General features: G+C 36.6%; 5 protein-coding genes across 8 annotated transcripts; 2 read left to right on the top strand and 3 right to left on the bottom strand.

Annotated features, from left to right (window-relative positions):
- Positions 1-5,911: 5,911 nt before the first annotated feature.
- Positions 5,912-16,881, bottom strand: chst3a (carbohydrate (chondroitin 6) sulfotransferase 3a). 2 transcript variants are annotated; one of them, XM_073873333.1, is made up of 3 exons: positions 15,733-16,881; positions 10,513-10,684; positions 5,912-8,504 (listed from the first exon to the last, which is right to left on the bottom strand). In XM_073873333.1, exons 2-3 carry the CDS (start codon positions 10,590-10,592, stop codon positions 7,334-7,336), a joined length of 1,251 nt encoding a protein of 416 aa, XP_073729434.1. In that variant the 5' UTR covers positions 10,593-10,684; positions 15,733-16,881; the 3' UTR covers positions 5,912-7,333. The 2 variants fall into 2 exon arrangements, with proteins under 2 accessions (XP_073729434.1, XP_055026800.1); XM_055170825.2 differs by lacking the exon at positions 15,733-16,881 and adding an exon at positions 14,763-15,477.
- On the top strand, positions 8,151-35,973 carry cdhr1a (cadherin-related family member 1a). Of its 3 annotated transcripts, none has more exons than XM_055170822.2 (17): positions 8,151-8,281; positions 21,674-21,769; positions 22,063-22,208; positions 22,283-22,333; positions 22,408-22,497; positions 22,617-22,703; positions 24,553-24,672; positions 24,929-25,072; positions 25,282-25,360; positions 26,673-26,773; positions 26,993-27,196; positions 27,677-27,829; positions 28,849-29,013; positions 29,563-29,630; positions 32,488-32,716; positions 32,806-33,060; positions 34,714-35,973. In XM_055170822.2, the coding sequence occupies exons 2-17, from the start codon at positions 21,733-21,735 to the stop codon at positions 35,230-35,232; spliced, it is 2,448 nt and encodes an 815-aa protein (XP_055026797.2). In that variant the 5' UTR covers positions 8,151-8,281; positions 21,674-21,732; the 3' UTR covers positions 35,233-35,973. The 3 variants fall into 3 exon arrangements, with proteins under 3 accessions (XP_055026797.2, XP_055026799.2, XP_055026796.2); XM_055170824.2 differs by lacking the exons at positions 8,151-8,281; positions 34,714-35,973 and adding exons at positions 20,251-21,288; positions 34,016-34,349; XM_055170821.2 differs by lacking the exon at positions 8,151-8,281 and adding an exon at positions 20,254-21,288.
- Positions 35,974-40,255: 4,282 nt separating this feature from the next.
- Positions 40,256-44,986, bottom strand: lrit2 (leucine-rich repeat, immunoglobulin-like and transmembrane domains 2). The gene is made up of 3 exons (XM_055170875.2): positions 44,835-44,986; positions 43,409-44,184; positions 40,256-41,704 (listed from the first exon to the last, which is right to left on the bottom strand). Exons 1-3 carry the CDS (start codon positions 44,939-44,941, stop codon positions 40,902-40,904), a joined length of 1,686 nt encoding a protein of 561 aa, XP_055026850.2. The 5' UTR covers positions 44,942-44,986; the 3' UTR covers positions 40,256-40,901.
- A 906-nt stretch (positions 44,987-45,892) lies between these two features.
- Positions 45,893-49,716, bottom strand: lrit1a (leucine-rich repeat, immunoglobulin-like and transmembrane domains 1a). The gene is made up of 4 exons (XM_073873332.1): positions 49,434-49,716; positions 48,595-49,052; positions 47,676-47,981; positions 45,893-47,480 (listed from the first exon to the last, which is right to left on the bottom strand). The coding sequence occupies exons 1-4, from the start codon at positions 49,559-49,561 to the stop codon at positions 46,444-46,446; spliced, it is 1,929 nt and encodes a 642-aa protein (XP_073729433.1). The 5' UTR covers positions 49,562-49,716; the 3' UTR covers positions 45,893-46,443.
- Positions 49,717-52,174: 2,458 nt separating this feature from the next.
- rgra (retinal G protein coupled receptor a) lies at positions 52,175-58,445 on the top strand. Its single transcript, XM_055171172.2, has 7 exons — positions 52,175-52,522; positions 52,921-53,077; positions 53,541-53,662; positions 53,925-54,078; positions 54,302-54,419; positions 55,514-55,627; positions 57,185-58,445. Exons 1-7 carry the CDS (start codon positions 52,444-52,446, stop codon positions 57,326-57,328), a joined length of 888 nt encoding a protein of 295 aa, XP_055027147.1. The 5' UTR covers positions 52,175-52,443; the 3' UTR covers positions 57,329-58,445.
- The last annotated feature ends 2,503 nt before the right edge of the window (positions 58,446-60,948 follow it).

The following is a 60,948-nucleotide window of genomic DNA, read 5'->3' as shown; positions in this document are numbered from 1 at the left end:
TATTGTCGCAAACAGAGAGCAGCAGTGCTAAATGGAAACATATCTCAGGAAGCCTTATGTTGTAATATAATGATTGGGGTTTGGTGGGGTTAGTTTTTAAAACCATTTCCTGTGATAACATGTCCCACAACCATCACAAACCTCTGTTCTGTTCTGTGTCTCTCTCTCTCTCTCTCTCTCTCTCTCTCTCTCTCTCCCCTTACTACAGAAAAAAACAAAAGACGAGACATGATGAAATTAGAACGTTGACGTTATACCCATAAGAGCTGTCTAGCAGGAGTCTAGCTGGTTTCGTTGACTATAATTTGACTGTTTTTGTAATGTTTTTCAATGCAAACACTGTGTGAACCATAAAGGTCCTACTGTACTATTTGGCAAAAGGTCACTGAGTTCCCTGGACAAACATCTCAGCTAGCATTTACTAGGTTTCCATTGCTATGATAGTCTGGACATTTTTTAAGTATGATGTTTCCAGTCGGTTTAAGCTAGATGTGTATTTTTATAATAAAATGTCAGATAAGATTGTGAGGTTTAGAGAAAAAAACTAAACAGTGTTTCACAGCCTTCGCATTACTCATATTTAAAGAATGTCTATGTAGATTCCATACTGATGTCATAGATGACTTATATTTCTGGTGTTTATATAACAGTTGGGTGGTTTCCCGGACAGGGTTTAGAATAATCCAGGACTAGGCTTTAGATATATAGACCTTTTGCGTGTTTGCAAACAGAGATAACGTTTTTTGTGGCGGAGCCCAACTGGTGGCAGAAAGTGAATGCTTCTCAAGAGCTGTGTGAAGTGTTTTAGCATTAAATTGTGATTTTTAAGGATCCGGTGTTCTGTAGAAGTCTGTTTCCCCTATATTTCTCTTAAAGGGATAGTTCGGCCAAAAACGATACCAAACCCATGATTCACTCACCCCCAAGCTGTCCGAGTTGCATATGTCCATCGTTTTTCAGACAAACACATTTTCGGATATTTTAGAAAATATTTTAGATCTTTCGTTTGATTAAATGTAATGTTACGGGGCCCAGCAACAGTCCACGACCCTCAAGTCCAAAAAAAGTGCGTCCATCCCTCACAAACCAAATCCAAACAGCTCCAGGATGACAAACAAAGGTCCCCTGTGGGCAATCCGCGCGGTGCCGTTGTAGAAATATCCACATTCAAAATTGCATTAACGCAATTAGCCACCCTCCGGTAGCGCCGCCATCCTAGACTCAGGAGAGAGTATTAGCGTAGTGTACGCACTTTTCTTAGTGACGTATGACAAATTTGGAGGGCGGGGGCACAGAGCAGCAGCAGAGAAACTCTGTACGCTGCGTAAGCTCTCATCCTGAATGCGCATCACTCTAAGATGGCGGCGCTACCGGAAGGTAGTTTATAACGTTAATAACATTTTAAATATGGATATTTCTACAACAACACTGCACGGATTACCCACAGAAGACCTTTGTTTATCATCCTGGAGCCGTTTGGATTTAATTTGTGAAGGATGGACGCACTTTTTTTGGACTTGAAGGTCGTGGACTATTGCTGGACCCCGTAACATTACATTTAATCAAACGAAAGATCCAAAATACTTTCCAAAATATCCGAAAATGTGTTTGTCTGAAAAACGATGGACACATGCAACTCGGACAGCTTGGGGGTGAGTAAATCATGGGTTTAATATCGTTTTTGGCCGAACTATCCCTTTAAGTGTAATGTTTCTTATAATGTTTTCACCAAGCTACGTTTATTTTTTAAATAAATTAAAAGTTTAAATGGCTTGGCTACTAATTGTGTGCATGTATGTAATGTATATGTATTGTTATTTCAATTATTTTTACAGTATGAATCGCTGAAGTACTTATAAGAGCATACTATCATTGTATTCTGTATAATATCATTTATTAAATATTTCATCATTTCAATTTCTTCCTTATATTTTTAGCCTACGTGTTTGATTAAACTATTATGTTTACATACAAATTAATTTGTAAAGGCCTGTTTATATATTATTAACACTTTACATCATGTGTGTGTGTGTGTGTGTGTGTGTGTGTGTGTGTGTGTGTGTGCTATGTATATATATTTATTAGTAAACATCATAATTTAGAACAACAGGAAGAAGACATAGGCTAAGATATAAGGTAAAAAGAAATAATAGAAAACGAAAAAATACGAAAACTTTAATAAATGGTAATATTATTGATATTAAAGGAACAGTATGTAAGAAATTTATATCAATTAAATATAAAATGGCCCTGATATGTCACTAGACATTAAGAAATCATTTTCATTTCAAATACTTACATCACTGACAACAGTGGTCCGACCAGAATATTGTCATTTAAAAAGTGGAGTTGCAGCCCTCAACTGATGTTTATGTTGTCATTTTGTATATTGGCCATCAGTTGTGTGATTGCAGTACCAGTTTTAGCCACAAGTTTTGTGATTGCAGTACCAGTTTTGGCCACAATCCTACATACTGTTCCTTTAAATAAATAAATTATAACCCTAACGTGATGAAAACGCTATAAGAAACACATAGAGGGATCAGACTTCGACAGAACACCGGATATCTTCTCTAATTATTTTCTGTTCAAATGATTAAAAGATTTTCAGATGATTTCATCACTCCAGTCTGTCCGGTTGAGGGCTTTTATTGCAACCATAAACACCTACGTTTATCTTCAAATGGTGTCTTCGACGACGGTATACTATAAAAATGAAGGTCATCTATTTTGGCATTCCTATTCTGACACTCAACAGCACACCAAAACATTTTCTAGTGAGTTATATTGTTCATTTCACTCGTGTCTCATTCATTTCCAGTGTTTTTCTGCCACCATATGCGCGCGCGACGTAACTGTGACGTCGACTCGCAAAAGGTCTATTAGGACATTTAAGTAGTTTTTACAAACTACCTTACAAAACAAAAACAATACTGGTGTGCATCTAGAGACTGTAATGGAAATTTATATCTTTACATCTTCAATGAAATATATGTTATGGTTTGCGTCTTATGTATTCAAATGTGTGTGTCTCATATGCCATTTTCTGTTTGCACAAGCTGTAACTTGTAAGAGGAAGTCTGAACAGGAAGTCTGCTCAAGCTAGTGCAACTATTTTTAATATAGGTGTGAATATCCTCAGCAAACTTCTATTCGATCATCTCAGACTCAGTAGACAGGTTAAATAATTTGTAAACACCCAGATAGGGCTGGGCGGTATGACGGTATATTCCGTTACCGCGGAATAAACTGTCAGACGTAACATATTTTTCTATTCCGTCTATTCCGCGGAATGCAAATAAGTGGGCGTGGCTAACTCTGCCCTCCAGCATGTTAGACTGAGTGTGACGGAGCAATGTAAAATAGTTCACTTATAAAAAACGAACGAGTTATTTGTGTAATTTTTATAAGTGCCAGTGAATCCACCGCGGGTCACGCAGCGAGACTCTTTGGCTGTTTCTCAATTCCAAGAACGCAAAGAACGGACTTGCGTCCTCGTGGAGATCGAACTTGCCAAGCGACCTCGGAAGAACGAACTCGAAGGTCGCGAGAACACACAACGCACTTATGAGAATTGAGATTTGTGCAATCTTCCTGTTGGTCACCTGACCTCCGCCATTGTTTTGCCCCAATGACTTCTGGGGCATGAAGCGATTTCAGCGCGAAAGTCTGCACTCGATGCATCCTCGATATCAAGAACACATCCGGGTATTTTCATGCGTCCTCTGTACTTGCGTTCTTGAGAATTGGAATACGGACTACCGGCACATCCGGGAACTTGACTGTAAATTTCGTCACCGCCCCTTTTTGGGGGATAACAGGCAGCCCTTCCATTGGCTTCCATTCAAAATAGCGGAACAAAGCAACGTTTTTACACAGCCGGCAGGCGTAAATTACTTATGAAATCACTCAGATTAAACATGTCGAGTATTTATCTGTCCACCCTGCCTGCCATAGAGCCCGAAAGATACATTAACACATTTAATTTGGTCAATATAAAAACATGTCCCTTTCATTCTCACAGCGTCAAATTTGTGTAACAACGCCATCCAGATGGCCAGTCCGCCCCTGCTGATGATCACAACTCAAGCAGCATCATACATACAGTAAATAACATTAATTGGAACCGTAACACATTGAAGCCGTATTGCACTGCAGATGTGTGGGGTGTATTTCAGAGTGTGAAATATCCTAAAGCTCAGTTGTTTCAAACACAAAGTTTAGATGAGTTTTAGTGTAAATGACTACCGACTAGTGGCAGCCGGTGACTTCTTTTTTCGAGGGCGCACGGTGCGAAGTTCATCAAAACATGTATGTAGCCCATTATGTGTGTGGTTCGTAATTTTAAAAGTGTTGTGCGCGTCGAGTGAACCTATGTCCATCACATGTCTTTTCAAAATAAGTGCCTGCTGCAGACGCGTCGAAAGGGTTTATGATAAAAGAGACACTCGCGTTTGCCAGATACTCGCATAATATCATGCGTAATCAGAGTTTAATGTTAAGGGAGTGTCTTGCGTGTATTTTGTGAACGCGAAAGAGATTTGTCCAGAAGCTATTACTATATTAACTGTTACTGTTATTGCTTATGTACACTGTTTCTAAATGTTTTTTTATTCAGACATCTATATTTCCCCCTGACCAATATACCTTTCCATCTTTTAGTGGAGCTACAACTTGCTATTTTACAACACCCGATCAATGCATTGTCATAAGGCACTACAAATTGAAGCCATATTTTTAAGTAGTGTACTGTATGTATTCAATACATTTACTATAGCTATTAGTTCCTCGCTAAAATTTCTATTATATAATGTCTGTGAGGTAAATAAACTTTTGGGTGTCATCTGTCTTTCTACAGGTGAAACATGGATCGTGCAAATACACAAAAGACTGTGAAAGTAAGTTTTAAGTATTCTTTACCACCTTATACAATTAAAGCAACACTAAAGAGTTTTTGCTCTTTGCTCCCCCTACAGGTTGGAAGCTTAATTGTCCCTTACCACTGTCGTAAATAATTTAGCCTACTGCAGCAAAGCTGGCTCTGATTGGATTATAGGTCTGCCGTAAAGCAAGTTTTCACTCTACTGGACCGCGACCCAACGGTTGGAAACTTCTTTAGTGCGGTTTTGACTGAGTGCTGCAAAGCGAATGTGAAAGTGCCGTTCACCCTGTTTCGAGTGGATGAACGACTGAAACTTTTTTGGAAATGTTATTTTAAGGTAAAAAAAACTCTTTGGTGTTGCTTTAAGTAATTTATTATGTACTATACCAGGTACATTTAAGTTTACTCTTGCCTTTTTAAATATGTGACCTAGAGTTGTATGCGTGTATTTTAAAGTTTGTTTTAGAGTTAAACAAGGATGGACCTTCTTTTGGCTGCAGTGACGTGGCCCTTGTTGAAAGAAGTCATCATTCTACAAAGTCTGCATGGACCAAATTAACTTGTCATGAACATTGGAGCGGATAACTGTAGTGCCAAAGTACATCCAAAAATAAGCTGCTGAAGTACAGTTAGGTGCTTTTCTAAGAGAAATTAAATTGTGCTCTGTGTATTTACAGTTAAAGTTTTTTTCATGTTAATAATTTCCATGCCCGAGCATAATTTTAAGCACAAAGAGATTTCTGTTCTCTTATATAACAAAATGTCTGATGTTTTTTTTATTTTAAGGGCAACAGTTGACAATAAAGTCTTTCTATTGGAATAGTGAGTTTGCTAATCCAAGTTAGTTAAATAAGATATCTTTAGTAAGTTTAATGAACTTGAATTTTAGAACAGACTACTTAAAAAAAATACATTATATCAATTAAACTTTGTAAGTCCAGTAACTTAAAAAAAGAAGAGTTCTGACAATTATTTAAGTTGAATAACTTAAAGTTTAGTACAGACAACTTAAAAACGTAAGTGCACAAATGTTACCTTAACTTTGCAAGTCCAGGTTACTTGAAATAAATAGTTGGGTCAAATATTTAAATAACTTAACAAACCATTTCAAGTTCAAACTACTTAAGTTTTAAGTAAATTTAAATATAGTAAAAGCTAAAAGACAACTCAAAAGAGAAAGTTGGGGGAACGATTTTACAGTGTAATAGGTCTGTTTTCACATATTTTGCATATTGTAAAGATCTATTGAAACTCATACACAAACACACAGACATTAAATTGTCCCAATATTACATCAGATGTTTTATTTTTCAAATGAATGCATCTTAAACCAATCATTCTTAAAGGGGTCATATGACGTTGTTAAAAATAACATTATTTTGTGTATTTAGTGTAATGCAAATACACAAAACGCGGGTTAAGTTTAAAAAACACAGTAGTTTGTACATTATTGTTGCGTCTCTACACCCTGCTTTCTAAAATTTTTACAAAGCTTATCATTCTTTAGTGTGGTGTGCTCTGATTGGCCAGCTATCCATTACATTTTGATTGGCCGAATACCTTAACTGTGTGAAGGAAATGTTACACTTCTTACCATATTTAGAATATCAGCTTTCAAAGCAAGTGTTTTTAAAGCTCACGTTCTTTCGGATCCCATTTTTTATAGCCTAGTAGTTAGTGTGTAATGTTGCTATAATATCATAAATAATACCTGTAAAATGCTCAAAGTTCACTGCCAGGCGATATATTTTCTTTATCAGAATTCGCGTTTAAAAGCCTACAGCGAATGGCCGGTTTGGACTACAGCCCTCTACTTCCTGCTTTAATGACGTCACTAGAACAGTTTTTTGACTAAACTCCGCCCACAGGAATACGTCAGTCGCCAGCTAAGCTAATGGCAAGCTAAGCTGCTATCGAATCACGACACACTACTAAACAAACTACACAATCAGAACTTGTTATGTATTACTGAAGGAGAGACTTCATAGGACAAGGAAGACATCAGCCCGTTTTTAGGACAGTGAAAATAGCGGCATACAGATTAGTAAATTGTGTGATAAATACTGCGTTTTTTTTACACGTGAAACATGAACACATGTTATATTGCGCATTGTAAACACAATCAAAGCTTCAAAAACACAGAAAGAACGGGACCTTATAAAGGCGTTGATGATTTTGTTTTACTTTAATTTTAGAAAGTGTTTGAATGTTTAATCTGCACCTTACATATCTTCTATATGCACAAACTGCATTTGTTTAACACTCCAAAGACAAAGGAAAACATGAAATCGCATCATATGACCCCTTTAATCTCACTATCCAGGATAAAGACTTTTGAATTTATTAAACCAAGTGACTAATGTTACAAATACTAGATCAGTATCCCAGTGTAGTTCCAGAAAAGTAGACCAACATCCCAGTGTAGTTATAGAAACCTGGTCAGATTTTACACTATGAAAAATGAAATTTTTTCTCTTCAAGCAAACTAAACGATTTGTTTACCAATGACTGTTCGTTGTCTACGAACCTATAGCCAAAAAGTTTCATGGTTGGTCCACAAATTTCCTGTACAAATTGGGCCAATTTGAAAGGTATCTTAAAGCGCCATTTTTCCACGTGCTCCGAAGAGTTTTTTTGGGTGGAAAATATACCGCTGGAGTGCGAGTGCGTGTTTTCTAGGATCCAGTCCCTTGTTTGTGGTGTAAATGGAATCCCTGTGAAATTGTACATTTCTGCTGCTTTCTGCATGGGGTCCCTGGCGATGTCCTCGTAACGCACTAACATGTACCGCTTTTCCAACCATTTAGGCAGACTCAAGCCCAGCTCGGCAGACATGCGAATGTTGTTGCAGTTTCCTTCCAGACGTTTGACCTCCTCTTCCTTAACAGATACATTTTCATTTACAGCCCAGCTTTTCCAATCCTGGTACTTACTTGGAAAAGCTACTATCCTTGATGCCAGGGTGGCCCGAGGGTCTCTCACCAGCTGTATGAGTCTGACATCCAACTGCGGGTCCTCTAACAGAGAACGTAGTGTGTCTAGTTGTGTGACCCTGACGGTTTTGATAACCCTGTTCCGTTTTTTTTGGCAGACCTCAGACGCCAGGGTTAAGTTGAGTGGCCCGCACCGCCTCGTCCTGCAGTGGTACTTCTCGAAAATGCCTTTTATGACTGGTGTGCAGACCTGGTTCTCGCACAGAGCTACACTGGACTCCCTGCGGAACAGGTCAGGGGTGACGTGGTCCTTGGGCGGGGGGTTAATGAAGCGCTCCAACAGAGAGAAGTCGCACAAGAAGAGATGCTTCAGGACGTCTCTGTAGACCCACGGAGACGTGCTGGAATTTGTGCCATTTGTGCCAAGCGACAGCATCGCCTCCACATGCCACAGCGGCTCAAAGAGGTAAAACATATCGGCGCCCTGTTGATTGAAGAATTCGCCCACAAAAGAAGAACCTGAACGAGTGGTAGCCATCAAGAGAATGTGCTTTTGGCCTTTCTCACGGGCCCCTAAGACGTTTTCGGAATAAATATCATCTGGATAGGAGCTGTTGTCATCTATTATCACAAAAGAAGACGTCTCGGGCATTTGCAGTGTTCTGAACTGTGACAGCTTATCTGAAACCCTGCAAATGTGAGGAAAATAATAACTGAAGAGTTCAGATGCAAAAGCCCCTAAAATGCCACCTTTGTCAAAAATGAGATGTTATTGTAACCGGATGCCCTCGGCACATTCTATACGCTCGTTGGTGTTTAAAGCCCCCAACGGAGCCCCCAGGGCAGCGCCGCCTGGAAAGCACTGCCCGCCCCCGAGCGCCTCAGCCAATCAAAGCACTGGCACTAGATATCGAGCCTTCCGCCAGCTTCTGGCAGTTCGAGCTCACCGTTGGTCAGGTGAGTAGCGCAGACATGGCCAGACAGGAATGTGACTGTTTTGAATTCAGCTGGAAATGTTACGTGTTTCCGCGTTTTCACATGTCCGTAACACGACTTTCTTTTTCGTGCCAGTTTCACGTATTGGTTGCTCAATTGTTTTTCCTATTTTCTTGCCATTGTCGCTTGGGATTGGGGTTAGAACGACTTTCTGTTACATAAAATGACGTCTAACCCAAACCCAACTCTAACCCTAACCCCAAGCGAAAACAAAAATCTGACGAATAAACATATAAACCAATGCTTAAAATGACATCCAATCCCAACTTTATCCTTGCATAAAAAAGATTTTAAAAAAATCTAGACGAAAACACATATAAACATATGCTTAACATGACATCCCAAACCACAAATCCAATCCCAAGCGACAATGGTTTGAAAATAGGAAAAAAATTGAGTAACCAATATATGCAACGGACACGTAAAAACGCGGAAACACTTAGGGGCGGAGTCTACGATGTTTGAAAGCCAATGTTGATATTTGAAATCACCTAAACAAACACGCCCCTACCCCAATAGAATCTGGACCTTCTGTTGATAGATTCGCCCCACACATACGCAACCCGGCAAGGATGTCGGTTAGTAGACACGCTCCTTACTGCTGATTGGCTATAAGTTGTTTTGGTAGTCGTCCCGTCTCCTTTTCCAAAGCGTTTTTCAAACATCGTGGACTCCGCCTTTAAATTAAACGCTCTAAACATTTCGAGCTGAGTTCAAACATTCCTGTCTTGCCATGTCTGCGCTACTCACCTGACCAACGATGAGCTCAAACTGCCAGAAGCTGGCGGATGGCTCGGTGTCTGGCGCCGGTGCTGTGGTTGGCTGGGGCGCTCGGGGGCGGGGAGTGCCTTCCGGGCGGCGCTGTCTTGAGGGCTCCGTTGAGGGCTTAAAACACCAACAACCGTACGATACGTTCATCAAATACTTTTGTGATAAATACGCTTAATCCCACCCTCAGCCCATTCAAAAATACGTTTTTTTACGCAGAATCCATTGAAAGTCTGACAAAAAATGCAAATTAACAAGAAATCATGCCAGGCGCACTTAGGTTTTACATCTGAGCTCTTCAATTACAACCTTTTCAATTTACACAGCATATGGAAATTAAAGCCATAGTTCGTCAAAAAATTTAAATTACCACAATTGCTCGCTCTCCAGCCATCCGAGATGCATATGTCCATCGTCTCTCAGACGAACACATTTTCAGTTATTTTAGAAAATGTCCTAGCTTTTCCAAGCTTTATAAGAGTTTATAACAATAGCGCCCACTTTCTTCAAGTTTAAAGAATGTGCATCCATCCTTTACAAAAGTAATCCAAACGGTTCCAGGGGGATAAATACAGGTCTTTTGAGGGTAATCGATGTCATTTTGTAAAACAAAATTTATATTTAAAATGTTATAAACTATAATAACTACTGTAGCTCCAGGTAGAATCCAACAGACACTCACCGAATAGTAGCGTAGTGTACAATGCGTTGTGAGTTATTATAGCTACAGCTAGAGATAACTTAATATGGTCTTCTATTAAAATCCATTTTAAATATCGTTTGACCTTGAACTGAAATCGTTGTTTTGCTGCCTCCTCTGTGCCTCTTGAAAAATGATGGACATGTGTATATCGGATGGCTTGAGGGTGAGTAAATCATGGGGTCATTTTTATTTTTGTCCGAACTATCCCTTTAATTTTCAGAACTTCTTACCTTAAAATAATGTTGTTTTCCTTTTCGATGATGACAAGCGCCACAATGCAGATAATGACAATTGCATACTTGTTCCTCATTCTCACATTTAGTATTATTTAGGAAATGCCTCCAAAGACTGCTAATTAGTTTGGGGTTCTTTCTCTTGTTAGAACCTGCATCAACAATTTATCTGCAAGAAACAAAATAGGAGGTGATATACAGTTAGTGCACTTTAATAGCAGAGCATTTGCCATTTTCACAGACATTAAACTTACTAACACACCAGCCCATGTGCTGATTCAAACTGGTGACAGATTTATACCTTTTTGGCACAGTCAGACAGACAATCTCATCTTTATTTACTGTCATCACCTGACTATTAATTTCACTCATTTGAAATGATCAGAGATGATGAGTTGCATGGACACAATGTCTCTTTGATTTTGGTTCATAATCTTTAAAAAGCATTATCATAATATATCACAATGAGATCTGTGTGCTTCAGAGCAAAACTTTAAAGAGCATACAGAAAACATTAACATTAAATCCAGTCCTCAGAAATGACAAAATGTTACAAGTTAAGACACGTGTCAAACGTGTTAACTGAAGTCACAATGCCAAATGTATAAAAATAAGTGTTATTTATGCGCAAAATATAAATTTGCAAAATGATGCATCGCAAAACCATCAAACTGCCAAATCTTCCCATTTGTGAAATATTATTCTTATTTGCTATAAACACATTCATTGTTTCTTTGACTTCGCTTGTTATTACAACAGTAGCGTATGTGGCAAATATTGTACATTTTAATTTGAAACGTCAAAATGCTTGTCCACATTTTTCAAGCACTGAATTAAAACCTTTATTAATTCTTAACAATTAACGTATTGACTCACAACACACCATACCTCTAGCACACTTGCTCATTGATGTGTAGACCATTTTATAACACCACAATATAGAAACATAAATGCTACTTAAGCTTTTAAGGAACTCAAATTTGTTTAGTATATGTTTGTCAATGTTTGACGTGGATCAAAACCTTTCATAAAAGTTGTTTTAAAACCATAACCCAATACACATTCTTGTCTTACGACAACTTTTTTTTAACTTTTTTGATCCACTTCAAATGTTGACTATAGTATATTTGTCAATGACATCTTACTAACCAGGACGTTAAACAAAGTAAAGCCCTAGGCTTTGACCTGAGTGTGTTTATGAGTCAAGTCTGAAGGAGGTCGCACACCGGGCAAGAAGCGCCACGTTGCGTGTTTGACAACTAGCAGGTTTGCACACCGGACGTGCACATTCAATAGCGCAAGCTTAGTCAGACTGAGTCTGCTTCCAGATGCAAAATATCTGTTGGCAGCCTATGTTAATTGTTATTTATTTTGGACAAATATGTATTATTTAATGTTAAACTATGTGAGCAGTGTCCAGAGTCACAGCGTACAGCTGCCGTCAGCCATCTCTGGTGTGTAAATTTATAAAAAAAATAACGTGTTAAATTTTTAGATATATGGCGCTACGCAATGTAAAATTTTTTGCCCGGTGTGCGACCTCCTTGAAGTTTCATTTTAAGTTTTATAAAGATTTTCTAGAAGAAATGAATTTCCTGAAAAGCTTTGAATTTACTGCAAATAAATTTACAGTGAACAGACTTTGCTTGTAAAACCCATTTGATGACATGTGAAATCAGTGGATCACATGTGGTGACATGTTCTCCACATGTGATCATTAAGCACATGTCATCACATTTGTTTTACATGGGAATTTACATGGGATTTTTTTTTTACCTAAAAAACATACGATTATTATAAAAACGCAAATGAAAACACACCCCCTACCCCTTATGCCCCTAATCCCTTATAGGAGACCCGGGACCCCCCCAGCCCCCCAAATCGAACACTGACTATACTTTAAATAAGTATATTTGTAGTGTATAATCTTTACACTTTATTAAGCACAAAAAATAAAACGTACTTGCTGGTATTTAAGTGCATTTTAGTACATTCAAGTATAATTTATTTTTTACCAGGGATTCATGTTTTCACTTTGGAAGAAACAAAATATAAACACATTCAAAAAAAAAAACAAAGCTACACATTACTAAGACAAGCTCCAAAGCAATGAAAATTGGTTACACTTAAACTACACCAACTCACCCACACATAACACCCAACAGTTGTTAGTTGCAATAAAACCAGTTGCTCTAGGTCAGGGGTCTCCAACCTTTTTGTAAACAAGGGCTAACACAATGGATAAAATAATCTATATAAAAAATCAAATTTTTTTATATAGTCTACTTAATTTTTTTGTTTTACTTGTTGATTTTATTTTATTTTACTTGTTATGTTTTAGCATTGTTTAAAATGTTAACATACACAAAAATATAAAAATATGTAATAAATAAATATTAAGATAGAATGTGCTTGGGTGGGCAACTCACAGATTTTGTGCCCCCGGGCACCATGTTGGAAACCACTGCTCTAGGGCATAATCCCACAGAATAGCTTTATATACGTAAGCTACCATAACCTGTTTTAACTCTTTATAGGGCTGTTGTTTACAAGCAGTCATGCTTTGTTACCTTATCCGCAAGGTAAACGACACCAGTTAACAGGGGTTAATCTAGACCATACAATGAATACATCTGTGACCTGACCTCTGCCAGACAGCACGTTTCTTTGAATCTAACACTTTCTAAGCTGTTGTAGCTGTGAAGAAAGTTACGTATTGCACCAGCGGGAGAACTGTCACAGGTAAATGTCATGCAATTTGTCGGCACAAAGAGTAGCATTTAGGATATGACACAGTTTTCAAGCCGTCAACGAATGATAGTGCGCAGTCTAAGTAAATATAAACCAATTATGTAGGCTTATTATGCCATAGCCGTCAAACTGTCAGGCACGGCGGTTGAGCGGAAATCTTTACATATTCAAAACCCACTGAAGCATTTGACAAATCTGATGATCTGCTCAGGCAGAAAGTGGCATCGCTCTGTTCATCATTCTTATACAAATTACATTAATGCCTTCTCTTATAGCCTTATAGATGTGTTGAAAAGTATGGGGAGGTAAGGGTGCTTGAAAAGATCTGTTGTAGCTGCATTGTTTTTGTCGTTTACAAATATTGCTTTGGTGTTTTTACCTTCTTTGAAAAAGAAAAAGGAAGGTATAAATCAATGACATGTTAAAATACGGTAGTATATCTGGTCTGTAACATGTGGTCAGTCGTTTTAAACTTTGGAATAGCACTCACTCCAGTGTTACATTGATATAATCTACTGCCATTTTCTGTCAGGAAACATGACACGAGGAGTGAGTTAGCATGGGTATCAGAGAGGTGTGCGCGGTCTGGGGCTAGGGAGCATGTTTCATCCTTGTGTTTTTGTCTTGTTTCATTACTGAGCGCTTTGCGGTTCAGCAGTGCGTGATGGTGCCTTCTGGGAGATAGGCAGTGTTTAGCTGGAGTTCTTCTGTGAGATAAATCCACTATCACCAGAGACAGGCTCATATGTGCTGCCTGGGCCCACAAGTCACAGCTGCTGCCACGGTGGTGGTGGTGGTGGTGGAGGAGGGGAATGGGATGTATTTGTCATTTAAATGTCAAAAAATGTAAACCTTAAGTAGATGTGGCACCAAATGCCGTTTTCTAGAAAGCATAGGCTACATACATAGCCCACCATTGCTTTCACTTGCCATTTGGTTGTTTATGAAATAATTAGCATGAATGAACAGAAATTTTGATGTATATCTTATTTATTGTTAAGCCTTAAATATGAAAGGCACTTAGTGGCTTTTTATTTGATTTTATCTAAAGCGACTTACAATGCATTCGAGGTACATTTTGTCTCTTTGGGTGCGCGCGCGCGCGCGTGTGTGCGTTAATTGTTCCCTGGGAATCGAACCCATGACCTTTGCCTTGCTAACGTTATTGAGCCACAGGAATATTTTCATAGAAATTACATCAGACAACAGAAAATATATTCATATGTAGGCATTTATAAATCCATTACGCACATTCTTCCTTTTAAATAATGTTTTTGGTTCTATTAAAAATGGTTTTGCCATTGATTATAGTCTAACTTTGAGAATTTCCCTTAATTGTGTCCTCAGTTTCAAAAAGAAAGCGTTAATAAGGCACAAAATGATAAACATGGTTTAAACATATTTTAAACATCACGCTAAACTTTTGTAGACGGTTTTTACACAAGTTGTTTATAGTAAGTGAAATTAATACAGAGACAGACGTGTTTAAATCATACCTTACAGACTGACTGATCCGGAGTTTCCTGAACGATCGCGTCTGGACACCGGTACACATTGTTCATCGCGTATGTAAAGACTTCAGAAGTGCAGTATAAATAGCCCAAACTTTTCTTCAATGTTTGACTTCTACAGACTTCATCTTCCCGATCCTTTTGTTCACGAACAAGAGGAGATGATTCAACGAAGTTTAAAGCTCCAACTTTAACTTTTTGTTCGTACTCCCTTGATGGGTCCCAAAGTCATTACTTGCGAAACATTAAAGAAAGACTTCTACTTTCATTTGTGTTTTTCTTTGCAGCGAGCTGTCGTGCCCATTACTTAGCGCTCTTCTAGTTTGAGCTATCCTTGGATGCATGGTCACGTGGTAAATGAACCCCCAATGTGAGGGTGCTCACAAGGGCTTTTCTGTTTTAGGAGGGTCCGGGACACTCCAGCGTGGATTTCTTTATACCAACTCTGCGGTTATTTGGGGAGTGGCGAATAGGGTTTACCTGAACTCAGCGACACAACGTGCGTGTGAGATCGTCAGTGAATAAGTTATTGAGCGAAATAATGTGTGGAACGGTTCTTACGCGAAATACCATAGAAATCATCAGATTACGGTATATCTATTTAAGTTTCCACATGTGGCTACTGTAAGGTGTTAAAAAACGTGTTTTAGTATTCTTATGCGAAGTGATAATTTCATTAATAATAAGTGGTTTTAAAGCTGCGTAAGATTGCTAGGTAACAAAAGCCTGCATTTATGGGACACACGAAACTTCTTGAAAATTAACCATGGTTTCCCTACAAAAACCATGGATAAATGGTTACTGTAGTAAAAACATGGTTTTGCCAAGGATTAGAAAAGAAGTAAGTTAGGCTACTGTAGAAGTTATTATTATTTTATAAAGATCACATTTTTAAAAAAATTCGTACTGTCAAGTGTTATTATGCGTATCTATTAAGGCGTTCTGGTGCACTTACCTTTGATGATCTCTTCTGTAAATGTTGTACCATAACAAATGCATGTGCCTCTGTCCCCAGTGAGGAGAAACAATGACAGCCATCAATATAGACTCGTATTTACAGTGACCACTTAATTAAATGTAAATATTTATACTTTACTCACGTACATGTTGTACTTTATTAGAGAGTTTTTCTTTGGCAAACGTTTACTTATGTGCTTAATTAAAAAAAGTAAAAGAAGTAAAATGTGTGCACAAACAAGGTTTAATATTTACAAAACAAAGCAAACACCCATAAGGGGGTAAAACAAAGCAGTGATAATGACAGATAATAAACAGGAGAGGACTGCACTAAAGTAAGACAAGACACTTACTAAACTTATTACCTAGACCATACATATACGGCCCGGGGGGGCGGATCCGGCCCGCATAGTGCTTCAATCCGACCCCCACGATGCGCTCGCAATTTGGATGAAACTGTCATGGTTGTCAATACAAAAATAATAATAATAATAAATCATCTTCTTATGTCTTGTGTGTTCGTATGGTGTGTGTGTGTTATAATTGTTTGCACATGGGCATATCGCTGTAGTATGAATGACAGTTGAAAAATATGCAGGGTAGGAAATGAATCCTTGAAAGTAAATCCAGTCATTGTAATGTTAGAGTAGCCTAGGTCAGACACAGGCCTAGCAAAAATAAATATTAGGCCTTGAAATAGGCTGACAAAGCCAAAGTAACCGTAGAGTAGTATGTTTGCATTGAATTAATTTTAACCATTTAATCATGTAACTATGTTTAATTGCAATTTTCAAGTGTGGCCCTCCGCTTACTTTGCCAAAGTAACTGTGGCCCTCAGGCTAAAAATGTTGCCCACCCCTGACCTAGACAATATACACTATAAACAGAGTATTCACAGGAAAATGACTCAGCAGAAGACGGCAAACACAAGGGCATTAAATAAGGGAAAAATATCATGCAACAATAATAGGATAATTCTTGCCCTCCAGCATCCCTGGTGAAAACTATTAAAGCAGTACCTTGAGAAACTTCAAAACGTTAAGCAATAACACATTGTTGCCACATGGGGGCAGTGATATATAATGTTATTTACAATAATTCTGTTCCATTATAGTATTAGTAGACACATTTTCAGGTTTTTTGTATTGACATAGCCACAGTTTATTGACTTTCCATTACGCTTGTCTAGGTAAATATATATATATATATATATATATATATATATATATATATATATATATATATATATATATATTATGGAAAAGTCAATAAACTGTAACTGCTCATATATTGTGGCTATGTCAATAGAATTTTCTTCCGAATATATATATATATATATATATATATATATATATATATATATATATATATATATATATATATATATATATATAAAATACTTTCAGATCAACTAAAGTTTGTTAGAAGATTAATATGACCCAAAATTGCTGATGATGCAGACTGTTTTTTATCGTTTTATCCCAAAGATGATTTGTAATTCAAAAGGTAACTTTCATCATTCTACTGAATGTATAGTTAAACATATTAAACATGTGCATCCAGTAAAATAATTAAAAAGAGTTTATGCATTATCTCTTCTGTAGTGAATTGACTGCTTGCTTTACCATGTATACAAATGTCCTTTTTTTCTCTTCAAAGCATGAATTTTGCTGGGTTTATCATTCATTCATTCATTCAATCTTTATTAAGGACACAGAATCCCGGTCCAAAGTGTTAAAAAGAAAAGCTAACAAAACAAAAATAGAAAAATACACAAAAATAAAAAAAATACTATACATTATTTATACACATAAACAGGAGCGCCAGTGCTTCCAAATTCTTGAAGTAAACCTGACCAAACTTTTCTTCGGACAAACCAAGGCTTGAACAATACAGTTTGATTGATTCTGAACTCTACACATAAATATATAGATACAATGCTAGCTGCACAAGATCTTATTCCACTGTTAGTAAACATCTCACTTGCACTGTTGTTCCGCGGTGCTTACAGTAGCATTCTAAGAAAATCATTGTATGCCACCACCAAAGCCTGCATGCTCTTCTTTTTGTAGCTGCGCCAGAGTTGCACAAAAACTTTTAAACCATACAATTTTGACATTAGTGGAGCACATGTGAAACTTGCGTGCCAAGACATTACCCTGCCCATACAGCTTACATCTCTGTCTGAAAAAGTGTCTGTCGTCCGAGAGATCATTTGTAATAAAGTGTCCCAGATATTTAACCTCATCTGTGTCCTTTAAAATGTTTCCGCAGAGATAAATGTCTGGGAACCAACTTCTGGTCCTCTTTCGTTTTTACAATCATTATATGACTTTTTAAGGCATTATACTACCTAATATCAAATGCATCCTTTAATTCAGTTTGTCTGCAAGAATTGAAAATTAGCAATCATATTTAATTTTCATTTTAAACAGTCTTTTATTGTTTTTATTTATTGTTTAGCGAATTCCCCTATTTTGGGCCAAGTCAGGTGTTATTATGCGTATTTGTTAAGGCGTTCTGGTGCACTTACCTTTGATGATCTCTTATGTAAATTTTGTACCAAAAATGGATGTGCCTCTGTCCCCAGTGAGGGGAAACAATGACAGCCATCAATATAGAATCGTATTTACAGTGACCACTTAATTAAATGTAAATATTTATACTTTACTCACGTACATTTTGTACTTTATTAGAGTGTTTTTCTTTGGCAAACTTTTACTTCTGTGCTTAATTTAAAAAAAAGTTTTTACATTTATTTTGTATGCATCTAATTAAGTATTAAAAGATATTTACTATTAAAAGATATTAACTGTATATTCTGGATATTAAATATCTTTTAATACTTAATTAGATACATTACAAAATAAATGTAAAAACTTTTTTTTTAATTAAGCACTGATTAAATGCATTTTTTCAAGTATCTGTACTTAAAGTAAAATACTTAAGTACTTTACACCAGACAAGAACTATAGACTGATAGCCAGACAAGAACTTATTAACTTATTAAACTTGAACAATAAACTAGACACTATACACTATCAACAGAGTATTCACATGAAAACGACTCAGCAGAAGACGGCAAACACAAGGGCATTAAATAAGGGAAAAATATCATGCAACAATAATAGGATAATTCTTGCCCTCCAGCATCCCTGGTGAAAACTATTAAAGCGGTGCCTTGAGAAACCTCAAAACGTTAATTGCCATTAACATTGTTGCCACATGGGGGCAGTGATATATAGTGTTATTTACAACAATTCTGTTCCATTATACTATTAGTAGACACATTTTCAGGTATTTTGGATTGACAGCCACAATATAGCAATATAGAGCAGTTACATTTGATTTACTTTTCCATTAGGCTTGTCTAAGTTTTATATATATATATATATTTTTTTTTATATAAAATCTCTGCCAAATGCATAAATGTAAAAATACTCTAACTGTAAATAGAACTCTATAATTTATCAGGATTTTTTTACCTAAAGCTACTTATAAATGAGAAATATCACCATAAATTGGTTATAAAAGCAATGTAATGCTAAATTCTGAGTGTTGTCAAATACTATCAATAATGAGATGCCTGGCAATTTGTGATTCTGCAGTGTGCAGCAAGTTTATTTTTAAAAAAGGAAATCTTTTTAATGTAGGAAAATAGTTTGGAAATTAGAGTGCTTTTTTGAAAAGGCGTAATATTGTACTTTGTGCACCAGCTGCCATTGTCACCAAATATTAATGAACACTCATGCAAAGATGACAGCATAAGTTACGCACAACAACACGTGACATGAGCTAATCCAATCAAGTTTGGAAACAGCTGTCAATCAGACTAAGAAATCAACATTTTCTTATTTTATTTAGTTTATTTTAAGCAATTGGAAATCTGAGGGGGCGGACATGTAAATGAGGGGGCCAAGGCCCACCCAGGCCCCCTCGTGGCTACGCCCCTGATACAAATGCCCTTTTTTATCTTCAAAGAATACATTTTGCTGGGTTTATCCTTTAATTCAGTTTGTCTGCAAGAATTGAAAATTAGCAATCATATTAGCAATCATAATTAATTTTCGTTGTCTTTTATTGTTTTTATTTATTGGTTAGTGAATGCCCCTATTTTGGGCCAAGTCAGGATAATAAAAGCAATATCTATGACCTTTCGTAGTCACGTCATACAGATTTAGGCAGATGGTAATATTTCCCAAAAATGGCAAATCTGTTTGTCATTCAAGGTTTCTATTCTGTCACGTAATCCACTGCTGATGCAAGACTGACGCACATGGCCAATATACGAGAAATGTAAAAAGTTAATCTTATGATAAACTGTATATCAAATTTACTTTCCTGTTCTTCTACTGATTTTAAAACCAACCACAAAGGCAATGTGTTTTCTGTTTGATGAGCATATGCTGCCATTGTCATTATTTGTTTAGATTTATTTTTAATATAATTGCTACATCTAAATTAAATTGAATTAAAATTGCTATAATAAAAAAAAGTTATGTTTAGTGTAGAGAATAATAAACTTGGCAAAATTAATACAGCATCTTTATAGTTAAAATAAGGTAGTCTGTATGTTTATTTCTCTGTTCATAGTCTAGTCGTCTCTGTAGTGCACATCCAGAGATGCTTCTGGTTTGTGTGTCCCTGTTGACTGGCTCTGAGCACTACATGATGATGAAGGATTATAGTAGGTTAATCTGCTTTCCCGCCATCTGCCTGCTCCACACAAATTAAACCTGAAGGCAAAGCCACACTCACAAATGTTGATGAAGGTAAATTGGCAGGTGTTTCATTTTGTGATCCGCACAGATGCTCTTCTGCAGAAAAGTAATATGAAAACGCGTATGTGTAATGATAATGTAGCAAATTTACTTACTGAAGTTTGAATCTCTCGATTTTCAATCAAAACATATTTATACAGCTTTATCTCCTTGATTGACGCATAAAGTTGTAAATGTAAAAATTAACACAAATTAAAAATGTATTCATTAATAAAAATGTCCAAAAACACAATGACTGTAAATAATAAAACACTTAATGTTTACATATTACAGTATGCCTCGATGACTAAGTGTGGTATTTTTATCCTCTTTACTAAATTACAAATTTCTATATGAAGTATAAAATTAGTACTGTATAAAATTCAAAATGGTGATTTGAGTCTTACATAGAGACTTATTAATAATGCTTTGTTCACTAGTCTGTCACAAATTCATTCATTAGAGATAAAATTGATGAAGTATTTAAGTTAAATCAAACACTGTAACTCAGTACATGTTTATGTCATATATGTTTGTTATGAACCTCTTGTGAGCTCTGTTTTACTAGAAAAGACGCAAATACTGGGTTGTAAGAATGTTCTGAGGGTTAAGTCGTGTCATTGGATTAGGCACTTAGCACCTGCTTTAACTCTCATCCATTTGCAATAAACAGAAGGACCCTACTGTAGATTTCTTCACTAGTGCATGATCTGGACTGCATTTCTTTAATAGGATGAAGAATACTATGGAAATACTATTTTCATTATTTCTTCTGCTAATATACTTCTGCTTTGGTATGTATTCAGTTTAGAGTAAACCATTCATTCGGGGTGTGAACCGCAGGTTAAACATGTTTATACTTGACTGTGTTTACTGTTAACCCTTATATAATACATGCATTTGATTTTCTCATTTGCATCACATTTCTGCTTTACAGTAGGAGGTGAGCATGTACAGATACGTGAAAGAAAACTTAAAAAGTCTACATGTATTTATTGAATGATTAATGATTAAGTAGTACAGTAGGTGAGTCAGGGGATTGTTGCATTTTTATAACATTTGTAATCCTATAGACAAATAATGGCTGTTGTACAGGTGTAATGCATGGTGAAGTCTGGTTAAGTTACACAGCTGGTTGATGTTAATCTGATTTCTTGTTGTCATTATTGTTGTTTACAGCAAAGAGTGATTACGCACCCTATTTCTATGATAATGGGCCAAACAGTAACAACGGTAATATGGCATTGTTTAGTCTTTCAGAAGATACATTAAAAGGTAAGTGCCTTTATATTAAGATTAAATAAAATTTAAATTTTGATTGTTTATATAATTCTGTTAAGATCAGTAGACCTGCATGTCTGTCCCCATCCCTAGCAACTAATTAGAAGGCTAACTCACCTGTTAATGTGTTGTCTGGATAGCTGTAAACCGTAACATGGCTTACTATAAAATATATCATGTGAAGTATTGAATTGTGCGATACTACTGAAAATCAAAATGTTACAGCTATGTTAGAGTCAATGGTGTATATACTTTATAGCACATTAAGAGTCTGCTTTTGATCACAGGAACACAAATTTATGTTCTTAATGGAAGTGACCCAGAAGGTCAGCCGGTAAAATATGGGCTGACCTTTGAACCAGGATCCAAAGAATATTTTCGTGTTCATCCTAAATCAGGAGCAGTAACTCTGATAGAGGAGCTGGACAGAGAGGTATATTTCAAACATGTGATAGTCTAAAGCATTTTTACATTATAGTTTGACATGACAGCTTTTTATTATCACAGGCACAAGATGAAATTGAGGTGTTTGTCAGTATCTCAGATGGCCTTAATAAAGTGAGTATTTTTGATCTGAAAGTCTTGTCCGGTGTAAGGCGTGTAGTTTTTCTGATGCTCTAATGTCATGGCAGGTTGTTGAAAAGGTTACAGTTTTTGTGATGGATGTCAATGATGAGAGACCACAGTTTCAGAATATGCCCTCCATCGTGGATGTGCCAGAGGTGAGGACTTCTTATGCTAAATATATATTTTTTTCTCCTAACTATTATTTATTAAGTAATTTAGGCCATGTGCCCCTCTAGAATCGTTCCAATCTCTATCTATACATTTTTTTCCATAGAACACAACGTCTGGGAGCAGCATTTATAAATTTTTGGCAGTGGACCGGGACACAGGCTCAGGGGGATCGGTCTCTTACTTCCTTCAGGTACTGTATTGTTCAACATCCAACCTGAGACTTTATAGAACTGAAAATTATGGTTAAATAATATATAAATGTACCTTTTGTGTATTAGGGGTGAGCGGGGCACAAACTAGCGCGGGGTTAATTGTAACAGAGCTACTTTTCATAAAGGGCTGAGCAATCTGTGCTTTTTGTCTTTTTCTCTTACTGTCAGAAAATGATCTCCTGTGAAAAGTTTTGATGTGTTTTGCACTGCAAAAAATAATGTGTTAATTTTTTACACATTGTGTGTGTCATGCCATTTAAGGCGTTATTTCATGTTAAAATAAATGAAAGGGACAACACAAGAGTGACGGGAGTAATGGTTACAAAGTAATTCTGTTACTGTAATTCCACTACTTTTAGTGGTAATAAACATGTAATAAAGTTTTTTTTTTTTAAATCAAGTAACGCAGTTACAATTACTGAAATTTAAATGAGTTGGTTTCTCGGGTTAATAACACAGAAGGATGTGTTAGTTCAGGGACAACATATTTAATGTATCGTCCCTGTACTTACACACCTTCTGTGTTATTATTCATTGTGCCGCCCACCACGGTCCTGCGACATTAGATCAGAGATGTCTTGTCTGCAAGTGTTCATTTATCACAAAATAGAGTAACGTGAGTAACCAACTCATTTAAATTTCAGTAATTGTAACTGCGTTACATGATTTAAAAAAAATACTTTGTTACATGTTAATTACCGCTAAAAGTAGTGGAATTACAGTAACAGAATAAATTGTAACGCATTACTCCCATCACTGTTTTTAACACAACTTGTGTTGTCCCTATAATTTATTTTAACATGAAATAGCGCCTTAAATGGCATGACACACACAATGTGTAAAAATTTATAAATTTTTTTGCAGTGTGGTTAAGATGAGTGTTTTGGAGGTATAAAAGTAAATTTCTTCATCTTATGTTTTTTTCTGAGTTGGGTGTGTAAGTCACCAAATCCAACCTTATATTATTTTAATCATTGTCTTGTTACCTAACACAAAAAAGCATTTTGAAACATGTCAGCAACTAAATAATTTTTACACAGCGGGTTAGTTGTAACACAGCGTTACAACTAAGCATCCAGTATACAATGTAAATACTATTAATCAGTATGATAACTGTTAATACAATATAATTGGAAATAACTGACAATTATGATTTTTGTGTTAATTGTGCAGCCCTTTCAAAAAAATCTATTTATATGCATTGATGCATAATACAAGGATGGTTAGATGAAGGATCATGGATGGATGAATAACAATATCCACCTTTAGTATATAGACAAAATTTTAATGAAGTATTTGTGTTTAAACTACATATTCTAACAGGTGTTACAACAAACCCTCTGTTTGCACTCCTGTCACTTTCGGTGTAATTGCACGATAACTATAGGTCCCACAAACAAACTTTAAGTGTTCATGTAGCAGATATGTGTGTGTGTCGATTGTGTAAAAATGATTAATCTAACTTAAATATTTTTTGAATGAAAGAGCCAAAGTCAAAAAGCGTTAGGTTGTGCCCCGCTCTCCCCCTACTGCTAGAACTTCCATGTAATACAGAATAATTAAAAAGGACTTTTGAAACTAGATTTAAATATGATTTATAATATAGGCCCCTTTGGGTTAAAAATATTTGGAATATGTGGAAGACAGCTGGGTGATGCTAACAAATGTTTGACTGCAGTATATAAAGGTTATTGTAATCAAAGCAGTTGGGTGTGAACAAAAATTCAGTGCATTTATTCAGATAGATTTTACTCTTCTTGACTATGACACATGAAGGATATTGCATTCCTTAAACTTTAACACATTATACTTTGTTTTAAAATCTAGGGCACTGAAGCCGGCACTAAGTTTGCGATTGACCACAACAGTGGCGTGCTAAGAATAAAACCTGGAGAAGTGCTTGACTATGAAAAATCACGTACACATTTCATCACTGTAGTGGCAAAGGTGAGGGGGTAGCTCTAGATCTATTTTTACCATTAAAAGCTTAATCTTTTGTACCAGTCATCCTCATAATACTTACTGTACGGCATTATTATTTGTCCAGGATGAAAAATGAAATGTTTTTGTAATATGCTGTTAATTCTCATCAGCAATATATAAAATACCTTTTTGTCATTGCATGTGCTTAGGTGGTCACCACCACACGTATTACAAAATAAGATTGAATGATTATGATTTTGTTTTTAACCTTTTGGTTTAGGACGGGGGTGGCAATCACCAGGGAAAACAAATAATGATGACATCATCTGCCACTTTAACAATAAATGTGATTGATATTCAAGACACTTCCCCTATGTTTGTTGGCACACCTTACTTTTGTTATGTCTACGAAGTCTCATCACCTGTGAGTATTAAAGGAATTTTCATTCTACTGTATTTCAGTTTTATTTACAGTACAGTATATAGCATTTATACATGCACTTTAAACAAAAGGCTTCTGCCTTGTCCTGGAAACCACCTGATAGCTTTTTTGGATAAATTTGCTTTTCCCAAATATGGAAATACTTTGACTGACTAAGAAGATTGTGGTGTTCAAATCTGTTTTGTCCACAGGGCTCTGAGATATGTACAGTTTTTGCCAAAGATGGAGACATGGAAAATCCAAATCCAATCATTTATTCAGTAGACTCTGGTATGCATTTTATTTCCTTAAAAATATATTAAACGGGCAATGAAGCTGCCATTTTATTGTTTTATACTGTTGTCTAAGGTCTACTGATGATCTTTGCGTGGTTTTTACATTCAAAAACATCAAAAGCAATAAGTAATAGGGTATTTTGTAACATGGATTAGTGGCTGTCTGGAGAAATGGTTCGTTTGAAGGGGCGGGCCGCATTGAAGACTTGGAAGTAAACGCCCACTGCTATGATTGGATAGCTTCATTACTGTACATGTGGGGCAAAGTTTTAAAAACATCAATGTGTAAAAATAGCAGCCGAACACATATTTGAGCCACAAAAGATTCTAGGTGCTAAAGATGATACACATAAATGACAATCTGTATATTAAAGTAGAAACAAAACTTTAAACTCGACGTGAGTTAATTATCGTATACAACACAGTAAGCGCGCATCAGAATCTAAACTGCGGCTGGTAAGTCCTTCCTTATCACTAACTTTGTATATTTTTATCGTTATATTGTAGTCTTATTGTTAAGTGTTGCACCTTTATTAATCGTTTAATGTTTTACGTAAATTAAAACAGTCAACAGGACATATCAAGCGATCTCTAACAAAGCAATTGCAAAACATAGTAACTTAAATAAAGCAAAATGTTTTACTCACTGTGTATACTGCTGTGTCATTCCTGCCAGATCCAATATTAGCGGTGCTTTTAATCACAGTCTCTCTGCAAATCCAGCACTGACTTGTGGCTTCTTTGAATGAATCTGCGGTACACAAAGTAAACAAACACTCCCCACGCGAGCTGGAACTTCTTTATAAACAAACTTTAACCACGCATTCCTAATGGTATGTTCCGAGCCTCCGAGTTAAGGTTATACAGCGATTGTGTTCTTCCACAAATGAACACTCCATTTCCATGGGTACTCATAACAGATCACTGCGTCAAAATAAAAGTCTCTCAGGAAAAATGTGACCAATCACGGAAAGTAGGGACACAAGTCGGATCTGGGACATTTTGAGTTATTCACAGATTCTAAAAGTGTAGTATCCAAGCTTCGATGTGAAGCACATGGAAATCTGATAATATTTGGAGAAGTTGTGGCCATTTGAAAGTAGAAACTCCAAAAACCTTAAAGTGGAGAAAATGGCATTTAAAAGTTTGTGCCTTTGTCTGCTGCTGGGAGTGACAATAGGGCTCATTTACATCTCATTTAGATAAGCCATACCTCATGTAAATCTTCATTATGGCATTTCATACTGAGCAAATAATTCATAGAATTGTACTAGTGTTGTACTTTTAACAAATTCTCATGTATGCAGGAGCAGATGGAGCTTTTAGCATTAATAAAACCACTGGCTGTATCACTCTGAAAGTGTACCCAACCCAACTGAAGAAGGAACTCTTCAATATAAAAATCAAGGTGAAGTTGCCTCTTTGATCTCTGAGTTGGGACAGAGCTACAGTAACATTAATCCAATTGCATGCATAAGCCAATTACCAAAGTTCATCTCTGTCCATAGTATTTAGCTACTTTGCCTAAACATCAGCAGTCTCATGACATTCTTAGCTTTCGCTAATTGTGGGTTTGTTCATATTTGTTCTTGTTTAGTTTAATAATTATACCTCCTTGTGTTCTCAGGCATCAGAGGTTAATCCCAACGGAGAAATAATAGATTATGCCGTTACCACAGCAACCATCCGGGTAGTGGACCTGAACAACCATCCACCCACTTTTTATGGAGAGAATGGACCACAAAACACGTTTGAGTTAACAATGTATGAACATCCTCCAGAGGGAGAGATTCTGAGAGGCTTAAAAATCACAGTCAATGACTCAGATCAGGTACGGTCTTATCCAATTTAATTTCTTTCAGCAGTGACCTCCACACTTTCAAACCTTAGCGGATCTGAAAAACAAAGATATCAGTTTTTCCATCAACACTAGTTGGAATATTTAATGAAACAGATTAAGTATTACAGTATTTTTATTGTGCAAAAACATGAACACGTCAGTAGACCCCATTAGTTTAATGCATCACTTTAATGTACTCTATGAGCAATGCTTAGTTATAATGAAACAAATGCACCAAAACAAACAGGTGGTCCCTGTTAAGCTTGTGCTGTGTTATGCAATAAATTTTTTAGTTGCATATTCATTACACATTAAATCAAGATCACATGGTTGGGAACCGCATTGCACAAACATGTCATGCAATTGTGGTTCAATTTAATAAGCATCATACAATAAATCTGTAAGTATTATTTCTTTTGACAAATGTGATGTGTTACAAAAAGTATTTTATATTGTGTTCAATGTTTTCAGGGATCAAATGCAAAATTTCACCTTAGACTGGTGGGCCCAGGTCGGATGTTACGAGTGGTCCCTCAAACTGTCCTGAATGAAGCTCAGGTCACTGTCCTAGTAGAAGATTCTACTTCTATAGACTATGAGAAATCACAATTCCTGACATTTAAGGTAATCCACTGGAATTTTAGGGGAATTCTGTCCTGACTATGTGTACAAGAAGTGAATCAACAAATGTGTTGCATATATTGTGTAATCATGCAAGTTTCAGTTGACTTTAAAGCAGCTTAAGCTTGTTACATTTATTCTCATAAAACTCTATATATATATATATACACACACACAAACACACTTACCTAAAGGGTTATTAGGAACACCTGTTCAATTTTTCATTAATGCAATTATCTAATTAACCAATCACATGGCAGTTGCTTCAATGCATTTAGGGGTGTGGTCCTGGTCAAGACAATCTCCTGAACTCCAAACTGAATGTCAGAATGGGAAAGAAAGGTGATTTAAGCAATTTTGAGCGTGGCATGGTTGTTGGTGCCAGACGGGCCGGTCTAAGTATTTCACAATCTGCTCAGTTACTGGGATTTTCACGCACCACCATTTCTAGGGTTTACAAAGAAAGGTGTGAAAAGGGAAAAACATCCAGTATGCGGCAGTCCTGTGGGCGAAAATGCCTTGTTGATGCTAGAGGTCAGAAGAGAATGGGCCGAATGATTAAAGCTGATAGAAGAGCAACTTTGACTGAAATAACCACTCGTTACAGCCGAGGTATGCAGCAAAGCATTTGTGAAGCCACAACACGCCCAACCTTGAGGCGGATGGGCTACAACAGCAGAAGACCCCACCGAGTACCACTCATCTCCCTACAAATAGGAAAAAGAGGCTACAAGCTCAACAAAATTGGACAGTTGAAGACTGGAAAAATGTTGCCTGGTCTGATGAAATTCAGATAGTAGAGTCAGAATTTGGCGTAAACAGAATGAGAACATGGATCCATCATGCGTGGTTACCACTGTGCAGGCTGCTGGTGGTGGTGTAATGGTGTGGGGGATGTTTTCTTGGCACACTTTAGGCCCCTTAGTGCCAATTGGGCATCGTTTAAATGCCACGGCCTACCTGAGCATTGTTTCTGACCATGTCCATCCCTTTAAGATATATATATATCTTTCTTTTTCCAGCTCCTTGCTGTAGAGATTGACACACCCGAGAGATTCAGTGCTACTGCAGATATAATAATTCATCTACTAGACACCAACGATAATGCTCCAAAATTCACTTCGGATTTTTACATTGCTCGGATTCCAGAGAATTCACCTGGAGGCTCCAATGTCGTGTCTGTGACAGTAAGTGCATGACGCTCAAAACATTATAAAACAAACACAAGACGATTAACATGTCCGTCATTCTCTCCAGGGTGTTTTGCAACAGTAAAGCATTAATAATCTAAATATAACATTTGAGGGCTTGGATCAGAATCCAAAATCATGCTCAGTATGTGAATGCTTACTAAGCAGTAAGCTGCCAGATGGCTATCACTTTCATTTAGTTGTGTAACACCAAAAGCCCAGATTTGATTTTTGGGCAATAATAGACACCAATGGCCTCAGTATACAACCACCTGATGTGGTCATAACATTAAACTGTTGCAACAACATTAGACCTCTCATCATGACTTCGTTAGAGAAAATGAATAAAACTCTAACAAAGCTTGTACTCTTTTATTACTATTTTAATACTGATCATTCTATAAGTGCATCACACACGTTGTTTACTATCATATTATATATGTTACATATGTTATAGTATTTCACCTTATGTAAAATCCTCATATGGATCTTAATAATGAATCTGTATAGATCTTGGTTATCCCAATCTTCTTTTGCTCTCCATAGGCCACAGATCCTGATTCTGGTCTTTGGGGATTGGTCAGATACTCCATCTATGGCTCAGGTGCAGACCTGTAAGTAACATTATAGTGGTATCATCCCCTATTTCTTTTACCTCCTGTTTTTGTAGTATGTTATGTGTGATCACAGTAGATGGTGCAACGCCAGTCGAATGAAATAAGCCACAAGTACAGTAAACAGTCGCTTATGCAACATCATTAACCTGAAACACAGACTGTTTAATGAATGGAAGAGGAGCATGGATGCGTCTAATCTCACCTTAATTCATCACACCCTGGAAGGGTTCAGTCACATGCAGCTTACAAATACTTAAGCTCCCAAGACATTATAGACCAAATAAACAGGTTTTCTTAATAACAGTTGTTGTGGTGGTTTGGGAAAACTTCCAATAACTTTAAAGTTTCATGTAGTTGTAGGATTTGGCTTTTTGACTCAGTTATAAATTTTCTCAGGACAAATGTACCCAAGAGGATTTAATTTTGTTTTACTGGATTCCAAACATAGTTCACAAATAGCTGGAACATTCTTGACCTCTTGGAATGCCGTTCTTGTATTTTGTAAACTGGTGTCCAGCTCTAACTTCTCAGAAGATTCATGATCTCTTTTGGCAACATATTATATATATATATATATATTTTATATGGCGTAAAACACACAAACCAAATAGAATGTGTAAGTGGTGGCTTAGTGGTTTAAGCTCACCCTGCCTCTTTGAACTTGATGTCGGGCATGCTTTATTTAAAACTCTTTTCTCAAAAGGGTTACGTGAGCCAAAGAAATCCAACATAGCATGTAAGTCATGCTAATACCAGCTTATGCCTCTTGTTTTGTTTTTCTGGCAACAATTATACTTCATTTTCAGTTTGTAATAATTTTATTTATATTTCAGTCGTGTCGCCAATAATGAAATAATATCCAGATTTTTACTAATACATCATCCCTTTCCTAAACACTGTAATAGAACCACAAAGCTGAATTTGTATACAACGCATAGTACCAAGGCCTCCATCTTGGTTAATCTTCTAATGGGATTTGGGTAGGAAATAGATTTGTTCTCATGCTCATGTAACTGCCCCACTTAAAGGTGCAGTGTATGATTTCTGCCCCATTTACAATTTGCAGTGATGTCATACTCATTAAATGTGTTGTCCCTAACTAGACACATCTCTGTGTTGTTATTATTGGAAAAACACATTTTGTGTTGTTTTTAACACATCTTTTGATGTCCATTTTATTTATTTAATCACCAAATCAACACAAAATGACACATTTTTTATTAAATTTTTTTAAATTTATTTAACACATACTTTCTTATGCTACATACACACCAATATCGCCGCCCATATCGCATCATTCGCATCTACCCTCGCAAATCGTTGAACTCGCATTTGGTGTGTATACCCCATTATGCTACGTACACACCAAACACGGGGCATCGCGTTACTCGCTCTAGATTACTCATGGGATTTAACTTCGTGTCATGTTAATTTTTTCGCTTGGGTTGAATATTTTCAACTTGGGCGAAGACATGTTTAAGGCGAATAGCACGTGTTTTCCCGCATATGCGCCGCCCATATCGCGTCATTCGCATCGTCCAGCGCGAGCACGTGTCTGATCGCGTCTTTGCTTTGACTTTGTATGTAATCTACTTGAGCAAATCATTGAACTCGCGTCTGGTGTGAACCCACAGTTATGCTACGTAAACACCAAACGCGGAGCATAGCGTTACTCGTTCTAGATTACTCACGGGATTTAAATTCATGTCATGCGAATTTTTCGCTCGAGTTGAATATTTTCAACTTGGGCGAGGATGCGTTTGAGCCAATAAGCATGTATTTTCACGGCAAACATGCCGCCCATATTGTGTCATTTGCATCGCCCCGCATGAGGACGGGTCTGCTTGCGTCTTTGCATTGACTTTGTATGTAATCTACTTGCGCAAATTGTTGAACTTGCGTTTGGTGTGTATGCCCCATAATGCTGCGTACACACCAAACGCAGGGCATCGCGTTACTCGCTCTAGATTACTCATGGGATTTAACTTCGTGTCATGTTAATTTTTTCGCTTGGGTTGAATATTTTCAACTTGGGCGAAGACGCGTTTGAGGCGAATAGCACATATTTTCGCGGCAAACGCGCCGCCCATATCGCGTCATTCACATCGTCCAGCCCGAGCACGTGTCTGATCGTGTCTTTGCTTTGACTTTGTATGTAATCTACTTGAGCAAATCATTGAACTCGCGTCTGGTGTGAACCCACAGTTATGCTACGTAAACACCAAACGCGGAGCATAGCGTTACTCGTTCTAGATTACTCACGGGATTTAAATTCATGTCATGCAAATTTTTCGCTCGAGTTGAATATTTTCATCTTGGGCGAAGACGCGATTGAGGCGAATAGCACTTGTTTTCACAGCAAACGCACCGCCCATATCGTGTCATTAGCATCGCCCCACACAAGGACGCGTCTGATCGCATCTTTGCATTGACTTTGTATGTAATCTCGCGCAAATAGTTGAACTCGCGTTTGGTGTGTATGCCCCATTATGCTACGTACACATCAAACACGGGGCAACGGGTTACTCGCTCTAGATTACTCGTGGGATTTAACTTCGTGTCATGCTAATTTTTTTGCTCGAGTTGAATATTTTCAACTTCAGCAAAGACGCATTCAAGGCAAATAGCGTGTGTTTTCGCGGCAATCGCGCCGCCCAATTTGCGTCATTCACATCGCCCCACGCGAGGACGCGTCTGATCGTGTTTTTGCATTGACTTTGTATGTAATCTACTCACGCAAATTGTTGCACTTGCGTCTGGTGTGAACCCACAGTTAGAGTGTAGGAGAAGCTTTATTAGTTTCTCAAACGTTTTAAAAATAACAATTTCTGATTTCCTGTACATTTGCATTCAGGTTTCTCATTCAACCTGATTCTGGAATCATCTACACTCAGCCCTGGGCCAGTCTGGACGCTGAGGTTAAATCCAAATATAACTTCTATGTGAAGGCTGAAGACACCGAGGGAAAATACAGTCTTGCCGAAGTATTTGTTACCATTCTGGACCTCAATGATCATTCGCCAGCATTTAATGAAAACTCTCTGGAGAAGACAATGATTATTGGTGCACCGGTGAAAATAGAGGTTAGCAGTTATTTGTAAGACTGCTTGACGTTCCTGCATCTAAAGACAATTCTAAAAGTATTAACTGACGTTGTTTTGATGATCTTTAGGCAGTCGATGAAGATGCAGAGGAGCCGAACAATGTGATTGAATACTCCATCATGAAAGCCGACCCAGGCAATATATTTGACATCGATGCAGACACAGGAGAAATAAAGCTAAAGCCCTACATTAAGTCAATGGACATAGTCCAAAACATCACTAACCAGAGAGACTGTACCTGGTCTGTAGTAGTTCAAGCCAAAGACAGAGGTTCTCCATCCTTTAGCACCACCACTATAGTGAAGATTGACATCACAGAAGCGGTAAGTGAGTTTTTATTAGTTGGTATCCAAACTTTAGACGTTCAGAATAATGTCTCAAACCTAGCATTCACAAATGGTTTACCAAAGATCTATTAAGGTTTTTTATTGTATGTCAGAAAGTTTTGTCAACATTCAGATCTCTCCATGTACTGTAATCTGTACATCAAACCTAATACCATGTCTCATCAATATGTCAAGGTTAAAGGAATAGTCTACTCATTTTCAACATCAAAATATGTTATTACCTTAACTATGAATTGTTGATACATCCCTCTATCATCTGTGTGCGTGCACGCAAGCGCCGGAGCGCGCTTTGACGCTTCGATAGCATTTAGCTTAGCCCTATTCATTCAATTGTACCATTTACAGATAAAGTTAGAAGTGACCAAACACATCAACGTTTTTCCTATTTAAGACGAGTAGTTATACGAGCAAGTTCGGTGGTACAAAACAAAACACAGCGCCTTTCTAAGCGGATCTAAAAGAGGAACTATATTTTATGGCGTAATAGCACTTTTGGGGGTACTTCGACTCGCCTGAAAAGTCCGCTCCCCTTCTCACTCTCATAATGGGAGAGGGAGGGTGTTAATGCGCCGAGTCGAAGTACTCCCAAAAGTGCTATTACGCCATAAAATATAGTTCCTCTTTTAAATCCGCTTAGAAAAGCGCTACGTTTTATTTTGTACCACCAAACTTGCTCGTATAACTACTCGTCTTAAATAGGAAAAACGTTGATGTGTTTGGTCACTTCTAACTTTACCTCTAAATGGTACAATTGAATGAAAGGGGCTAAGCTAAATGCTATCGAAGCGTCGCAGCGCGCTCCAGCGCTTACGTGCACGCACACAGATGATAGAGGGATGTATCAACAGTTCTTAGTTAAGGTAATAACATATTTTAATATTGAAAATGAGTAGACTATTCCTGTAAGTTTGCATTATTGTATCCTTTACAGGTCAAAGCGAGAGTGACATCATACTTCTTGAGTCTAAGAACGCGACCCTGGACTGTTTTTAGCATTTGTTTAAGCACTGTAGTCCTCGCCGTTTGTCTGACTGTATTTATATCCACCATCATTTACTGGAATGCTGTGAAAAAGTCCCGGGTCCAGCCAAGGGGCAAGATCAGAAAGATTAGGAGGCCCTGACCATGAGACATTTCGTTTATATATTATTATTTATTTTATTTTTATTTTAATTGACACCAACATAAATGTTTTACATTTTTTCTTTTTATTTTGTTTAGAGGCAAGTGTCTGTAAAAGAGCACAATTACTATAAAATCATTCACATGAGAATCATTCACACTTATTATTAGAGAGTTATTAGAGCCTAAACAGCCATTTTCGAGTTCATGAAGATGAGGCTACATGGTCTTAGTAGTGGGTGCCTCATTTAACCCTTCTGATCTTGTCTGGCTCTGTTGTAGCTCTTTAAATTCATTTAAAACAAAACCTTATTATTTTGTTAACTATCAAATTATGGGGCTATTATCTATTGGTTCTCAGCTGCAAAGATGGCATGCAATCCATAACACTCTTAAGTCTTGACCTATCTGGGAGATGAGTTCTTTACCTCTCTCACCCATAGCAAGATCCTACAGTATATAAACCAGAGGCCCGTGGACATGATTTTTCTTTGTGCTCTTTTACAGACTCAACTCAGAGGACCTTTGGCGTCCTTTTTAATGAAAAGTAGGGAAAATCCAATGCAGATCCTAGGCTTGATTGGGGGTGTCATTGTAATCGTGATTTTTGTGACCATCTTGATCTCTACCATTATATACATAAGAAACACAAAGTCCAACAAGATCCTGCCCTCCCGACGCATCATAAGGAGGAAACGTAGACCTCGGAGACAAGAGAACTTTCAACAACCATTTACAGAGGAAAATCATGGAGACGAGGGAGATAACGTTAACTTCAACAATAACCTCAGTGTGTGTAAACATCGAGCCCCACCGTCACCTCCTAATGCCCCTGATCTACCCCCGCCCTTGCCAAGTCACTACAGGAACAGTAAGAGGGATTGGACAGTACCCACCGTTTCTGCCTCTGTGGCCTCCAAGACGAAGAAAAAGTCTTTTAGGGGTAAAGACAACCCTGTCAACACCGCACTGGTTTCTGAGCTCAAACTTAGACTGGAACAGAAAAATATGGCCAACCGATACTGATTATCTTTGTAAAGAAATTTACTACAGAAGAAGTGTCCATTTGCTAATATCCAGTCATGTTTCTTCTGAGCAAGAAGATTTGCTGAAGGGATGAATCATTACAAGGACAAGACCTCAACATCTATTGACCTCTTCTGCCAACTCTGCAAGCTGCTTACTGAATCTTTTCTAATGTATACAGACTTATTCGGGGATATAGGCTGAACCTAATGGATAGTGAAAGAGAAGCTAAAACCCAGCTAATCAGTATGCTGTGTACTGCCCTCTTATGGTGGAAAACAATCATTGGTTCACACCCTCTTGTACGATGTACAATTCTCCATTTTAGGTTACTTTAGACGTTTTTATACATGGATGTGTAATATACTGGTTTGTCATAAAATCAAACACAAAAAGGGACCAACGATGAAAATTAAATATGCCTGTTTATAATCATTTTCATTTACTCACTCACTGTATGGATTTTTTTTTTTTTTTAAGGCCGTGAATGTATCCAATGTGGATCTCATACAGTATCTTATATTTCTTCAATGAAATAACTTTTAAAATGCCAAATTATTTATAAAAATTTGCTGTTTTATATGAATATTTTATTAGACAGTCTTTTAACTGTTCAGTCTAATATTTTACTCTTAAACGTCCCAAGCATATCTAGTAGACTTAATATCTAAACTAAAGCTTTGTTCACTGGTTGACAACAATCGTTTCAGTATTAAATGATTAGTCCATTTTCTTAAAGAAGGATCCGGATGGTTTGCTCGCCACCGTGTCATCCAGGATGTTGATGTCTTTCTTTGTTTAGTCGAAAAGAAATTGTGTTTTTTGAGGAAGACATTCCAGGGTTTTTCTAATTTTAAGTTTCAAAGGACTCTAATTGATCCCAAACGAGGCATAAGGGTCTTATCTAGCAAAATGACAAGAAAATGTTTTTAAAAATGTGCACTTTTAAACCATAACTTCTCGTTTGTCTCCGGTCCTGTGGCGCGCCAGAGCGACCTCACGTAGTTGCGTGATGCCGTGGAAAGGTCACGTGTTACCAATAGGAAACGCACATTTGCGGACCATTTTAAACAATAAACTGACACAAAGACATGAATTAGTATAATTCCACATACAACAACGTTGGAACGGCCCTCTTTCTCCACACTTGTAAACACAGTTTCGCATACATCATCCGTGACCTCTTGACGTGATGATGTATTACGTGTGGTCGCGCTGGCGCATCACATGACCGTAGATAGACGAGAGGTTGTGGTTTAAAAGTGCATATTTTTAATTTAATAATGACGGTCGTTTCGCTGGATGGGACCCTTGTGCCTCGTTTGGGATTGTTTAGAGTCCTTTGAAACTCCGTTGAAACTGCAATTTTAAACTGCATTAAAATGTTACGTGTTGGGGTCCATTAAAGTAAATTAAAATGAGAAAAATCCTGGAATGTTTTCCTCAAAAAACATAATTTCTTCTCGACTGAACAAAGAAAGACATCAACATTTTGGATGGCATGGTGGTGGGTGGATTGTCTGGATTTTTTTTTTGGGAAAATGGACTAATCCTTTAAGTAAATAATCACTATACTAGTTAACTCCTGTGATCGTACAGTGAGGGAAGGACTATCCTTACCAAATTCCTGTTATTCAGTTTTGAATTATTTTCTCTATTTATATGTAACTTTTTTGCAAATAAATATTTAATGAAAATATTTGTCTTTTTTTACATCTTATGTTACTAGATTCAAATAAATTATGCCCTTAAAGGGATAACTTTATAAATTGTCATCATTTACACACCCCCATGTTGTTCAAACCCGGAATGAGGTTTTTATTCTGTTGAACACAAATTAAGATATTTTGATAAATTATGGTGAGCACACAGTTGACAGCACCCATAAACCTTTTTCACTTCAAGGCCCCCCTGTTGCCCAAAACAATATTTTAAGCCCCCCACACTCTATTCATTTTAGAGCTTGGCATGACTAAACAGATGTACATTCATTACAAAAATAACTAAACAAAAAAGATGTATTGATTTTTGGTTGTCTTCTTTAATTTTAATGCTTTTTCCTTAGCTTTAAGTCTTCTTAAAGGAATATTCCATTTTCTTAAAAGAAAAATCCAGATAATTTACTCATCATCATGTCATCCAAAATGTTGATGTCTTTCTTTGTTCAGTCGAGAAGAAATTATGTTTTTTGAGGAAAACATTGCAGGATTTTTCTAATTTTAATGGACTTCAATAGAGCCCAACATTTAATACCCAACTCAACACGCAAGAGTTTCAAAGGACTATAAATGATCCCAAACGAGGCATAAGGGTCTTATCTAGCGAAACGATTGTCATTTTTGACAAGAAAAATAAAAAATATCCACTTTTAAACCTCAACTTCTCGTCTAGATCCGGTCCAGCGCGACCTAACGTAAATGCGTGGAGACGTAGGGAGGTCATGTCTTACATATATAAAATGCAAATTTGCGGACCATTGTAAACAATAAACTGACACAAGACATTAATTAGTATCAGTGGACATACAACAACGTAGGAACGGTCCTCTTTCAACACATTTGTAAACACTGGGGCGGAGTTTCGCGTTCGTCCTCTGTGACCTCTTGATGTCATGACGTATTGCGTGAGGTCACGCTGGCGCATCACGACCGAATCTAGACGAGAAGTTGTGCTTTAAAAGTGGATATTTTTTATTTTTCTTGTCAAAAATGACAATCGTTTCGCTAGATAAGACCCTTATGCCTCGTTTGGGATCATTTATAGTCCTTTAAAACTCCGTTGAAAAAAACTGTTAAGTGTTGAGTTAAGTATTAAATGTTGGGCTCTATTAAAGTCCATTAAAATGAGAAAAATCCTGCAATGTTTTCCTCAAAAAACATAATTTCTTCTCGACTGAACAAAGAAAGACATCAACATTTTGGATGACATGGTGGTGAGTAAATTATCTGGATTTTTCTTTTAAGAAAATTGAATATTTCTTTAAGGTCCCCTTGGAAATCTGTTGGGGCCCCTCTGTGGCCCAGCTCCCTGATGGAGAATTCAGTGTTTAATCTATAAATCTTTTTTCTGTGTTTATTTTAAATCAGATTTTGGAATGCAATTTTGGATAAAGTTGCTTTCTCAAGGACAGATATTTATGTGTGAGTGATCATAATACTGTAGTATACACACAGAGTAATATTTTTATAGACTGCCTTCAGCTGTGGTCTAGCTGTTTGTGTTGTGCTGTCCCAGCATGTGGTTGTTGTTTTTGGGCTTAGTGTTAAACTTAGATTTGGTGCTCAGATTAACATTTATAAGACAAGTTATGAGCCCTCTGAGGCTTTTCTAAATCTCCAAATATGAGCAGTGTTCGTAGCAGTTTAAATAGCACTGTTATTGTGCAAGTCCTAAGGAGAAATGCTTTTAACACTGAAAATGTTTGAGATGTTTTGTTCTTTTATTTACATGAGACAACATTAATAGGGGAAGTTGTGGTTACAGATCAGCACTGAGGTAAAAGCACAAATGTCATGGAATTAAACCCTGTAGGAGGCAAGTAGGATTACTGGGTCTTTTAGAGAGGATTACAAACTTGCAAAGTGCAGTGATAGACAAGGATAAAAGAGAAACACAACATTCAAACCAAGATGTGTACATGTTTATTTCAGAATTTGGCTCACTTTGGAAACCTCTGGCTTAGGTCACAGAGCTCTGGACATGGCAGTCCCATCAGGACATTTTCAGTTTATTGGGATTTAGTCTGGGAACTTTGTTTTAAGGACACTAGATGCATTTAGAGTATCACTAACATTAAAAGTTTTGTCTTTCTTTATTCAAATGAGGAAGTAACACCAGAAAAGAGCTGACGGAAGGAAGTATCTAAAACTCCTAAAAAAAATCACAAATTAAACGACCTGAATTGCACTGGGATACGCCACTTTTGACAAAATATTAAAGGCACATCAGTCTAAAAAGTGACAGCTGTGCCAGTGTAGTGTTAATCATGTATCTAGTGAATGATAATTCTCTTTTACGTATTGACCACTTGATTTACGTCATAGGGTGGGGTTGTGGTGGTGGGGGGTTGGTTGGCTTAGAGAGAATTAGGAGCACATGGCCATATAGCTTTCACATCAAGTGAACAATAACATGGTCTTTCAGCATATTTCCTCATCCATTTGTTTATCAACATGACTTACATTCATCTGCTCAGCTGTTATTCCTCATTTTCGTGGTTACACAAAAATCATAATCCAAAATTAAAATGTATCAATTCCAAAATTGATAAGAGCAACTACATAAAAATTAAAAGGGACCTTTCACAAGACTTTTTAAGATGTAAAAATAAATTTTTGATTTACCCAGAGTACATATGTTAAGTTTTAGCTCAAAATATATAATTTATTATAGCATGTTAAAATTGCCACTTTGTAGGTGTGTGCAAAAATTTGCCATTTTGGGTGGGTGTGTCCTTTAATATGCAAATGAGCTGATCACTGTACTAAATAAAGTGCAATGGTTGCATAGTACAGATTAAGGGGGGGGATTATCCCCTTCTGACATCATATGGGGAGCCAAATTTCAATGACCTATTTTTTTTCACATGCTTGAAGAGAATGGTTTACCAAAACTTATTTAGTGGGTTGTTCTTTTCCCATTTTCTAGGTTGATAGAAGCACTGGGGACCCAATTATAACACTTAAACATAGTAAAAGTCTAATTTTCATATTATGTCTCCTTTAACACACAAATGTTCAGTAACAAATTTTTATACAGTGTGTACATATATTTTCAACACTGGGAGAAAACTATTACTACAATATTGTATACTATCTTATGTAGTTATATAGTATTTAGGGTGTTTAAATCAAGGCCAACGTCTTTTGTCTTTTAATGTTGCTTACAGTATATACCCTAAAGGATGTTATCTATTGTGTCATTGTCTTGCCGTATGTGGCCAGACGTGGATTGTTTACTTCAATCTGCATTCATTTTAAGAGATGTATTCAGTCTGTTATTAAAAATGGAACAGGCATTAAATCTGCTTTTGTACACCTACATTTGAATTGTGTGCATTAGAATAAATGTGTTACATAACAAAACCAAGGCATTTAACAAAAAAATCACAAAGAATGTATCTAAATTGAAAACAATTCACTTTTTCTTTAAAATACAGAAATATCATACTTAAAATATCATACATAAAGAAACAGCTTTTATGTACACTAAAATGCTTTAACTCATAGTTGGGTAAAATATGGACAAACCTAACCGTTGGGTTAGAAAATGTTCATATTTTATCCAACCATGGGTTGAAACAACACAGCATTTAAGATTGTAAAAACATGAATTACATTTCACTCAAATCAAATAATAATTCTAACTTTTCTGCCTTCTAAAAAAAATGGTCTATACATATACAGTACAGTGTATTTACAGGTTTCACCATCTTTCTGCTTTTATCCTTAAAAATCTTTTATCCTGTTTATAAAATCTCTCACAACATCAAATCTACGAGTTTATGCAACCATACTTGTAATTAGTATATTCATTTTACTCTGCAGGGATCTCGTGTTGATGCACCCAAGCTGGATAAATCTCACAATGTAATTAAAATGGAGGCCTGGCTGTGTCCTCTCTGAGTCTTGGGTATTAATCAAGCTATAGATGTCACTAAGCATGTGGCCTTAATAAAGCTCAGCTGTCGGTCTGCGATCGTTCTTTGCTTTAAGTATCTTATCAATCGACCTTCTTCGAGTCTTCTGATCCTTGCTGGATTCCTGACAGAGACCCTCATCACTGGCAGCTTGAAGACTGTCAAACGTGCCCTGCCTCTCATCAGACCTGTGAGAGTGCTCCGCATGACTCCTGTTTCTCCACATCTCCATGCCACGCTCCAGGCAGCCGAAATTGGCATTAGTGGTGCACGCGTACATTCCCGCCGGCACGGCAAGCACCATGGCGAGCACGACGACCACAATGTGAATGAGCTTCTCTCTCTGTTCCATCTCGTTGAAATCGCTGCCTGTAACAAACACGATGCACTGGTCGCTTCGAGGAGCCTGGTTTTTTAAAGTCACACAGATTTCATACTTGGTGGCTGGTAAGAGGTCTGTGACAGAATAGGTGTTGATACCTGGCCCGATGTATATCTGCTCTTTCCTGGGAGCGTCATATCTCCCAAAGTGGACGGTGAACCAGGTTTCAGCTGGATTCTCGGTCACAGCCCACCACTCGATTTTAATTCCATAGACTGTTTGCTTGGCAATACGGATGTCGATATAAATGTTTTCCTCGGCGATGGCAGCAGGGAGGACTGGGGAGTAAGACAGCGAGCCATCCGGAGACTTCGCATCCAGTAGAATGTTAATTGAGGAATTGCCAATGAAATTGTTGGCAATACAGGTATAGGACCCTCGATCAGCCAGTTGAAGAGAGGGAATGACCAACTGAGACATGATAGTGTCTTCATCCACACGGCTCTGAAACTCTGAAGACATAAATTTTAAAGGAAATTAAAGGCGTTATTTTAAAGGAAAATTGTAATTTGCTATATATACAATGTACTCTCAGTAACTGGTACAAAAACTGTCACCGGGATGGTACCCTTTAAAAAGGGTCTAATATGTACAATTTAGGTAGGCCTGCAGATATACACTCACCTAAAGGATTATTAGGAACACCTGTTCAATTTCTCATTAATGCAATTATCTAATCAACCAATCACATGGCAGTTGCTTCAATGCAATAAGGGGCGAGGTCCTGATCAAGACAATCTCCTGAACTCCAAATTGAAGGTCAGAATGGGAAAGAAAAGTGATTTAAGCAATTTTGAGCGTGGCATGGTTGTTGGTGCCAGACGGGCTAGTCTGAGTATTTCACAATCTGCTCAGATACTGGGATTTGCACGCACAACCATTTCTAGGGTTCACAAAGAATGGTGTAAAAAAGGGGAAAACATCCAGTCCTGTGGGTGAAAATGCCTAGTTGATGCTTGAGGCAGACTGATTAAAGCTGATAGAAGAGCAACTTTGACTGAAATAACCACTCGTTACAACCGATGTATGCAGCAAAGCATTTGTGAAGCCACAACACGTACAACTTTGAGGCGGATGGGCTATAACAGCAGAAGACCCCACCGGGTCCCACTCATCTCCACTACAAATAGGAAAAAGAGACTACAATTTGCACGAGCTCACCAAAATTGGACAGTTGAAGACTGAAAAAATGTTGCTGGTCTGATGAGTCTCGATTTCTGTTGTGACATTCAGATGGTAGAGTCAGAATTTGGCGTAAACAGAATGAGAACATGGATCCATCATGCCTTGTTACCACTGTGCAGGCTGGTGGTGTAATGGTGTGGGGGATGTTTTCTTGGCACACATAAGGCCCCTTAGTGCCAATTGGGCATCGTTTAAATGCCATGGCCTACCTGAGCATTGTTTCTGACCATGTCCATCCCTTTATAACCACTATGTACCCTTCCTCTGATGGCTACTTTCAGCAGGATAATGTCACAAAGCTCAAATCATTTCAAATTGGTTTCTTGAACATGACAATGAGTTCTCTGTACTGAAATGGCCCCCACAGTCACCAGATCTTAACCCATTAGAGCATCTTTGGGATGTGGTGGAACGGGAGCTTCTTGCCCTGGATGTGCATCCCACAAATCTCCATCAACTGCAAGATGCTATCCTATCAATATGTACCAACATTTCTAAAGAATGCTTTCAGCACCTTGTTGAATCAGAATTAAGGCAGTTCTGAAGGCAAAAGGGGGTCAAACACAGTATTAGTATGGTGTTCCTAATAATCCTTTAGGCGAGTGTACATTTTTTAACATTATGAGGTACTAAGATGCACCCTTTAGTCACAAAGGTGTAGCCTAATTTTTGAAAAGGTACCACACCATTTATAGTTTTTACCTTTATTTCTAACTGGATTTCTTGTTGTAATGCTATATGTTTGCCTTCTGTTCAAAAATGAAATGATTATAATCTTACTCATTAAGATTAACTGACTTTTGAAAAAGTCATCTTATCTGGACAAAATAGAGATGCAAACAGATCTTATGTAGGTATTAATACTGTAGTAGTTTAATGAGAGTTTAAGAGTCCATCTATCTATTTACTGTAAGTATAAGGCTAAACATACAGTATGTAAATGTTTATGTTTGTAAGCGAATAAATCTTACCACGAAATCCTCTTAGTATTTTCAGACTATACGTCCAGCGAATATCAGGTTCAGGTCTGCCCATCGCTAAGCATGACAGAGTGACGTTCCCACCCAATGGAATAGTTACGTTGGTGGTCTGCGCGCTTACCACCGGTTGCACACATGCCTTTAACTCCACCTCATGAAAAAACTTCCCAGCCCTGAAGTCTGGACCAAAACATGTTAAATACGAGTTCATGAGAATAAATGGCGGACTCATTGATCTGATAAATTCAACGAAGCCTCCGAGGCGACAATCACAAAGCCACGGGTTGTCGTGGAGCGCCAGAACAAAGTTTGGCGCTGCATGTTTTTCTTTTCGGTTGTCTGTTTGGTAGAGAGGCCAGTTCAGGAAGACCTCTTTAGAAATGACTGAAAGATGATTAGAGGACAGATCTAGATAGGTCAGACGGGGTAAAAACTTGAGTGCGTGTTCAGGGAGCGCGTCGATGAGGTTGTGTTTCAGGTCCAGAATCTTGAGGTTGGGGGTTTCTTCAAACGCTGTCCATGGTACTGAACGCAGCTTGTTCCCCTGTAACCTGAGCTCCGTCAGGTTTACCAAACCCTCCAAACCTTTGATGTTTATGATGGCTATGTCGTTAAAATTTAGCCAGAGATTCTTTAACGACCTAACGCGGGAAAACGCAGACTTTGGCAATTCACGAAGATGTGATTTCTCAATGCGGATTTTGGTAAAGTCTTCCGGTAAATCCTCAGGAACCGCCGATAATGCCGTTTCCATACACGTGAGTGACCTAGAAAAAAGTGACGAATACTTTCAATTGTACGTTGATGTCTGTTTTGTATAACTGATTTCTCTAACATGAAAAATATATTATTTATATATATTTTAGTATTTAGTATAGTAGTTAATTGCATTATATTGATTACTTCACTGTTAATGTATACTGTAGTATTCTGTAGTATTACTATACAGTAATACATTTATAAAATGTATTAAATACTGTATTTAATATTTTGAACCCTATCATAGTAAACATTATGTATATCATTATGTATATACACAGTTTAATTCACAATTTAAAAAGTACAAAAGCTGTCACTGGGACAGTAGGCTACCCTTTTTAAAGGTCCTAATATGTACAATTTAGATATACAGACTGAGGTGCCAGTACATACATTTGAGGTAGTAATATGCACCCTTTAGGTACAAAGAAGTATTTTCTAAAGGAGACCATAGTATACATTTGTATACAATAACAAAGTGTATAGTAGGCCTAATTACTATAATGTTCTACAGCATACTACAATTTTCTTCAGTTTACCATAGTAAATACTGTACTATGTAAGTATACTACTTATTATTTCTTTTTATGCATCTGTAGCTTTGCCATTTTTCACCTAATGACACCTAATATTATGTGTTGAAGAAGCTAAAACTAACCTCCCATGACGATCAGTCACACAGGAACATCCCGAAAAACATTCAGAGTTGATATGACTTAATAAAAGAAAGAAAGTAATAAAACCCAGTATATCTGAGACGCCCATAGTCTCTTGTAAAACTCACTCATCTGTACTTTGTCTTCACACTACATGGCTGCAGGAACAGTAAAGCTTATTAACAGTAATCCTTGACGTGAGATACTGATTGGAAACCTATGTGGGTTTGCTGCTCTGCCGTCAAAACATTTTAATCAGTGCACCGATTTCTTGTAACTTCAAAATTACACTGTAAAAACTGTAATTTACCGTAATTTTACAGTTTTATTTTACAGATTTTCCACGTTTTTAAATACAGTTAAAAATGGTAAAATTACAGAAATATACTGCAAATTTACATATCGACTGTAAAATCACTTGAAAACATGTCATTGTGCATAATGTATAATTACAGGAAAAAAATGTATTTTTGTCACAGAACATTTTTTTAAGTTATTGTGCCCATTATTTTACTGTATTTTTCCAGCACCCCAACTGCCAGAATACCGTTTTAAAAAAAACATTTTTACAAAGAAACAACACATGTTTTAAATGTATAAACAAAATTTATTTTGAAGCAAAGATGGGTGACTAAATACTAAACAGTAAGTGACGAACAGTTAAGGTCGCACAAGTTTTACATTATGATAGAAAATAATGTTATATACACAATGTGGACCGCGTTGTTGCATAATAAAGTCCCAGTTTATTTTCATAATTTTGTATTTGCATTATTTTTTACTATTTACAATGTTACGTTGGAAATATCATTGTAAAAATTAATCTGTAACTTCAGATTAAAGCAAAGAAAACAGTGATGCTATTGCAATATCTGTATATTTTTTCATATGCACAAATATACAGTCATTTATATTAACATTTCCCTTCAAATCAGTTCCTTCTAGCAGTATCTGAAGGGAAAACTGTAAAAAAAAATCCGTAGAAATTACATTGTAACTTTAACTGTATATTTAAATTTATGCTATTTACTGGCAAGAGTTTGTTCAAAGTTAAAAAAAATATATTAACAAGTCTTTATCTTTACAGAATAAAACTATACAATAATTGCCCATGCAAAGCATTCTGGGAACCAGAAATCATCATCAACCTTTTTCTGTTTTTGCTTCAGATTTTGTTTCCCAGAATGCTTTGCTTGATGCTGTCATTTTAGTTTTACTCTGTAAAGACAAAGACTTGTAAATGTTTAATGTTCAACTTTGAACAAAATGTTGCCAGCAAATAACATAAATCCAAATCTACGGTAAGTTACCGTAAGTAACACTGTAATTTCTACTGATTTTTTTTACAGTGTGTGTGTGTGTTTCTGGGATTGCTCAGCCACAACCCCACCACCAGCCAAATGGCTTAGTTTGGAAACCAAGTCCAAGAGCACAGCAACAAAGAGCAACATTACTACGACTTCGCACTTTGTTACTTAAGCAACATATCAAAAAGTTGCCCTACACATGGCCAGTCATGTACTGCTGGTACAGATTATGTGCACTCAGGTACTGCGGCTGGGCTTTGATGCTCTGTTGGCTGCGTGGTGGAACTGTGGCTGAGGGATATTGTCAGCAAAAATATTCATTTGGCTGTCCTTCAATTTTAGCTGTGGATTCAGAATCAAGGCTGGACCTGGCAGACAGCAGTCTGTTGGACTCCTCTGTATTGAGTCTGGTGAGGTATTCCACATCCAAGCCTTTGGCCTTTGTGTTGGGGGAAAGCGTCTCAAACGTCACATACGAGTCCTGAATGTCTTTGGACTTTTTCCCCCAAAACTTTTGTATTTTCCTCTTAAGCGCCCCGCAGCACACGATCACAGTCAGTGGCACTGCTATCACGCAGGCCACCGTGATCACTACTACATTAATGAGCTTTTGGGTTCCATTAGCACTCGCTGCCGCATCTGTTGAGAAGATTACACACTGCTCCTTTTTGGGGATCAGGCCCTTGACGCACACACAAGCGATGTATTTGGTTTTTGGAACGAGTCCCTCGATGGTGATCCTGTTATTGCCAGGGCTGACGTTGATTCTGCGCATATCCCTCTCCCCGAATACGGCATAGAGGACGCTAAACGCAGTAGTGTTCTTTGCCGTCGGCGCTCTCCAGTTAAGACACACCGTGTAGTCTGTATCACCGATCACTTTCACAGAGCGGACAACCCTGTCGGGGTCTTGCTGAAGAGAGGATGTGTTTGCAGCAAGATTGCTCAGATTGGTCTCCAGGTACCCATCAGGACTAGCTGTCTGTGTGTTTGTTCGACTGTTAGCAGCATTGTCCCTTTCCATACCTGGATAGGGCCCTGCATAACTGGCAGTTGCACCGGCTGCAGTCTTGGGTGTTTGTGAAACATAAGTGGCGAAAACTTTTTCTTGGTAGGCGGCCTTGACAATGGGGTTTGGCCTCTTGGCTTTAACTTTGGCTTTTGGATCCATGGTCAGATTCTCCGCCTTGGGTGAATCACTTATAATCAAAGAAATGACAGCCTCTGCGCTTCCTGCATAATTTGTAGCTTTGCAGATGTATTTTCCGGTGTCACGGTAGGACACAGCAGGCACGCTTAAAATAGACCAAACTATCCCCTCTTTTGAATTCTCCAGCTGAACTAAAAGTTTTGAAGGAGAAAAGAGAAAAAAGTATTACTAAGGACAGTGCATTAGCTACTTCTTAACCACACAGCTATTTAGAGTAATTCCAAAATATTTTTGCAGTGCTTTTCACAATTTTGCATTACAGTAATTATACATGTTAGTAAGAACAGTAACGGCATAAGGAACCAGACACTATTGAACTGACCCACCTGTGCCGTTCAGTGGTTTCCTATCTGCCCTCCTCCAGGCCAGCTCTGGGATGGGAACCCCAATGGTTCCACATCGCAACAGGACATTGTTGCCTACTGCACTCCTTACCCGGGCTACAGCTGTATGGACTCGCGGCCCCTGACAGCGCCTGAGCTCGGCATCACTAAACAGAACACCCGAGAGGCTTTCAGGATCAGCACACCTGAGCCTTGTGTCAATAAAGGCCACTGACGGACTGGGAGATTTCTGGAACTGAACCAGGTCATATAATCGACAATCACACAACCAAGGGTTGTCATGGAGACCTGGGGGGAAATAAGTGATTAAACCTTTCGAAGTATTTGAGACATTATGGTACCCTGCTTGCACTATAAACATTTTTTTGTTGAATCAACTCAGATTTACCAGTCATGTCAACTTACTATTATTTATCTTGACAAGAGATGAGTTGCTACAACTTATAAGATAAAGTTACTTTATTTTTAAGGCTATAACAACTCATATCTAGTCAAGATACATAATAGTAAGTTGACATTACTTGAAAATTTGAGTTGATTTAACAAAAAAATTCAAATTTTTTTTTTTACAATGTGTGAGACTTCCAGGTTGAAGTCTCATAAGTTAATTCTAAAGTTTGTTTTTAGTCTTTGGCATGGCCTTACTTGGTCAATATTTAAGATTTCAAGTTTATATTTTCACAGAATGCTCTTTACATTATGTAGGATGATTTTATGTAGAAAACAGTACATCATTAAAATAACTTTAGCTGGGTTTTTACAGGCAGATTCACAAATAATTATAATATGAGAGATTATAGAAACATTACAACAAGGACTGCTGCTGTGGATTTAAATTGTTGTCATTTACCGTATATATACCAGATGTCTTACATGTATTTTAAAACCCAATCTTACTTACCAAGAATCATTTTTGAACTTTCAGGTCCCTGGATAGGTTTGACTGTTAACCAAATACTAAGAACCTCCGATGGCACAGTCACCAGATTGTTACTGGATAGATCCAGATAGGTTAAATTTTTCATGTAGAGAGCTGCCTCAGACGGAATGGAGGAGAGCTGGTTATTGTGTATATCTAATAGCCTAAGACTAGGCATGTCCATAAGCGATTCCCATGGAAATGATGTCAGTGAATTTCCATCTAGTCTCAATTCCTCTAAATTGTACAGACCGCGAAAACTGTCCGAGTTGAGAGAGGCTAAAATGTTAAAAGACATCCAGAGGAATTCTAAATTTGATAGGTAACTGAAAGCCTCGCTCGGGATCCTCTTGATGGCAGTCTTTTCGATTCGAAGTTTAGAGGTATCCTGTGGGAAAGTGGCAGGCACAAGGGAAATCTCTGGGTCGTTGCAAATCACACTCCTGCAAAAAACGTATTAGAAATGAGGCATGATAATCACGGATTTAAAAGCATGGGCATTCAACACAAATCTTTAAAACCAGCAGTCTATGAGTGATATTACAAACACAAATTACAAATCACATACAGAAAATGAAAAAGGGACCCAACTTCAAAAAGTGCACAGGGTGCAATAAAAATGTATTTTACATTACTTAATAAACATTTTGATTTTTTTAATAATAAATACATAAATATTTATTTGTGCAGTACATAAACTAAATATGCAAGATTAAATAAAAAAAGGAAACATTGGACAACAAATTAAATAAAGAAGTTCAATGTGTTCATTAGATAAAGTTGAGATAATAATGTTTAACAGTTAAAATTGTATTGTAAACACACTCCTAGCTCTTGATCCATCACTCAGGTTGTGATAAAAACAGCTGCATTGAGAAGGACAGGAGCTCCGAACAAGAGGAACTCCACCTGAAGCCAGTAGTAGACCCAAAAAAAACGTCAAAGACATTTCGCCACTAGCGTCTTTAACTCAACCCGGATTGTACTTTAAATGAAAAACCATCCACTTGGAAATATAACAAAAATCATCAGTAAGTCATCGTCCTTTTGCTTCGCTGCCCCATAGTGATCTGACAGCTGTGAGTCCTGCAGATAAAAAGGATAGACAAGGATTAGCAAAAGGACATGCGTAATTTTCATTTAGATGCGTATGCATCTTGGAATCTGATAGGCTACAAAGAGATGTAGCCCTTAATTATAGGAAAAAACACTTATGAATTGGCCATAATGTTAAATACAAATCCTCTATCAGTCTTTTTAATCCACGCTCTTCTCTAATGTATAATTTATTGCATTGCATCTTATTAAATTTTTCCTGCATCACTTTTAGATATTTGTTGTTTACCAGACAGTTCTGGTTGTACCAGCAAGAACAATATGTTGGTTATAATTTAAATGTTTAATAAAAATATAGCATTTAACTGTATGTAGCAAGTGTTTTAGTGCATTCCTCTGAGCTTTATACACAATAATTCATCAGTGTGAGAGTTGTCCTTCAGACCAAGGATAACCAACTGTGTTTACAGCTAGTGTTTAGTGGCGTATCCAATAGGATTTATTAAACATTTTTCTTCATGTAATCCTTTTTAGGCCTTAGCACACAGACTGTTTAGTTCTTAGTTCTTTCAGAGTCTGTAGTTAGGATAGGGTTTGTAAACAGGTTTATTAATAGAAAACAAAAAAGAAAATATTTTAAAAACAGCATAAGCTTAAACTAATTATTGCTTTGCCATGGTCCCTTCAAACATCCGTGATATATTTAATGTAGAATAACACAGGTAAATTGTCAAATAAGTAGGTCAGTGTATCAGGGTATTTATAACTTATCTATTATTGGCTTTTTTTCTCAAGTATAATTCAATCTAAATACAAAGGAAATTTTTAATCATGAACATAAGATTGTATTGTTGTATTGTATTATGATCTTCAGTGTAGTCACCCTTTGCATATAGTTTGCAGGCATTATATCATGCAACTTCTTGAGGACCACAACCTTGAGTTGTTTTTAAACGGCATTTAGCTTATATTTGCTTCTTCATGATTCAGTCCATGTCATCTATTAAATTTTTTTGTAACACTACTTGAAGGGGTGTTCATAAGACTGACATGACATCTTCATAATCATGACATGGCACGTAAACATGAAGATTTTATGCACGTTTATGACAAGCGTCATTCGTTCAATTATGTCATTTTTAATGCAAAGATGACATTGTTTGAGATGTTTTTGTTATGACAACTTGACATTAACCAATACATCGTAACTTGTCATGACAACTTGACATTACCAAGACAACATAACTGACCAAAATGTCATTAAGTGTTAATACTCTGTCATGTATAGTTTTATAACAGTGTCATTAATATTTTTTTTGACCTCAACTACAGGGGTACAAAAATAATTTGTCATTAAAATGTCATTAAGTGTTAATACTCTGTCAAATAGTTTAATAACAGCGTCATGAATATTCTTCAGTTCATAATGGTTTTTTTTAAGTTTCATCCATGTGTTTAACAAATAAAATCAATCATACAATAATAAATTGATAAAATGATATTGTATTGCATTTGGAGACAGATTCACCTAAAATTAAATAAAAACAGTACAATGGTGGGTTAAGCCATGCAGCGTTGGGTCCATATCACTGGAAAAACAGTAAATAACAATAAATTAATTAATTAAATAAATTAAAACATTTTAGAACCCTCTTTTGTATACCCATTTTGTTAAGGTATTTAAAATTATTTGACATATTAACACTTAATAACATTTCAATGACAGTTTAATGTAATGTTAACCCATAAAGCTAGGTAGTTTCTTAAGTTTAGTAATTGTTCTGCTATGTCATGTTTATAATAGATTTATGACGTTATGATATATTGGTTTATGTCAAGTTGTCATAATAAAGACATTTCAAACAATGTCATCTTTGCATTAAAAAACACTTACAGTAATGACAGTTTCATGCTCATGACACGTGTCGTCATGATTTTGAAGGTGTCATGTCAGTCTTATGAACCCCCTTCAAGTAATATGTTACCATTTTTTCCTAATAAAATGTTAGTTTTCTAATAAAATAAATTAATATGTTCGCAACTTGGCACAAAAGTAATTTTAAACATTTAAGGATAGGCTTCACCATTAATACATTTCAGATAAGTGTTTTAAAACTTTGAATGGCATATGTGTGTATAACAATATTTGACAGAGACTGAGAACATGCTACACTACATTTAACTTTTTTTTTATCAATAACCCAAATGTTTTAAAATCAAAGAATAAATATGACTCTGTTTTTAAAATATGTGACTACAGTATCAACTGCTGCGTAATGTACTGTTTTAACCGTGTTACAATTTTTTGGTACAGACCATATTAGGCTACTACTTAATAGCTGCAGAACTTCAATGTCTTGTCTGCATTGACATAAGTTGTAATATAATTGTTATGGTAATCATCACTAGCCTATACAAACCATCATGTGTACAATCACTGTTAGTGTGAAGAGAGACAGCACTGCACCTGTTGTGCAGTGAACAGAATAAAAATGGATTGTCACAGATTGGGCTGCTTCCCATTCGACAGACAAAGGCTTGTTGTATAACTGAATGAGCGCTTTACAGTCGCCCTGTGTAAATGCGTATTACGCTAGGAGTTGTTATGTTCATTAAGACATTCCTTTGCGGATTGAGGCAATGGGAGAGGGCTTTGTATAATGACGTCTATGCTTTTTCACGTGAAATGCTCCTTTAAAAGAAGGCTTCGTGGGAGCGCGCCAGCACATCAGGAGCGAGTACTCTGGATTCTGCACAACTTAAATTACATTTAAAATGGTGACGTCGTACCCATTACCGGAAGGATTCTCCGATTTTGACGTGTTCTCCCTTGGATCCTGTCTGCTCGTGGAGGGTAAGAGTCATTGATGTTCAGGTTCAAATGAAGATCGCTTACGAATGTCAATTTCTGGATATGCATTGTTACGAAGGGATGCCCTTTGCGCGCCGTTCATACATTTACACTACTTTGACGCATGCTTACAGTGCACTCAATTAATACATCTGTCATTGATAGCCTGTTCGTGTTCCCTGGGACTCGATCCCAGGACCTTTGCGTTGCTAACGTAACATCGACCAAGTGACCTGACATGAACATCCAGGAACAGTGCGCGCAGTTAAATAACCGCGCAATATGATAAACAACGATGAATTAATTTTTAATCTGAAGTCTGCGACTGCAATAACTGTTGCGTAATTGCTGGCGTTTTAGCAATGCGCGCGCTTGTTCACAATGCTCTGTATCTTTTAAAGGTCTCCTCGGTTTCTTCCTGAATGCTGTCACCGTTGTTGCATTTCTTAAAATAAGAGAATTACGGACCCCAAGTAATTTTCTCGTGTTCAGTCTGGCATTGGCTGATATGGGGATTTCTATGAACGCCACCATTGCAGCATTCTCCAGCTTTCTAAGGTGATTTGATGTTGTGAACTGACGTATAGAGGCTTATGTTATTAAAAAGGGAATAAATTATTTATATAAAGTAAGTTAGAAGTTGGGGTTGCAGGACTTGCTTAGTCTGTAATGAAATGTCTGTCTTAAAGGAAAACACCACCGTTTTTCAATATTTTATGTTCTTACTTCAATTTAGATGAATTAATACATACCTATCTTTTTTCAATAGGTGCACTTTTAATCTTTGTACAGCGCTTTGTGAATGTGTTAGCATTTAGCCTAGCCCCATTCATTCCTATGGTTCCAAACAAAAGTTTTATTTAAAAGTTATATTTTGATATAAATCAATCTAGAAATGTCAATATTTGACCCAACCATAGGTGTAAACAACATAGCATTTCTTCAGAGTGTAAAATGTAGAAAACACTAACTGCTATACTTGTTTGTTTTCTTATTTATATCTGATGTTCTTTAAACTTAGATATTGGCCTTATGGATCAGAGGGATGCCAGACCCATGGCTTCCAGGGCTTTGTGACTGCTCTTGCCAGCATCCACTTCATTGCAGCCATTGCTTGGGATAGATACCACCAGTACTGTACAAGTGAGTTAAAGGACAAGAGAACATGTGTTGAATGAATGAATGAAATGCCTCCCACAACAGGATCAAAACTGTAATGGACGTGAGAATCTTTGTTCTTGTTCAGACCACCCATGTTGCAAAGACCAACCACTACAGTTCCCTACCAACCAACCATCCAACAATTAGTGGATAGTTGCCATTTTAAATTAGTGTATCATAACTGAGCAATCCAATATTAGCAGTTGTTAAACACAAACTTTATAACTGTACATCTTATCATTAGGGACAAAGTTGCAATGGAGCAGTGCTTTCAGTCTGGTCATCTTCATCTGGCTCTTCACTGCTTTCTGGTCTGCTATGCCTCTCATTGGCTGGGGAGAATATGATTATGAGCCCCTGCGAACCTGCTGCACACTGGACTACAGCAAGGGTGACAGGTAAGATCACAGTTGTCAAATTGTGATCCATCATGATGTGTACATACTGTAGCAACATAGCAGCATGTACTGTACAGTGCAGAGCTTGTCTCTATCAGTCATAATCTGACCATTAGGGTCATCATGGGTGGGTGGGTCACATGCTCTTTATTTCTTGTAAATGTGAACCATAAATGATACCCTTAATGGCCAGTAGTGTTATATTGTCTTTCCTTTAACTCAGGAACTACGTATCTTACCTGATCCCCATGTCCATCTTCAACATGGGCATTCAGGTCTTTGTTGTGATGTCTTCCTACCAGTACATTGATAAGAAATTCAAGAAGGCTGGCCAGGCCAAGGTAAAGTAACCTCTGTATTTTATTAGAATTGGACACTTGAGACCACTATGCATGAAGAAATCCCAGAATACATTTCCCATCATGTTGCATAAGACTATTATTCATGGTGACTGGGTAGAGCAGAGAAATATTTTGCCTGAGAGACATCTCTGCACTTGCAAGTGACCTCTTGTCCAGGACTATTACATAACACAAAAAAATAAACACACAATGTGTTACAGGTTCATAGATGACCATTAAAATGATCCGAAAGAGTGCTTACGAATTATTGCTGTAACTGTAAAACAGAGTTTTATTCTTTTATAATTTGAATAGGAAGCCCAAGTGCATTCCAGTCTGTATGCAAAGGAAAGAGTATGTAGGTCATTTCATTCTGTCTTTGTAAAGCTTGTCATGCCTAACTGATCACATCATTTTTACTAGGTTACTACATTCAGTACAAATAATCGTTTGGTGTTTTATGTTTATTCAATTTGCTCAACAGAATAGTTCATACTGATGTGTTGTTGTCTCTCATATCCAAATTAAATCTGCAGTATATTGCTTTCACATATGCAGGCATTAAAGGAAAACACCACAGTTTTTCAATATTTTACTATGTTTTTACCTCAACTTAGATGAATTAATACATACCTATCTTTATCAATGCGTACCCTAAATCTTTATACAGCGTGTTGTGAATGTGTTAGCATTTAGCCTAGCCCCATTCATTCCTTAGGATCCAAACAGGAGTGAATTTAGAAGCCACCAAACACTTCCATGTTTTCCCTATTTAAAGACTGTTACATGAGTAGTTACACGAGTAAGTATGGTGGCACAAAATAAAACGTGGCGATTTTTTAAGCGGATAAAAAATATATTGTATGGTGGAAGAGCACTTAGTTTGCAGTACTTCTATCTCGCCGTGCATTATCATCATCAATCCTTACTACTTTACCTCTCTCTCAAACTTCCGTCAATATTACTGCACTCAAGGTCTAATTGAATCGTGGAAGTGTTTGGTGGCTTGTGGATACATCCCTGTTTGGATCCTAAGGAATGAATGGTGCTAGGCTTTCCTTTAGGACTAACATTGCTTGTATATTATTCTTTAGTTCAACTGCAGCACTCCTTTGAAGACTATGCTGTTTTGCTGGGGTCCCTATGGTGTCCTGGCCTTCTATGCTGCTGTTGCAAATGCTACCGTTGTCTCTCCTAAACTAAGAATGGTAAGGAAATCACTGTTTTAATGCTTATTTAATCAAACATACCAAATATTTGGGTAAATTATATATTTATGCATTTGGCAGATGCTTTCTTCCAAAGTAACTTACGGTGCATTTAAGCTATAGATTTCCAGCAAGCAATTTTGTGTTTAAAAGACATCTAATAGCTGTACAAACACCCAGACATCTAGGCTAAAACAAGTTAAAACAACAAAATGTGGGCTGTAAGTGAATATTTTATAGACGTTTAACCATAGCCAAAAATAAATAAATGAAACCAAACCTTGTAATGACTTTGCTTACATGAAGGAATGTAGCTCGCAAGTTATTTTGACAAAAACATCATGCAAGTTAATCAAATTCAAGTTTATTTTGGCTATATGTGGGTAACTCAAAGCTGAATTGTATATTGGGTCTAACCTAGACCTAGATGGTGATATGATGGCTATTGCTTTTAAATTTGATCAGTATGTGTGATACATGGGTTCAAACCTATGACCTTTGCGTTGCTTAGGAACACTAAGTCAGTGTATGTAATTCCAAGCGGGTTAATTAAGAAATAGTGGAAAATGTATCTCATCTATGCATACTTAACTAAACCAAAAAAAGCTTTTCTTGTACTCTTGTGATAAGTGTGAATCTACACTGTACTGTAACGCTTGTTTGTAATATTGTTTATGATGTTTCTAATTTGAAACAGATATTTTTGATAAAAGCTGCTACATGTCCGCTAAGTGACTAAATAAAAAGTAAACATACTGTAGTAAATGTCTAGTGTTTGTTTGGGAAAAAATACTTTACTAAAAATGTTCACTACATTCTAAAGCAAAGAATCGTATACTGTGTATTCCTTTTATTTTGCATATTAAAATGTATTTAATACCCAACATAAAATTGTGTACTTTTACTTTTCTTGAGTAAAAGTATAAAAGTACTTTTTACTTAAGTAAAAGTAAAAAAAAATACTAGATGTTTAATGCACCGAGCCCCTAAGGTGACATTGGAGTAAAAAAATCTAAAGTTTAGTTTCATATGCTCACGTGAAACTTTCGCGTGCTCACGTGAAACTTTCGCGTGCTCACATGAAACTTTCGCATTCTCACGTGAAACTTTCGCGTGCTCACGTGAAACTTTCGCGTGCCCACATGAAACTTTTGCGTGCTCACGCGAAACCTTCATGTGCAGAAACTTTTATTAAAGTTTAGTTTTGCGTGCGCACATGAAACTTTCGCTTTTAGGTGCGCACAGGATAGTTTCACATGCGCGCGTGAAACTAAACTTTATATACTTTTTTCTCCGTGTCTCATTAAGGGCTCTGTATTACCGATTAAATATAAACCAAAAACATGAAATGTAGTGGAGTAAAAATTATGATAATATGCTTTGGCATGTATGTTTTCCAAAGAAAAACTCTAATAAAATATGAATACTTCAACATTTACTTTTATGTAGAAAGTTAAAATACTTAAGTAGTGTCCGGCACTGACTTTACCAATGTATCCGCATCTGACTTTAACAATGTATGCTTAAAAAAATCTACATTTTGATGTTTTCTTACAGATTGCTCCCATTTTGGCAAAGACATCACCTACGTTTAATGTCTTTGTTTACGCTCTTGGAAATGAGAACTACAGAGGAGGAATCTGGCAGTTACTCACTGGTCAAAAGATTGATACTCCTGCTATTGAGAACAAGACCAAATAAACTAATCACATAAAAAATTCAAGTAATGTCCTGATAGGTTCTTGCAGGTATGACATGTTCATTGGCTGTGTCTGTTTTTTGCTGTATATTTGTGTGACACAGAAATGCTGGGCATTTGTGGTACAGTAATTATACTGGGTCCAATATATTTATGTCCATTATTTAATAAGGGTTAAAGGGATAGTTCACCCAAAAATGAAAACTTGGACCCCAAATGGACCCCATTCACTTCCAAAGTGGGAAAAAAAATACTATGGAAGTAAACCGGGTCCACGAATGGTTTGGTTACAAACATTTCTCAAAATATCTTCCTTTGTGTTCATCAGAACAAAGACATTTATGAGTGAGTAAATGATGACAGAATTTTCATTTTTGGGTGAACTATCCCTTTAAACTACTTTCATATGTATGCTGTATTCTGAAGTCATGATCATATACATCATAACCTATTTTATACTTTTTAAAATGTGACAGCCACAAATAAAGCTAAAATAACTAAACACACACATACAGTAGAAAAGGTGTATGTAGTTTTTTTTAGGCTGAATTAGGTATATATCTGATCCCATTAATATATGGTGCATTTTATAAAAACACATTACTCTGTGCAAAAGATTTGTTTAAGAGAAAAATATGCATGAGACGCACTGCAAATTTCAGCAATCTTGTTTTTCTCCTACTTAATCTCCACATTTCAACACTTGAATCATTTTGATACCCGAGATGTCTGAACAAAAAAGTCATATCAATCATTTATTATGCAGAAACGTATGCATTTACTATAAATGACATAACACAGTCAAAGGCTAAATATAACTGCTAGCCACAGTAGGTTGACCAAATGTTATTACGTGAATGTGTTCATAAAAAAATACACCTTCTATATTACTACTGCAAAAACAAAAGCACATAACAATATGGTCATCCTTGCTTTTATGTGCTCAAGTTATGAGACATCTATATTTGTGATGTACTGTTTATGTCCTAACTCCAAACACTGTAATATTGTGTAAAGGTCTGTTAATTCAACAATTAAGTTGTGTATAAAAGACAATTATATGTACCCAATGTATTTTGTGACGAAGAAATGGAATAGATTTATAATGTTTAAGTACAATCATGTAGCCTGACTTTTCTTCTTAAAGACTGGTTTCAATTTGTTGCCTTGTCTCTAAAGCTCTTATGTATGCTTCAATTATACATGAACAAGTGCACTTTACCTTTTGAATAATGTGCAACATTTTGTGCTCAGTGGATGCCTTGACAGCAGTCAATTTATGTCACATAGTATCTGGACTTGACATTAGGAGAACTGGATTCTACTGTACATTTACAGAAAACATACAAAATATAATAATTGACACTGTTCTTAAGCATTGCATAAAAGCTCAATGCTATGAAAATTGATCTTGACTTAGTTATCTTTGCATATTTGAAAACAATTTTCTTTATTTATTTCCATATATGGGATGTTAGAATAAATCAAATAAAAGATGAGCAGATTGCTTATGAGGTCATATCGAGTCCTACGCACGCACATGGATATCAAACAGCTTTATTGAATTAAAGTAAAAATAATAGAATAATGTCACACATGTGATGGCTTTATGAGATACCAGCTTTTATCCAATCCTGACATGTTGTCTATTTATAACATTTAACACATTGTACAGACAGCAAATGTCTGGGCTTTTGCCCTGCAGTCCAGAGTAATCAGTCACAAGCTTACAACAAGCTTGGGTGAGGGGTTAGACCGGCTGCCAGAAGCCATGTATTTTTCAGTTGATTGAACATCTTCTGTTCACATGTGAAGCAGATTATGCAATCATTACGCAAATGTACGTGGAAGCAAAGCAGACTGTCATATTAAATTGTTAGATCAGGCTGCCAATTTTTTTTTAACAAACAGTGACGCTTGAGGAAACCTTAGTTACTTAAAAACTGATTTTTTATTTTGAACAAAACAAGAAATCTTTAAAAATTGTTTCATTTTGAGTTTAAGAACTTTAGATGTTTAAATGTTTAGATATAATGCACACATTTTTGGTGTTTTAAAAAATAAATTGTATTTTAAGGGATTATGGACATAGTATAATCTGGATTACTGATTTGTGCGTCATTGCTCTTTACAGAGCAATGTTCACAGTCATTTAAAACACTAAAGTAATTTACTGTTTTGTAGCATATTATGAATATGCATTTTATTTTCTTAAGTTAGTCAAGTTTAAATAGTCACACACTGGATATTACTTTTGTCTTAATAGCATTTAAACTAGTATAACAAACATCAGCTTCATTTTTTCTCTCAGTGGAATGGTGTATTAATTCATACAAGAATTAATTAGGAACCTCACACTAGCAATTTTTAAATAAGAAATGTAAGCACATAGAAATTTAGGTACATTCAATTTTTAATAAGATAGAATATTAAATTTTTAGATTGAAAAAAAGTACTACTAATCTAATTTAAAGCTATACACACTGCCAAAAAATACAGTTATTTTATAAGCAAAGCTATTCAAAGTTTGTGCATTATGTAGAGACTCTCAATTTAGCAACAAGACTTTTAAATATGACCATCGTCTTTCTATTATTTGTATATTCATTTAAAAAAAATAGAAAGTTATATGCAAGGATTTCTTCAGTTTCGGTTAATTTTACAAGTGACTAGCTTGGCTGCAGTCTGAGCAGACGCCATTAATGAAATTGTATTTTCTCAACAAGGTTAGTTTAATCCTTGTTTACAATTCAGTCAGTCACTAGGATTAAACAATTTTAATCATTTTTCTGCATATTTCTATTTCAAATGTCCATATATCATATAATGTTATTGAAGGAGTTGGCTAACATGATAACTCATTGTATGAATATTACAGTATTCTGATGATCTAAACAATCAACAAACATAATCTGATTGTTAACACATATGAGACAAGAAACAAATCAGTACACTTTAGAATACAAAAAAATAAATGAAATATGTCAGTGCTTGTAAAATTTGTTGTGCTAGGTTCAATATGATAAACCCATGCCCAAAAAGAGAACCAAAGAGCTTTTAAAGCCCATTTCGTTTCTAACATGGGAGTTTGTCCATGATTGCTTAGTTAAGCATGGACATTTTGCACTAATACTTTATACTACATAGGATTACATGTTGATCTTGTTTCTTTGGAATAAAGTCAAAACTAGAACAGCAAACAATTTTGATCCTAAGGGAACCAATCCAGTGAGGAGGAGGGTTCACAGATATGACGTGCAGTATCTGTTTTCTGCACACCATTTATCCAGCATTTAAACCTTATTATTTCCAGTGAAGGAAAAGACTGCAAAGACAGCATGTTAAATAGGGGAGTATTTATGAGATACAAAAAAACTACAAAACAAACAACAGGTCTCACAAACACCCGACTTAAATTTTTAAGTTGAATCAACTTAAATTTACAATTCATTTTAACTTTCTTGACTACTGAGGAGTTGCTGTAAATGATGAAAAATAAAGGTGAATTAGCTTAAGTTATTCCTCACTAAACTTAAAAACAATAATTTTTACAGGGTAGATTTGAGTGAAGTATTATTTAGCACACTACATGTCAAGCATATCAACATAATTATTATTCTGT

This window comes from Misgurnus anguillicaudatus, chromosome 11, assembly GCF_027580225.2.
Source record: "Misgurnus anguillicaudatus chromosome 11, ASM2758022v2, whole genome shotgun sequence".
Taxonomy (NCBI): domain Eukaryota; kingdom Metazoa; phylum Chordata; class Actinopteri; order Cypriniformes; family Cobitidae; genus Misgurnus; species Misgurnus anguillicaudatus.
Note: the sequence above shows the minus strand (reverse complement) of the source record. Positions and strands in the feature narration are given on the sequence as shown.

What these genes read in the sequence shown, in the direction of transcription:
- cdhr1a (XM_055170821.2), top strand. Translation starts at nt 21,228, where the DNA reads ATGAAGAATACTATGGAAATACTATTTTCATTATTTCTTCTGCTAATA. An exon ending in GCTAATATACTTCTGCTTTG is followed by an intron (nt 21,289 to 21,673) that starts GTATGTATTCAG and finishes TGTTGTTTACAG; the next exon opens with CAAAGAGTGATTACGCACCC. An exon ending in TTCAGAAGATACATTAAAAG is followed by an intron (nt 21,770 to 22,062) that starts GTAAGTGCCTTT and finishes TTTTGATCACAG; the next exon opens with GAACACAAATTTATGTTCTT.
- lrit1a (XM_073873332.1), bottom strand. Translation starts at nt 49,561, where the DNA reads ATGTCTTTGACGTTTTTTTTGGGTCTACTACTGGCTTCAGGTGGAGTT. An exon ending in GGATCAAGAGCTAGGAGTGT is followed by an intron (nt 49,053 to 49,433) that starts GTTTACAATACA and finishes TTTTTGCAGGAG; the next exon opens with TGTGATTTGCAACGACCCAG. An exon ending in GAAACCACTGAACGGCACAG is followed by an intron (nt 47,481 to 47,675) that starts GTGGGTCAGTTC and finishes CAAAACTTTTAG; the next exon opens with TTCAGCTGGAGAATTCAAAA.
- chst3a (XM_073873333.1), bottom strand. Translation starts at nt 10,592, where the DNA reads ATGAGGAACAAGTATGCAATTGTCATTATCTGCATTGTGGCGCTTGTC. An exon ending in GAAAACAACATTATTTTAAG is followed by an intron (nt 8,505 to 10,512) that starts GTAAGAAGTTCT and finishes TCACATTTGCAG; the next exon opens with GGTTTCAGATAAGCTGTCAC.
- lrit2 (XM_055170875.2), bottom strand. Translation starts at nt 44,941, where the DNA reads ATGGGCGTCTCAGATATACTGGGTTTTATTACTTTCTTTCTTTTATTA. An exon ending in GTGACTGATCGTCATGGGAG is followed by an intron (nt 44,185 to 44,834) that starts GTTAGTTTTAGC and finishes ACTTTTTTCTAG; the next exon opens with GTCACTCACGTGTATGGAAA. An exon ending in AATACTAAGAGGATTTCGTG is followed by an intron (nt 41,705 to 43,408) that starts GTAAGATTTATT and finishes TTATGTCTTCAG; the next exon opens with AGTTTCAGAGCCGTGTGGAT.
- rgra (XM_055171172.2), top strand. Translation starts at nt 52,444, where the DNA reads ATGGTGACGTCGTACCCATTACCGGAAGGATTCTCCGATTTTGACGTG. An exon ending in ATACCACCAGTACTGTACAA is followed by an intron (nt 53,663 to 53,924) that starts GTGAGTTAAAGG and finishes TCTTATCATTAG; the next exon opens with GGACAAAGTTGCAATGGAGC. An exon ending in AGAAGGCTGGCCAGGCCAAG is followed by an intron (nt 54,420 to 55,513) that starts GTAAAGTAACCT and finishes ATTATTCTTTAG; the next exon opens with TTCAACTGCAGCACTCCTTT.